The sequence below is a fragment of the Podarcis vaucheri genome (genome assembly GCF_965113315.1).
Source record: "Podarcis vaucheri genome assembly, chromosome: 5".
Classification (NCBI taxonomy): Eukaryota; Metazoa; Chordata; class Lepidosauria; order Squamata; family Lacertidae; genus Podarcis; species Podarcis vaucheri.
Genome location: NC_138763.1, coordinates 56,037,319 through 56,109,407, shown reverse-complemented (window position 1 = coordinate 56,109,407; position 72,089 = coordinate 56,037,319). Strand labels below are relative to the sequence as shown.

Genomic DNA, 72,089 nt, shown 5'->3' with positions numbered 1-72,089 from the left:
TTGATGGCAATGGATGAAAACCACCCTAGAAAAATATAAACACTGCTGTACACACTACAGTTAGTTAACTGGCTGACAAGCTAGGCTGTAATTCAATTTCTAATTTTCTCAATGTGTGCAGCTCAGTTTGTGGTACTCCCCAGAAAAAAATAAACCCAGCCACCAGTAAAAGAAAACCCAATTGCCTTTCACAATTAGTTTTCAATCATTTACTTGGTCCTCCATATAGCAACCAGTTTTCCCTTGACTGTCCAACAAGGAGGAAAATCTAAATGTCCAGAACAAGACCAGAGTGGATTTTTGAGAAAACAAATTCCACACTAGTTTTAAACTTCTTAGTGATGGTGTAAGCTATTTTGTTTGTTTTACATATTTTGTTTTCCCCTTGTTCACTGTATCCTTAGCATCCTTCTCCTGTATAAAAAAGCCAGTTATTTAATTCTTAAGGTTCATAGTAAATTTTCTGTTCTGACTTTCACATAGTCCATTGTGTAAGTTAACACACTCTCTGCATGGAGGAGTTAGGGTGAAAATCACTGCCTTTCCATTCCCCTGGCCTGGCTCTCACATCCTCTCCACCAGTCAGGGAGAGAGGGGGATTGGCTGACACTGTGCATTCCCATCCCACCCCAAAATGTGCCCCACTTAGAAATGTGGCTGCTCCACCTAGCAATGAAGGCTGGTTACAAATCAATAGCAAACGATTAATAGAATATAGAATGATATTGTCTTAACTGGACTTACTGGGAATTTATTTTTTCATCATCATCATCATCATCATCATCATCATCATCATCATCATTTAACCTTGCACAGTATCTTGTGAACATATATTGAAAGTGGGTTTATAAATACTGTTAATATTTTTTTTTTCATATACCAGATATTTCCCTCAATATGAATAGATTTTGGCAAATTATCCATATCCATGGAAAAGATCCCAGTTTGCACCAATGAGCTTTTCCAGCAATCAGATGGTGGCAACTCCTTGCATTTTGTTTGCAGTCAACTATTCTCTCAGGCATCATGGTATTGTTTTGTTAATGAACCACTTTTTCTAGGATGATGGAGAAGTTAATAAAATGGAGGGGAGAGAAAGAAGAACGCATCCCTTTCTATCCAACTAATAGAACTGATTATGCCATCACTTCAAAATACAAAGAAGCCTTAACATCTGGTCTGGTGCACCTCATCATAAACACACCTGAATGAAAAGCGCTTCTTGTTCTGTGGAGAACAGCCGGCTGAACGATGGACAGAGATAGACCCTCCCAGTTCCCCTATGCAAAAGCTCCGTCCCTGCATTTCGATAGCTAAATTAGAGGTAACATGAGAGGGAAATATGCAGGCAGCCTCAGGGCACATCATATATTCCTTTATTCTGGAGCTTTTCCATAATTAAAAATGAAACCTAATTGCTCTGACTATTCATTCCTTTTCTAGAATGTCACAAAATTAGTTTCTGCTCAGTGATGAAAAGTGTAAAAGATTTTAAAGCAAGATGTACAACATGGTAACTTTTAAAAATGAGAAAATTAGAAAGCTATGCATTTCAGCTACGCTGGGATCATAGATGTAGTCTGCCTTTGTGGATTTTTAAAAATTATTTGTAACAAATAAGGAGTTGCAGGACCCTAATTTGATTATTCTCCTAAATCGTTGTTGGTGTAAATGAGTTCTGACAGTTCATCAATGCTGCCCTCTGTAGTCATACAAGGAGAAAAACAGTCTCCCTAGAGAGGCGTGCTGAGGAGATATTCAGATGGAAGTAAAAAGCAAAGTAACAACATCGGTGGAAACACTTTTATATTGTAAGCTTCTCTTTTGGTGAGTTTGTGCTCCCCCACCCCCTTTATTATCTTGTAAACTAATTTCTTTAAACACAGTATTTCCAAATAGTAAAAATATCTTTTAATTATTGGTTTTAGTGGTAGGTGGGCAGCTTTGCTGATGAGGAATGTTCTTTGGCGGTGTGGGGGGGGATAGAGAACAGAGAAGCATTTTCCAAACAAGTGGAGACAAAACAAATTACGATCGTAGGTCAAGGGCCTGGCCCTCAGTAGTCAAATAAAATCAAAAAATCAAAAAAATCGATTGCCCTAATTGAAAGCACACCCAATCCTCCACCACTCTGAAATTATTTCATCTGATAAGGTAGCATCCATTAAGGAGTGAGTCTTTAAAACTAATGACATCAAAACCAGGCAAAAGAAATTGCAGGAAATAGAAGAGGTCGCCAGATGTTCCTAAACAGCTTCCTTTTGACGTGCTGTAGTGCATAACTCCAGATACTGTATCCAAGTGTGCGGGGGGAGGACTTGGAGCTCTGAATTTCTTTACCTAGAATGAATAACCCTGGAAATCCTTAAAACTAAAAATCACTCCCCCTCCCCCCCGGCATATTTTCTTTACTAGATTTAAAAGTACTTGTTCCACCCTACTTTTTGGTCAAGTATGTTCCCAAAGCAGATAACGTTTTGTGTGTGTGTGTGTGTGTGTGTGTGTGTGTGTGTGTGAGAGAGAGAGAGAGAGAGAGAGGAGAGTTAAAACTACCAAACAAAATTGCCAATAGTTCAATAGGGTTTCTCTGACTGGAGTTGCTTTAAAATTGGTATTGACGATGGAGGTTTAGAAAGCCCTAGGAACTCTCCATATAATCCTCTCCATTGCATGTGTGGAACTCCTTTAGGGCAGCATGTGTTGTAACCCCATGTGTTGTGCCTTGTAAAAGCAACTGTTTATCAACCTACTCATCTTTATTGAGTGCTGACCTGACCTGAGAGCAGAATCTATCAAGGGATGGAAGGAAGTCTGAGTATGTACTCCAGCCCTAGAACTCACAGACAGAGTAAATATCATAACGACTCTACAAAAACTGTCCATAATAAAACCATCAGCCCATACACCTCTAAGGTCAGGGGAACAGCTTCCTGTTCGTTTGAGCCTCCCCCACCTTGGGAGACAGCTTAGCAATGAGTGGTCGATACAAGTAACTCCATGATAGGGAGATCAATCAACCTCCCTAATAATAACCTATAGTCTTAAGGGACACAGAGCCGCTCCTCAACCACTGGAGGCAAGAACTCCAAAGGCAATGGAGAATGGGTTACAAGTCATAATTGTTTGTAGGCCAGTGAGGAAAACAAGACTGCACAAGTGCTACTAATTATATTTATAGCTAGAAGCAGCACCCTCTTAAGTACAAACAAAAAGGCCACAATGCAATTGTCAATGGGGCGGGGGGGGCGAGTTGGGAGGGAGGAAAACCTTTGAACATGCTGGGGATGTTAAAGAGAAGATGCCTCACATGTGCAATTACTCGACATCTCTTTACAACTGTGAACACATGTTCCCATGTGGAGAAAATTATAGCTGTGAATACTACCAGGTAGGCACGCTGTCCCTGCCCTCGCTCTCTTTCTCCTCTCTCTGCATTCTCCCTTCTGGTTCACAAAGCTAGGAAACAGGGGAGGTTCTGTATCAGCTGCCTCAAAAGGTTCAAGGGACAAATCATTTAAAGTCAAGCGGCCAGGCCGTCAGAGTGGAGACAAAGGAGATGGGGGGGGGGAAGGTGCTATTTTTATCTCAACCTGTTCCCCCTCTCAGACTGCTCTTCCCACCTAAATAGCACACATGTATAATATAAATTGACAGGTTCCTGGCGTCTTTGTCAGAAAACGGCAGCAGGTTCATAAGCTTTTCTGAGTTGCACAGGGGATCAGATAGAAATAAACAGAATTATTTACTAACAGATAAGTCAGGGACCCTGCATAAATGTGATATTTGCAACGTAATCCTATCCATGTGGATACAGGAACAGATTTCTGACAGAAAGGACTCACACCCTCCAACATTTTGCCGATGAAAATAGGGACGTCCCATTCCATAATGATATTTTTTTTCTATTTATACCCCACACATCTTACTGGGTTGCCCCAGCCACTCACAGCAGCTTCCAACAGAAAGAAAGACATGATAAAACATTAAGCATTCAAAAAAGCTTCCTTATACAGGATCGCCTTCAGACAGCTTGGGGGGGGGGGTTGGATAACTCCATGCCCTCCAACATTTCTCCAATGAAAACAGGGGCATCCTAAGGAAAAGTGGGACATTCCAGAATCAAATCAGAAACCGGGATGGTTTCTCTAAATCAGGAACATCCCTGGAAAATAAAGACACTTTGGAGGGTCTGAATGACTCTGGAGATTTGCAAACGGAGGGCTGAAAACAAATTAAGGAGGAAGTCCATACAATTATCCAGAGCATGGGCTGTTAGGGGAGGGGTAGCTTCTGGGGGGGGGGCGACACATGCTCCTTCTGGGGGTCTGTCCATCTTTGGTCTCTACCCTGCACTCAGCTCTCACATGTGCCTCCTAGAAGCTGTCAGCATGTGTCAGTGGCCACACCTCAGAAAACAGCTTCGATTGGCCCACAAAACCAAGTGATGGGAGCCAAGAAAAGAGTAAATCCAGAGTGAAGTCCTCCCCCCCCCCGTGCCAGTCTTGCCACACAAGACACATTTAGCTGAACCTGTGTTGCTGCACTTTGTAAATAGTAATGTTATTTTATTGTGCATCTGCTCTCACCCATTTTACTGTTTTGTTGTTTATTGATTGGTTGATTACACTGTTCTATTGCATTTCATATTGTATGCTGTTTCAGGATTATTTTATAAGAAAAAATGGGTAAGAAATTTTATAAAAATAACAAATAAAATGATTTTAAGGAAATTGGGAATCCTAGGCCAAAGAAGACAAGGAAAAAGATGCGGAACTGAAGGAATGTTACTAGAGTATGCCTAATCAAAGAATCTTGTATCTTTCCTGTATTTTCACTTAGTAGTCATTTTGGTTTAATTTTTAACTTATTGTTGCTAACACTTTGCAAAGGTAAAGAAAGGGGCCATAAATGTTTTAAATAAATCATAAACAAAGAGATGCAGCTCCGATACAAGTTTATTCTTGCAATGGGTTTGTTATAAAACTTCTCACTTTCTGAGAGGTACAGTTTTATTTGTTTTGAGCAAAACTTTCTGTACTGTTTCAAAGATGAAGGGAGAGAAGGTGGAAGAAGGGGCAGGGGAAAAAAGGGGGGGATATGTAAATTAATAAGAATGAGCAATTATCCACCTAAGATACCTCTTCACCCTCTACTGTTAAATATTTTACTCTGCAGTATTGCTGGCTGTCAACAGCTTGGCAGGTACTTCCATATTTAGAGATGCTCGGATATTGCTTGAACTTTTCACCACGTTTCAGTTGTATAAATATTCCACCAAATTCATTATTGTGTACATTTCAGCTGGATCAGCTAACACATACAAAGTGACACGCATAGAAGCATTTTTAAAGTTTTCATCTTGTGTGCACAGGAAAGAAGAGAGCTGAAACTTCTCCTGAGCTGCAGAGCCAAGTGGTGTGTGCTGTGCTGATAATTTACGGAAAGAGGAAGTGGGAGCAAACTCTCCTTTTTTAAATATGCTGGAGTGTTGTCGAAACTGCCACAACAATACTTTCCATTGCCTTACCTTTAATTGAGGAGTCTGCATTTAGCTTTCATTTTATTTTTTTGCGGTTCACTGCTGTTTCCTAATTTACTGGGTAAAAATAGTTTTCTGCCTCAAATTAGGTATCACCTCCCCGCCTCCAAAAGAGATAGGAACGAAAATCAGAAGTACACTTTCAATTATGTAGAATATTTCAAAGTGCAAAATATTGTAAATTGTGTTCTTTTTCTGTAATGCATTTCTGTAAAATGAGCAGGATAATTCCATTTTACAAATGGTGAATGGAAGCTGGCCCAGTGACATACCCAATCCTAAGTAGTGAATTCAGAGTTGGGCTGTAATTTGACTAAGGACATACCCATGCTGCAGGATTAAACTGGTTTAATAGCCATTCTCTTCCTAGGAAATCCTGGAAACTCATAGTTTTGTAGTAGGTGTATAGTAAAGAAAACTGCATGCAAAATGCATATTTTAGGAGAAACGCACCCCAAAATGCTGCAGAGGTTGTATGAGAACTTTAAGAAAGCTCACTGATGCAGAAATGCGGACAATCAAATTTAAGACTGGGGAAAATGAGTAATAGAGAGAAACCAAAATTAACAGCTTCATCCCTATACATGGATGCAACATTTTTGTATACTCTCATGGGAGCTAGTAGTATTGCTTGTCTCTGCAACAATTTCTTTTTTTAACCAACTGAATTTCAAATATCATCAGTTTTCTTTAGCATACTGTTCTCTACTACACTGACTTGGTGTTAACGCTCATACACTTGCCCACATATGGCTATGTATTCTTACTTATTTATTTTGAGATTAAGAAACAGTCAGATCTGCTTTATGCAAAGAGAATAATTACTGGTAAACATCTGTCTTTCTGCAGAAAATAACCTGGCTTAGCTGAAATATTTCTTTTAATGCATGCACCAGAACAACATTATTATTTTTTTTGCAAAAAGATACATTCAGTTATGATTCGTCATTCTCCTCCATCTTCCTAGCAAATATAAAGTCTGTTTTGTGCTTGTATACACACTTTGTTATCATACTTGCATTGGTAAACAAAGTCGCTTACTGCTAGAAATCCTGTGGTAGGTAGACCACCCATACAAGCACATTTGAGACATGTTTGAAAAGCCCTCTAGTAAAGCCAGGAGTGCAAGAGAACTTCCAGGAAGTTGGCTCCTCATTTAACTGGAAAACACACACACATACACACAAACACACAACGCCAAACACTATTGCTCTTTGTTCAAAGCATGTGTTTCAGATGCATTTTCCTTTATGGATTATCTCAGAATGCAGTGCTAAAGGTTATACTGTACAAGAATAAAGCATTATATTTTGTTCTTTAGGCTTTAAAAAAATATCTAGGAATTTTAAACTGCAGAGTTCTCTAGAGTAGAATTGTCAAAATCCGAGCTTTGGACGCTAAAGTCAATATGCACCATTTTCTGCAAAAAAAAAAAAAAAAAAAAGGACTAAGTGACCATGCTTTCCCCCCAATCCCAAGGATCAAGAAGGGAAATCATTTACTTGTGGTTGACTGAATCAGTAGGAGAAAAGATTCAAACTGAAGTATTATCATCAGCCGTCATCATCATCTGCTGCTACTGCTCAGTAGTCTGAGCATAGGTCACCAGTGTGATCATTGCAGGGGCTTGTAGATAGACACCCCTGAGGTCCAGGCCTCCTCTGTAAATCTTTTGGCCTCAATTGAATTGTTCCACAAGGCTCTTGGTTTCATCTGACCCACAGTGCTTCTGGCCAGATACGTTGCTACAAAGCCAAGCAATGACTACTTCCCTTGTCTTGTTCCGTGTGGGAGATACATGAGGGAAAACCATTCTGAAAACGGTTTTTAAAAATACATTGAATTTTCCATAAGGCTCACCATCGCCATCTAGTGTATATTGCACTTAAAACTTTTTATTTGCAGCTGTATAGCTGAGTCCATGGTAGATGAAAGAGCTTTAGAAGGATACTGTTCAGCCCAACCCTATGCATATTTCAATGGGGTTTGCTCATAGTCAATGAGTTTATACCCAGTTCCATGTGAGAGTATGCACCTTTGAACTCAGTTGGTCTTACTTTCGAGCAGATGTGTATAGAAGCTGCCATGACACCAAAGATTTGATAGCCATTATGAACAGCTACGAGCATTATTGAGCCTTATCCTGCAGAAGTGTGTGCCTCTTTTAAAAGCAAACCTACAGACATATAGCTGCATTTTTAATTCCTAAGGCAAAAACCTTGCTATTCTCTTTGATGCCAGCTTTTGAGTTTCTTAAATTAATTATTGCACATTTGTGGACTTTCAACTTTCTGTTCATACTTGTGGAGGTAGGCAACTTATTTCTGTGCTATTGAATAACTGTTTCACAGTGGTGGAAGGCATTGGCTCCAATACTGGTACAAGCAGATGGGAAACCTGATAACTGAAAGAAAATAAAGTACCACTATATGGATTTGTAACTGATTCATTCCTATAACTGTTGATTCAGTCTTCTAATTTTGGGGGTGAAAAAATAAAACTGAATGAGACTTCAAGAGTCTATGGCAACGGGAAACTCCAAGGTACCTGGACAACCATAGCTTTGAATAAATGGTCCAGAGGTTGCAAATGGTAGAAAATAGGGGTGCGCACTGCCCCAAAGGTTTGCTCCCTATCTGTATCTGTGCTTTAAAAGAACAAAATGAAACAAAAACAAAACCCAACCAGCACTGTGAGCCAATCTCATATAACAGAAGATTTAAAAGAATATGACTGGTTGTTAGTTATTATCTGGGCAGGATTCAAGGTTTTTATAGAGGCATACAAAGCTCTAAACTGCCAGTGGTCCAAATATTTAAAATAATGCCTCCTTCCATATCAGCCTACCCATGCATTAATACCAGCAGTGTCCTGCAACTGAGTGGAGCCTTCTCTGTGGTGGCCCCACACCTCGTAGGGAATGCTTTCCGCAAATGCAATGGTATAATTTGTTTTCTTTGTTCATCCACTGAACAAGTAGTAGATGGTTTTGAATGCAGTAAATGATAAGCCAGTGCTATTGATGTTGCAGTGTTATGCCATAGTAAGTGTGTGTTGGGTAGGGAAACAGAAAGAGCAGGGAAGACTCTCTGTAACTTTGAATAACAAGGTGTTTTCTGGGAGAGGGAGAATATAAGAAATTGATTGAAGAAAGTAAGCGACATTATTTTCTAGGGTCTGGTTTCAGCATGTAAAGAACATCACATAAACCCAAAATGGTAAGAGGTTTAATTCCCCCTTCCAAACATTCCTTCTGTCTTGAGATCTCCAACAGAAAGGCATGTCAAAGTTTCATAATGTTAAATCTGGCATAAGGTTCAAACCTCAGAAAAATCAGAAACTTGTTGCAGTTTTCTCAATTATTATTAATTCCTTCTTTGAAGTTCAACATATTTTCACCATATGACAAGCATTTCATTTCCCCTGAATTCTTTTCTAAAGGAGACATAGGCTTTTTAAATTCTTATTTCCAAGAAGTATTCCAAACTTGCATTAAAACTGTACTCAAGGCTCTCTAAAGTATAAAATAATCTTATTAATATAATAATCAGTTAAATTATCAGTAATAGCAAAGTGCATGCTGTGGTGGGGTACATTTTGTGAGTTTAAACCTCGCTGAAATGTGGTGTGTGTGTGGAATTCTCTCCCCCAGGGACACTCGCCTGGTGCCTTCATCACATACCTCTTTAGCCACCAAGCAAAAACATTTCTCTTCACCCAGGCCTTTGGCTGATTAAAGAACTATACAGATATGATGAATTAGTGGTAAAAACAACTAAACAACAAGAAGTGTGCATTAGATTTTTGAGGGGATATTTTCTGTGGGTGCCATAGGAGGTACCTGCAGTTGCCATAATGGCAACCTTTGTCCTAAGGCATGGTTGGAAGTCACACCTCCATAGTATTGTTAATTATTTTGCTGGTCTGTGTACACTACAGTGGTACCTCAGGTTAAGGACTTAATTCGTTCCAGAGGTCCATTCTTAACCTGAAACTGTCCTTAACCTGAAACACCACTTTAGCTAATGGGGCCTCCTGCTGCCGCTGCGCCGCCGGAGCCTGATTTCTGTTCTCATCCTGAAGCAAAGTTCTTAACCTGAAGCACTATTTCTGGGTTAGCGGAGTCTGTAACCTGTATGTAACTCGAGGTACCACTGTACTTTGGTTTTTTAAAAAAAAAAAAATTAAGCAGTTTGATTCAGTGGAGGGAAATTCTGACAAGCTCTGTAGCTCATTGGTGGAGCATCTGCTTCGTGTGTGGAAGGTGCCAAATTCAACCCCTGGGATCTCCAGGTAGGGCTGGGAGAGACTCCTTCCCGAAACCCTGGACAGCTGCTGCCAATCAGTGTAGACAATGCTGAGCTAGATGGACCAATGCTCTGACTCCTTATAAGGCAGCCTCCCTCTCCTAGGTTTTTCTCTTCAGCTCTGGAGAGAAAGATCCAATGCTTCTTTTGGTTTGGGGAACATCCTTTTCAGGGACAATCTTGGGGTTGCCAGGATAAATGGATACATTAAATACTTCATTGCTGTTATGGGGATTTAATGTAAAATATTTATTTTGTAGCCCAAACTCTGAATGAATGGAGTAAAAGAGTTGGACTTTTGTGAGGAAAAGGCACAGCCGTTGTTCACAGAATGGCAAAAAGTAATTAAAATAGGGTACACAATGTTCAGCTCTTTAGCCTGTTCGGTTTTTTTTTAGCATACTCACTGAACTGATCTTGTCTGAGGGAATATAAAAAGAAAGGAAATAATGTAATTTAATGACACAGGAAAGGTCCTGCGCTATTGCTTATCTCTATGTTCAACTGACATTCCCTTAAAAAGAGATTATGCCAATACAAGAAGTACATTCTGCAAACTTGCTATTAAACAAAATATTTTCACCCTCTAGCCCAATGGCTAATTCCCAAACTGTAACCTAATAAGTACTTTATCTCAAGAAGAGGTTCAAATTACCTAGAAAGGAACCTTTTCCACACTGACAAGATAAACGATGCCTCCTGGATATATTTTTAAAATACCACATCTGGCAACATGGTGTTATTTATTTATTTTCTAAATTAGATGTTCTGAATTCCCCAAAGGCTATTTGCATAGGTGCAGTTATTTTGATTTAAGTAGATTACTATGGTAACCCCGTGCTTGTGTAATTGAAAAACGTTGTTATGTTTTTCTTTGCAGAAAACATTCACAATCCTAAATAACAGGTTCCATGAAATGCTTAATCCAGTGCTCAAATTAAGATTTTAAAAAAATCTGATGCAATGTGGGCTCTCTCTGCAGAAAGATTAAGGGTCTTTATAATTCATCTGGTGAATGCAATTTGATGACCTAGGTCTAGTTAACCGAGGTCATACTCCACACAGTGCATCCGCTGCTAGGACTCCTCAGCTTGTGAGGAGCTGTCAAGTTGTGGAAACAACTGAAACCTCTTCACTCCAACAGGATGCCAGCCCCCTGCAGAACAACCAGTACTTGCAATGACGCTACTTTACCAGAAGCATCACTCAAATGGTTCAGATGAATGGGGACTTACACATCTCCACCTTGTCTTTGCTTTGAAATCCATACAGGCTTCATCTTGATCCCATTTATGCTCAATGCATATATGACACCTTCAGTGCCGGATTTATGTATAAGCTAAACAAACTATAGCTTAGGGCCACAATAAATAAAAATAAAAAATTAGGGATGGGCTCATTTCTATACATAGGGTGCCTACATTCTGCATGTGCAAATGGTTTTAGATACATATTTGGTCCATAAATTACCGTATAGCATATATTCAGCACAAAAAACAGTGACAATTTGTTGTTGACAAAGCACAGCTGGACATATAAAGGGCCCCATTACCTTCAGCAGCTTAGGGCCTCATCAAACCTAAATCCAGCCCTGAACACATCGGCGCAATGTCACAATGAGGTATGGTATCTGCTAATACTAACAATACAGAGATCTACCACATTTTCACCCACTTCTAGTCCAATCTGCATGTGTGCTTGTGTGCATTGGAAACCTATTGGGGAGGGGCAGAGATGTGAACTGAAACGTCAGCAAACTGTGCATGCACCAATTCCTGAATTACTTTTAGGGAGCAAAATGTGGAGCAGAGCAAACCCGTAGAACAATAGTGGGATGGAAGAGAAGAAGACATCCACTCATTCCTTGAATGAAATGATGAGTTGCTCTGTGGTCTCTGCTACTGTTATCTGTTAATGGGCCACAGAACAGACCATATTCTCAGGATGTTCTTGCAATGTTGTATTTTATACCTGCTTGTTGCCATCAGTTTGTCTCTTGACAAACAAATGGAGTGCACCTCCGAGGGTGAAGTCAAACGCTGTGTTAGCAGCACTGAGGTGACCTTCGGAGGGTGAAAGCCTGAGTAAGGTGTACGGAGGTCCTGGGCTGCCTAGACGACAAGATCCCCCACCCCACCCTGCTTTCAGGATCAGAGCTTTCCTTCTCCTAGATGGGCTACTTTCCCAGGTTGACGAGCCCAACCTGTCCTTCTCTTCCCTCTAAAGCACATGCAGAAACTGCCTTCTTGATCATTGGACCCACTATATTCACCTCATTCGCTCATTTATTGAATATAAATTTATTTATTTAAAATAAAATAATAAAATAAAATAAATCTGCCAGAACTTGTCTTCACATGCAGGGGAAGTCCCTAATTCACTGAGGGTTTGAGAGCTGCTTCTTGTCTACAGGATGTTTTTATTCTTTGCATCACTGGAATTTTTTTTTATTTTATTGTTTAGATATGCTTTAATTAGTGATCTGATAAATGAGTTCTCCGTGGGAGTGAGAGGCTGAGGAAGTTAGTCCCATCTAAGACCTCTCTTTCTAAATTCAAAGCTCAATTATTACCCCTTGCATTTCAACTCTTAAAACAACAGCACCCCAACAGCTAAAATAATTGCCAGCGTGATTCACATGCTACTTTCCTACTCTGGAAAAGTCTTTGTTCATTATCCCTTCCACCTGCTGCAGTGGTCTCCTTTTACCTTCTTGAAGTGGGGGCCAGCAAAGATGCAGGTAGTAAAATATCTGCTATCTCCCCCTGAAGCACTTCTCAGTATTTCCATAAATTGCATATTCCTTGGCACAGCCACAAAAATGTGAGAATATTCTGATAGAGCTGTAATTGACACTACATCCGTTCCTTGGAAGAAAGATTTAATATAAAGATTAGGGAAATGAACAACAGTCTTTTCTTCAGCTTCATTTTTCATGGGCTAATACAAAAAAACAAACAAAAACCTCCTACAACTAAATCCTAATGGGACCATTCTATTTCAAAAATTACATTAATGCAATACTGGTAGGTTACTTTCCCATCTGTTTGATATATAAATTTACATTTTTTTAAAAAAAGGTGAAACAATATAATTCAGTGTCTATTCCTTAATGATGCTATTTTATATCTTAAGATTTTAAGCCAATTTTTCTTTCTTTAGCATTAATTGTCTGTATAAAAAAATAAATCAGATGTATAAAAAGCAGGCCAGCTCCTTCAACTTCCACAATGATAAATGATCAACCTGTAGAATATTGTTTGGATTCTTCTTGGATCCTTAATATTATTGAGTTCAAATAACAATCTCTGAGGTAATCATTGTTTTGAAGAAGTTGGTTTAGGGTCCTGTAGTCAGAGAAATGAGGGAGGAAGGGGATGCCTTACAAGGTTGCTATGTCAGTTCCAAAATGTGTCCCCAAGTAGCTTGCCAATAATATGTTATAAATTTATATCCTTTTCTCTCCTATTTAAAGATTGAGTAGTGACAGATGTCATTGCTTATACCAGAGTAATATCAACAGTATGTAGTTGCAAACCTATATATTTTGAGCAGCTAATTGGCAGCAGAATCCTACGACTTGAAACATGAGATAATGAAGAATCACCAACGAACACTAGTCTAGCATCGATGTCCACACATAATCCAGGTGCAAAAGGAGCCAATGGATGCATGGGGGTGGCTGAATAACAGGTATCATTCTACATAATGCACATACAAAATGCAACTGGCCAGTCACAAGGATACCACAGTGCCCTCCAGACCAGGTTTGGGTGTGTTTTTAAAAAAACATTTCTCCCCCTCCCCCTCCATTGTTTTATGGACAATTTATGAAAATAACATACATCATGGAGGTACCCCAAGATATGAATCCTGAGAAATAAGTGAAAAAAGGATTGTTGATTTTATAGTATTGGGGAGAAGACAAGGGCATCCATTTCCCTCCCTGTGGTTTTCTGGAAAACAATTTCACAAACTGAGGGGCCTTAGTTGTTTCAGGGTTTAAAGGCTAATATGAGCACCTTGAACTGGGCCCAGAAACAAACTGGGAACCAGTGCAGCAGCTGCTGCTGCTGCTGCTGCTGCTGCTGCTGTTTTTTAAGAGGTTATGTGAGCAAAAAGAAACCCCAGCCGGTAATCTGGTGTAGTTTGGACCAACTGAAGTTTCTGAGTCAAGTTCAAGGCAGTCACACATAGAGCACATTGCAACAATCCAATTTGGAAGTTGCCAAGTCATCTCTGTCCAACATGGGCCATAACTGGCAAACCAGCTGAAGTTGAAAAAAGCAATTCTAGCTACTGAGGCCACCAGTGACAGTGCTGACTCCAGGAGCACCCAAAACTGTAGACTTGCTCCTTTTAAGGGGGGGCCATCCTGTCCAGAGCAGGTCATCTCCCCACCTCATGGATACATGACTTTTCAGAATTTACCATCAATTTTATTGGCCCTCATCCAAGTCATCACCGCCTCTATGAATTTGCTTAAAAACCAATATATTAGTGAAAATAACATACAAAATGCATAATATTATGGGAGTGTGCTTGCAAAATGCGCTCATTACTCAAAATTGGCTTGAAAATGTTTTTATCAGGAGAAATCCACACTAAAATGCTGCAGAATATTCATAGGGATTTGGAAACATAATTACAAAAATTCAGGATTTGAAAAATGGAGAGAACCAAAACTGAAAAGATTCTCCCTTTTCTCCCTTCTACTGGCTCCCTTCTACTTATCAGCCCAGTTCCACATGTGGGGTTTGCAAATGTCTCACAGTCTTTAGTCATATCAGTAGCTGCTCTCATGGGATAATTGATCAAGAAAAGAAACATGTAGAAGTAGAGCTGGAGAATAAATTTGTTTGGTTCACATTTTAATGTGAACCAACCTAATTCACATTTTATGAACCAATGTGCGAACCAAAACACAAACGCCATTCAAAATTCATTCTTATCCATCCTGCTTAGAAGCAAAAGTTATTTACATTGACCTGTCCAATTGCAAAAGGCAAGCAACATTAACATCTCCACTTTGAAGTCTTCTCCCACCCCACCCCCTTCCCTGGTGTTACCGTTCAAAAGCAGCAAGTTTGCTTTTCCAAGGCTGACCTGCTTCGCTGGAGTTCTCTTCTTGATTTAGAATCAAGACTTCAGGGAGGCCTACTTCAGAATTCCATTAAGCTCTAGTAATATTAACAGTTCTTTGGTTTAGTAAAGTGAAAAGCCTGTGGTGGTTTTGTTTTCTCCCCTGAGACTATTGCACATGGTTTCTTTGGTTTAATTTTAGGTAGGCTAAATGCTTTTGAGTGTACAAAAGGGCCACTTGCTGAAGTGTTAAGGGAATTTATATTAATCTAACCTCGTCATGTCCCAGAGTTTCTCTGTGGCTATTTAATAAATCTACATATTATTCACTGGAAGTTGCATTTAGTATGTGAAGAAAAATCATTCGTATTTGAAAGCACACACTATTCAATAAACCATGCTGATCTAAAATGAGATTTCTGATTACTTGGTATATGTCTGGGGAAAACACACACACAAAATTTGGTGTATCTTGTGAAATAGTTAAGGGGAGGAGTTTTCTCTATTTTTACCTTTATATAAAGCCAGAGGATCTGAAAGGAAGAACAACAGCCAAACTGGAGATTAGTATTTCTGTCTACTGGGGCTTATATGTGCTTATTTGTAAAGATAGGGCAAAGTATCAGCTTCCTTCCTACCTCAGGGTTTATCCAGATGTCACAAGATGCAGGAGCCATCTCTCTTACTGTGTAAAAAACTAATAACTGGGAACAGAGTGTGTGTCACATGGCTAAGAAAATCCAACATGGTCACATTTTACTTCAAAAAGGGAAACTGCCCTGAAATGAGTAAAAAGGAAGTTGAAAGGCAAATTTGAGAGGGTCAAATCACTCCAAAATGCTGGGGGTTGGACAACTGACTGAGCAGGCTCACAGGTCACCTGGTTACACTTTACCTCAATATGGTGAGATGTACTAAATTTCTATTTAAATTATAGTAATTCTTTCATATTTTGTAATAAAAAATGATGCAAATCTGCATCTTCTTTTGTACTCTTCTTTGGTGAAGCATTTCCTCTTTTTGACGATTTCATAAGTAGCCTAGTTTCTCCATTTTCTCCTCAGATCATTGCTATTATGGAGAGGATAACTGTATAAGCATCCCATCACATACTGAGAAAATCTAGATGTTACTAGGAAGTGAATAAATGAGGCACATGGTGATGGTGGGTCCACATGTATTGCCCAGGATTAGTGTTTTTTCCCAGGCATGACCCGCTGCAGCTGCTAAAACTTATTGAATTCTTTCTTTTGATATTATAATGCATGTGGTCCCCACAGATATGCACAAGGTGGGTTGCTAAGTATGTCCAGGCACACTCTGAAGTTTCAGAGAGAGAGAGAGAGAGAGAGAGAGAGAGAGATGCAGGCAGAAGAAAAAGGCTGAAATGGATCTGCCTCTGGAAGTGGCTGTGGGGTGAATGGGCTCTATTCTGGCCTTTTTCTTCTGCCTTCATCTGTCTCTATCTCAAGGCCCTGTCCCTGGTCCAAGCTCCACCGGCCACCTTTGGTGGAGAAAGATCTGCAGGGTTGAGGGGCTGCTTTTGTGGCAAGAGCAAACAAAACATCCTGCCCTCGGCCCTCCAGATCTGGTCAGCACAGGTCTTATTTTCTGCAGGGAAAAGCTGATTTAGCTTCTTGACCACTCCTATAGTAGTTGTTTTGTTACCTTCTTGCCTCCTTGTCTCTTCGTTGTCTTTATTTGTTTGTCTTGTCATTCTCTTTCCCTTCTTCCTTTGTTGAATTAAAACAAAATTCATGGGTATGCAGCCTAATGAAATGTGCTACACACGTCTATGGTGCCCCCTCCCATTGTAGAAGAATATGAACATCCTGTCTAGGAAGCCTTGCCTGGTAGATACTCAAAGCCTTCCCTAATCCTTTGTGGAGCCTGTTATACCACTGGCTGGAAATTTCTAGGAAAGAGTGGCGGATTTCCCTAAGCTTATGAGCACCCTAATAACACAGATCCTGTCCTGGCCCAGAGTAGGGATGACCTAAAGACAATATATGAGTTTGCTTCAAAACCATCTATTTTCTCTTAACTACAGCACGGACACAGGTGAAACGTGATGGCTTTTTAATGTGTCGCAGAGATGTTTGCCTTTTTAAAAAACCAAAGGCAAAGCAAATTGTTCCAGTGTAAAATATTTGCATTGACCTCTGTAAATATTGCCTCTTCGGATTCTGTCTGTACATACCAACCCTCAGCCCTGAGATTAGATGTACTAATTCCGCAGACCGCCAGACAGAAATGCAAAGGTTTAGGAAATTTGAGGATAGATCCTGGAAGCCAGAAAGCTTTTCCTTCTCAGAAGTGATCTCCTTTGGCAACTGCCGCTCTCCCACAAACTTTGCTTGGTCTCTCTGAAGGCAGCTATAATAACAAGGGCAGCAAAAGGAGCAGGAAAATTGAAAGGGGGGTGGCTAAGTATGTTTTTAGTTTTCCGCACAAATTCCCCCCTTTGCTTTCTGTAGCCTCCCAAGTCATGAATCTGCTATTTCTGCTACCAGAAGTGTTTTCCAAGAGGCTTTAGTGTGCTTTCAAAAAAATGCTCATGAGTCTTTACAGCCCCACATGGGGCCACAGAACATGTTGCAAAAAACATGCAAGTGGTGTCTATACATTGTCAGATATGGTTATCACATATTAGTCTATCGCATGGTGCGTTCATGAAATGGGAAGCTGTAGCAGATGGAGGCTTTGAAATCTATTTGCATGTATTTATTTTTACCGGGCTCTTCAGCCAAACAGGCTCCTAAAGCAGCTTGCGAAATGTCAGTAACTAACAAGTCCCAGACCTGAAACTTACAATCTAACAGACGCTACGCAAAGGAAAAATGGAAGACAGGATAGATTGTATTTAGGCATCATTATGTCATGATGGATACGTAGGGTTGGATTCAACTAACTGGCAAACTTGAGTCTATTAACTGCAATGGGTCTACTCCGAGTTAATTGAATACAACCTGTAATGTGCATTTATTCTCTAATAGGAAGTGCTGCCTAGGTCTGGAATTCTTTCGTGTCTGAAGCTGCCTTAGCAGTTTCACAAAAGTGTAGCAGAAAGAAACTGGGACATTATCAGAAACTGTGGAATTGAAATATTCTTTAACAGGCCATGTTATAAATGGATGGTTGTGCCTGGATCAGCACACAGACTCACTAATGCTCCTTATGCAGCTGTGTTGGTTTGTTTCATACCTCAGCATAGTTCCCCTCAGGGAAGAAATGCCTTTAGTGATAAATGCAGATTAAAAAAGTATTCCTTTTATAGCAACAGATTTCCGCAAGTGTTTTAAAGCTGAAGAGGGAAGGAGAAGAGAGAGTAATCAAGTGACCAAGGCTACATTGCAATCCTATACACCCACTTACCTGGGAGTAGGCTCCACTGAACTCTGTGAAACCTCATCATATAGAACTGTGCTGTAAGTGCATCTACTCAAAAAACATTGACTGATAACGAACTGGGAACCTGATAATTTCTTGGTTTTAAAAATCGCACTAGCCAGCAGCAGGATGGGAGGGAGAGAAAGGATTTCGGATATATGAGGCATTGTTCTCTGCAACATCTTGCTTTTTAGTGCTAATCAGCCCACTTGTCACTTTGCCACTTATAGTTTCATTGGCACCAACGCTTAATTTCTGGGAAAAGACTCATGTGGTTCAAGTCTGTCTAGAAGTCTCATCCAACTTTCCCAACTCTGATGTATAAAGTCTCTCTAAAGATACACAGTGATGAGGGGAAATGGACTCTGCACTTGCTCAGGAGCATTTGGCCTCAGACTGTATGTATCCTCATACAACAACAACAACATTATTATCTGGCAACACCATCCTTACTTCATGTCTTTTAGGGATGAGTGCTGGCATTGCAAACAGATGTCCTGGAACAGTTAGAGCCCTTACTATAATGTCACTAATGCTGGGGAAATAGCACAACGACAAAAAATAGAATTGTGTGTGTACAGACAAGCAACATGGGAAGCAGTTCTGCTTTGCCCACAGGAATCACAGAATTGTAGAGTTGGAAGGGGCCATGAGGGTCATTTAGTCCCACCTCCTGCAATGTAGGGATCTTTTACCCAAACGTAAGGCTCAAACACATGACACACAAGGCTACCTAAAATTTCAGTATTTTTGACTATTTCCAGTGCATGGAGTCTCAGCCTCTGCCCAAAAAACAATTTACACTTTTGAAAATCTGTTTAAAGATGCATTTCAGCACAGCACCATATTAGCCAAACATCTGTCTCCCATTCATGAGCTGGCCGCAACGTCACTGAAAAGCGGGTCCTAAATGCTACACTGCCCCATTCAGTTCCTGTAGTGAAATGCTTGGAAACTGCTGAACAGTAACGGCATCCTTAAGTGGTAGAGAGGGGGAAAATATCTTACAAAACATAAAGAAATTTGATATTGGCAAGCAGGCTGTTATGTATTATTAAGAGGTACATCGGACTGCCTTTTTCTTTTTTTCCTGAATGTGGGAATGTCCGTAATGATCTTCTACATTAAAGGCTATGTTTTTGAAGCCTCTCTCTCTCACTCCTCTAAATTTTTTGGGTTGGAATCCCCCAAAGGCTGCTCTACATGAGAGAGAAAGCATAAGGAGGTTTCACATTTTCTCCCCCTTCCAGAGCTCATGCTGAGGATGTCCAGATGCCCTCTTAAACCTCTTCCCAAAGACCAGAGCGGTGTCCTAACTTGTCCTCTACAAATCCCCTTTTCTGAATGTTGTGTGCCGTGTCAGTGATGAAGATTTTTGTGTGAATCTTTTTTAAAAAATTGTTTTACTCTGCTCTATCAAGCTGATGTGGACATGGCAAGGTGGCTCACGTGGTTAATGGTGGCAGAACAGCTGCTGTCCACACCGTAGGGGTTGTGGGTGCTGGTTGGAGGAGGATTATGGGTGTGGTGACCCTTTGAATACTTCCATTCATATAGTTCTATGTTCCTATGATTCCAGGTTGAACAGATGATATGGTCAGAAGGAGCAGGTGCCTCCAGGCACACAGAAAAAACTGCAAAGGAGTCACGAAACAGTGTATCATCTGCAGCTTTAGCCAACTTTTCCTTTCTCTGCCACACACTGCACAGCAGCAACAATTTCCTTTGATGGGTTTTCTTCACAAAAATCCAGACCGCCATGTTAAGAAAGGCAGCAGCAGTCAGTAAAAGTACAACTAATCCAGGCCTCCTCTCTTGTCACAGGAAACGTGAAAGCATTTTCTAGGTTCCACGATAAACACATGCACTCTAATGAATCACCCCAGGAGGTGGTTTGCGCACACAAATGCAAACCAAATCCTACCATGTATGGGTGTTCCATTTTAATTTAATACACCTATGTAAATGGACAATTCAGTGTAGATTGGGGTAAAATGCTGTCATTTCCCCAATCCATTTCAACAGGAGTAGAAGCGGCTTAGTCATGCTGGCCACATGATCCAGAAAAACTGTCTGTGGACAAATGACGGCTCCCTCGGCCGGTAAAGTGAGATGAGCGCCGCAACCCCAGAGTCGTCTGTGACTGGACTTAACTGTCAGGGGGGCCCTTTACCTTTACCTTTTATACATCCCTTTATGCACTCAGTCACCCTCTTCACTGAAGTTAGTGGGGAAACAAAACATAAAAGAATTGTGTGTCTGCCTCACAGTGCATAATAGGACTTTGGATGAGGGCAGATGGCATTTAATTGAAACACTGTGGTACAGGATTATTTTGATAGGTTTACTTGGTTAAAAAAACTTCTCCACATTAAAAAGACTTCCCGCATCTGCCACCCTCAGATAAATTTCCCTATTAACCACAATAATAATAACATTGTGTTATTTATTAAATCAAAGCTCCCCCCAGTTTTCTTGCTTTGACACAAATGTGCTGAGTGATTCCCGCTTATGTGTGCATTTGAATTGTGGCAGCCAGTGTTGCATCATAGTCTAGCAGAAAGCTTTTAACTTTGTTTGAAATGCTGGTGCCTCTGCAAGCAAGACTATAAACTAGTTGGTTCTTGTCCTGAATCAGGAGATTTATGACATTGAGGGGTGATGTCATGTTTACCAAAAGGGCTAGCTTCACAAAGACTCTTTCAGTCAGTCCTATTCAGGCAGAAAAGAGATTTGACCCCGCCTAGGATCCGTAGAAGTCTTACAAAACACCCCACAAACAAGTAGTTTTGATGTTCAAAATAGGTCTGCATTCCTTCTTACATTTCATCAGATGCCCATAAATGATCCCAGAGGCCAAGTAAGAAACTGCAATGATTACTAAACCAAGCAGTGTGTAAGACGCAGCAGCTTATACAGACATGCAGAATTATGAGAGAGCTCAACAACAGTTTTGATACTAGTCAAATTTCTCAGGGGGCTTTGCCTAGCCATGGCTGTGACGATGGGCAAGAGAGGGTGAGAGCGAGCTTTTATCCCAGTTCCACTTTTTTTTTTTTTTTTGGCTGGAATTGCTCCTCTTTCCAAAGAATACAAATTACACAATCTTTGTTTTCTGACAGGCACTGCATTTGTGGAAACTTCATCACCATGTTTTTAAGAGGGTTGCAGCAGAACATCTTCCCGTGCTGGTTGCACATCACAGGCTTAAAACGCAAATCCCCTTTTAACCTGCCTTTTGCCAAAAGGGCACATCACTTTGCTTCTTTCCATGATCATTTCCCCTCGCTTCCAAAGCTATGTTGTGTGTTAGCCATCCTTTCTACTACTGAGTCCTCTTTCTTCAGGGAGAGAAAGCGCTGAGGGGATCAAAAGAGATTGTTTTTGTCTGTGCATCTGTTTAAAACACCAGACAACAGGCTGTGAAGAAGGCTGACAATAAGCAAAAAATGTATATATGTTAAACATAAGATAAGGCAAAGTAGGAACACTGGTTCCTCTTTCCAGGTCTTAGATGTTGCTGCTGTTGCTACTGCAGCTGATGTCACTGCTACAATGGCTGCTCTTTAAATGTGCAATAGTGACCACATAGAGAATACCTGGCAGACAGGCAGAATTAGATCTTTTGCTTCCAATGGGTGTGGTGTAGTTAAATGGGCTCTTTATTCGGGGAGTGGCTGAACGAATTGGGGGACAGTGACGAAAAATACCTACTCCCCACACCCTAAGTGTTCTATCCTTCTTCTAGGAACTACTTTCATTGACTTCTTGGTTAATGGTCCAAGGAGTGAAAAAGCATGTCAGGTGGAAAATGATGCAAAGGAATAGAAGAGACACACTAAAAGTGGCACGTTACAGATTTTTGTCCAGCAATTTCACTTTTTCTTGCTTCCTAGCCCATTCTTCACACATTATCCATATAATCAGATCTCGAAAACACAGGGCGCTTCTTAATTTTTTTCCTCTGAGCTTTCTACTACAGACTGGAAACACTGATACCTATCTTTTCCAATTACAGTATCATTAATCACCACATATTTTCATTTTCCTACATGTGGGCTCGGAAATACAACCCACATGTAAGTGCCGTCGTGTACATTCCAGATCAATTCGGCTCACGTGACTTCTAGGTCGGGGCCACTGAACCATGTTGCACAAAACAAGCAGGAGAATGAAATCATCGAAAGGTAAACAATGAATTAAGCAAACACAGATACACAGTTGCCAGCTGTGTTATGAAGCAGATAAACATGACCTTCAGAGGAGAACTACCTAAGGTAGCCCAGTTGAACAACCTATTTGGAATGGGAACAAATATCCAAAACAAACCTTCTTGAATCTAGTGTCTTTGCGCAGTTTGCAGGCCCTTCCACAACCACAACTACAACTACAACCAGTAGGATAACCTTTCCCAAACTTGAGTCCCCAGATATCTTTGAACTACAATTCCCATCATTTCTGGCAATTATTTATTTGTTAAATTGCTATACCACAACCATCCAAGAATCACAGGGCATTTTACAACACAGAAACCCAAAATTACACAATATGGTAACAAAGAATAACAATAGTCCCCCTCCCCATTTAAAAGGCCATATTGCCCTAATCCCCTGGCCTACCTGGCAGCAAGTCAGTATGCCAAGTCCCCAGTCTAGGGTCCATCCAAGTGTCCTAAGTCCAAAGCGAAGTACAGTCCCTCAGATCCTGGAGGATCATGGGCAGCTGAGCAGACCCAGCACCTCAGCTCTGCTTCCCTAGCCTACTTTGCCTGCTGATTGCAGCAGTTGGTCTTGATGAGGCATGTGACCCTCACCTGTTCCAAGCCCACTCCAGCTAAGGAATCACACATCTCACAGAGCTAGCGAGCCCCACCTGGCCAGCTAGGGAGATGAACTATGGGCCTTTGCCTGCCTCAGCTTGGGAGAAGAGAAATGTTTTTGTCTGGTGCCTAAATATAGGTGACAAAGGTGCCAGGCAATCCCCCTAGAGAGAGCATTCCACAAATAAGGAGCCATTGCAGAAAAGGCCCGTACTTGTGTTGCCACCCTCAATACATTTCGTGGAGGAGGCACACAAAGGAGGACCTCAGATGATGATTGCAGGGTCTAGGTCAGTTTATATGGAGAGAGGCGGTCCTTGAGGTATCATGGTCCTGAACTGTTTGTGCTATTAGCTATTGTGGCTGGGGGTTGATGGGAATTGTAGTCCAGCAATATTTCTCATTTAAAATATATCCTGGAACTTGCCTTCCGTTCTGGAGTCAGTGCCTTCCTGTCTGAGGGTAATGACAGACAATGCTAAAGCAAGGATCATCATCATCATCATCATCTTTTTTCCTCTCTCTTTTTTTTACAAAATGTAGCTTACAACAAAAAAGACAAATACAAATGAATCACACACACATGACAACCAGCATTAAACTAAGAGTATAATCTAAAATTCAGCACAGTGACATCTGGGCACAAGGTAAGTTGATTGACATGTTACAGAGGGTAAGGAGGCCCTGCAGGTTGCTGCCAATAGCATCAACACCACTTTTTGGCAAAACCTAGTTCTAAACAGTGTGACTTTCATGATGAGAAACTTTATCAAATATGGTAAAAGGTGTGTTAAAAGGTGCAGCTCTTGACGCACCACACAACTGAACAGAAGCAAAAAAGGAGAAGTTTAATGACATAGGGATTAATTTTTAAAGAAAGAAGGAAAGCCTAGGCTCTCTTAATCTGAATTCTATACTGCACAAGCAGGCATTTTTGCACACAGATACGATAACATAGGCTTGTAGATGCCCTGACCGCATGAATGTTTATATCTGTTACCAGAGCCATTGTTCTGGCTAACTCCTGGCAGACTCTAATGGGCCTGATGGGAGTTGTTGTCCCAAACATATGCAGTGGGGGGGGGGGGCTTATTGCTTACCTCTACTTTAATACATGATATAGAAGGAAGCTCTACAGTGGTACCTCGGGTTAAGTACTTAATTCATTCCGGAGGTCCGTTCTTAACCTGAAACTCTTCTTAACCTGAAGCACCACTTTAGCTAATGGGGCCTCCTGCTGCTGCCATGCCGCCGGAGCCTGATTTCTGTTCTCATCCCAAAGCAAAGTTCTTAACCTGAAGCACTATTTCTGGGTTAGCGGAGTGTGTAACTTGAAGCGTATGTAACCTGAAGCATATGTAAACCAAGGTACCACTGTATTTGGACACTAGTAGTGGGTCACTCCTTCAGGGTGCGATGAGGGTGAGGACACTCCCCATGGGTGCCTGGTTGAGGATAGACTTGCTCCTAGGTGAGAGGCTGGAGCATCTGTAGGGTGGCGAGTTGGAGATGTGATTTAACCCAGCTCCCTAGTGAGAAATATAATGCTGGGGAGCCACATCTGTATTAAAAGTAGGAATACAGTTCACAAAAGTATACCCAGTGGGACTGGTGGGTTTTGGGTTATTTGCTCTTTTATAGTATAGTCTTCTGTTTCTTCCTTTTTTTTTTTGCATTAATATTCTGTTCACTATTGGGGGGGGGCTTTGCCCTCCCCATGGTATATAAATAAACGAGAACAGAACTAGCAGCTTATTGAAAGAATACTTTCTACTCTCTACCATTACCTTTCCATCTGTCTGGGAAAGAATGACTCTGATACAGTACATGCTTTTCAAGGTTACAGTCAGTGTTCATTATTTACGGGTGTTGCGAACAGATAAATCAGTGGTCAAGCGGTCCAGAGTGATTCATAGAAACCTCTGGGGTTAGATGCCAGGAACCTCCTGGCACCCATTCTATTGGGGCTGACTACATAGCTTTGTAATTATAGGGAAGGAGTTGATATTTCAAAATGTCTACGTTTACTCTCTGGGGAATGTAGCCGTGAATATTATGTCCATTAAGTTATGCAGCAGTCACTGATCTGTCACGTTGGTTGTGGTTTCTTTTTAACATGAGCTTAGTATTCTGGGCCCATTCTCAGAACCATTTCTGAACATGCTATTTGAAAAACTATGTATGCTAACTCTTGTCAAGCACCATGGCATGTTGCTTGTAATAACCATTGCCCCAACCAGAATCTGGCATTAGTAGGCTTTGGAAAACATTATTTTGCATGCAGTTTCCAATATGCAGCGCTTTTTTTGTTAAAGAAAAGAGGTGCCATTACCTGAAACTTACTTTGCACACCTGAAGCCTGAAGAAAGCAGGATTGATGATGGGCAGGGAGTTCAATCCTGCTCACTATCTCCCCCCCCATCCCATGGGTCAACTTTGGCAGGTGGGTGGGACCCTGCCCTCACCTGTGAATCATGTTCTGTAGCATCATTATGATGCATTATTGAATTTATTATTCAGTAGGAGGTAAGTGATATATTATTAGGTGGCAACTGGCATTGTGCTTTTGCCTCCCAGAGCGATAATCTGTAATGCTTGTGTTTCAAAGCTGCATAATACAACTCAGTGTCAGAGACTGAATCAGTACAGAGTAAGGCCCTACCTGGGTGGAAGATGGGCAGGGAGAAGCGATGTCGCTGTTTGTCACTGCATAGTTGTAGATGGCGGTCAGCAAACGAGCCGGTTCTAAATCATGCTTAATGCTACCAGAGATATTTTTGTAGCCTGGACATTTTGTTGACTGGGGATTAGCTGTGTCGTCTATGTGGTTGGTGGGAATGCTTGAGAGTGCAGTTTGTATAGGGAAGAGTGCTAAGGATGTATTTGGGAAAGGTTATAGCGGGAGCAGAGAAGTGTGGGCGCAGCTTCTATTTCAGTTATTTTGCTTAGCTGCTAATGATACTGTATATGTGCCATTTTACTATATGTTTGTGCTATTTCATGTTTATCTGTCATTTTTTAAATATTTAAAAGGATATTTTGTTGTCCTGTTCATCATGCTGCTTAACCTTCAATTGCAGTATCTGATGCTTTGCAATGTTCTACTGTATGTTTTAAAATAAGTTATAAATATAAGTGGCATATAAATGATGTAATTATACAATTAATCCTCACTATTACTAGTGCAACACACTGACTGGTCCAAATGCACGCTGGTTTTCAAATATGTTATTACACTTCTCCATTTGATAATATCAGTGTGGTGCTTCCTTTAAGGGAGACATGAGGTGCAAAGTTGTTCTGTTTATTGCTCCAAGAAGCCGTTTCAGTGATTACTTTCATCTGACCCTTATCAGCGTCAAACCAGAAAGTTTACTTAAACTTAGTTAAACTTACAAACATGCGCCCCCACAGCCATGGACATGCTGATACACAGGCAGACAAATAAACATTTCTAAACATTCCTGGGTGGTGGGCGAAAGCTTTTTCTGAGAAACAGATCTTCAGACAGTGAGAACCCATCACACACACAGGAAGTAGAGAGTCAATCTAAACATTGCAGTTTCCATAAGAACCAGAAAACCATCAACTGTCGTCAGAAAGAGGGCAATGTGCAGTTTAAGATGTCAATAGAGTAAACCTAGCTGTTTGTCTGCTGGCTGAACCTCATCTTTGCCCACAGCTCCAGCTTACTGACATTTGAATTGTTATTGGAATGGGATGGACGTCCTCCTGAGAGTCGCTGCATTTCTGGGAATTCTCTCAACAGTATTACTGGTGGTGAAGTGGCATGTCCCAACAATTGCATGTTGGCTTTCCAAAGAACTTATTGCTCCAACTTCCTGAGTTCTTGAGATAGCAGGTGTCTAAAAGCTCATTTCCATGCAAATAGTTTGTGCTGGCGTTGCCAAATGTTATTGGGTTGTTGCTGTTTTTAAGCTCTAATTGAAATTTTTGAATGCTTTTGGCCAATATGTGTTTATGATGACAATGTTGCATGGCACTTTACTATGTGAAAAAAGTCAAAAGGGGCTTAAAATCTATAATATGTCATGCGGAAAATGGGGCGGGCGGGCTAAATAGACAAGGAGTATGCATTTGTTTCAGTTAAATGATGTACGTAGCTTTGTTATAGCATTATGTATGGACTGATATGATGTGCCAAAGTCTTCATGGCTTTGCAGAGGAATATGAAGAGATGGCATCACACGGATCTTGTGCATCGGATAAGAAGTAGGCAGCAAGGGGGGAAAGCTGGCATTGTTTACGGTGGAAATGCAACCTTTTTGGACCAGAGGGCACATTTGAAATCTGAGAGTGTGTTGTGGGTGCCAGTTATCAACCAACAGATAGCGGGGAAACCCATGGGAGGTGGAACTCATTTAGCATCCTCCCATCTAAAAGTGGCTTTGCAGGTGAAGGCTGTTGAGAGGTGGTGAATAGGCTTGAATACCAAAACTCTGGAGATGCAACTTAGTGTCTTCCATAGACAAAAACCAAGTGTCTTTCATAGACTGTTGAATGTATTTGCTTTAATGCAAGCAGATGCTTCTATTTGAAAGGGAGGTCAGTCTCTTGATTTAAAGGTCCACTAATCAAGCTGAGGTGAAAGGCCTTCCCACCCACCACCTACTTTGGTCTTTGAAGCATTCTTTGCACACCATCACTGGGAACATTAGGAAGGCCTTTGGTACACGATGGCATTTCTCTATGTGCCAGAGGTTCTGGTAGATCAAAGGACACATCGCTTCAAATAGTTTGTGGCTTATCAAATGCTTATCCTAGAACTACTGACCTCTCAATCATTTATTAACAAACCTCCATCCAACAACCTTTTGCCTCATGTTGTCTGGGGGGAAACCGTTTACATGGTTCGAACAGTTTATACAAAAAAGGACCCAGATTCTGACCTTCCTGGGTTCACCCAGTTTCCTTGTATTAAAGAAGATTAATTAAAGAAACAAGCACAGTTTGCCTAAAATGTGTTTAAGATAGGAAAGCCCCAATTAGTATAATGACATAGAGCAAAAGTAATGATGCGGTTACCGGTTATGCATTCCTGGCGTGCTGTGAAGAAAACTGTCTCAGAAATCAAACTTAAGTGAAATATCTGACAGGAAGAGAGAAATTCTAGTAGTTATGCTACCAGGGCCCATTCATATGTCCCCCTTATCAACCCCTAGCATGCAGTAACTTCTGAGTGTGCTACCACTGGCCATGGTACTTTCTTTGTTTTCAATTGAAGAGAGAGAACTCAGCTTGTGAAAAAGACCAAGGGGGAATCTAGACACACTTTAAAGAAAATGTTGTAAAAATGCTTTTTAATTTTTTAAAGAAAAATATAGTGAATTTGCCATAGCTCACCATCGCCATCTAGTGTCACATTTGTATAATGCACTTTACAACACACTTAAAATGTTTTATTTGCAGCTGTATAGCTGAGTCCCAAGTTTTTAAAAGTAACTACTTTAGTGTGCTACTTCATAGCTAGTAGCTGAACTGTACAGTTAAATGGCTGCATATGTCTTTTTTGTAAACCTTTTGGGTTTGTTTGTTTTTTGCAATCAAGCCGTGTATAAATATTGTGAGATTAAACAAATAAACGAATTATGCGCAAGTCTTCTCCATATGCTTAGGTCTTCTGAAGAGGCGTACTAGCTTTTTGGAACTGTATGCAGGGAGCAGGGACTTATTGGTGGTGGTGCTGTCATTATGCACTTTGCTTTCCAGGGCCGGAATCGGTTTATTAGAGGACCACTTGGCTTGTTCTCTTTGGCCTTCAGACTTTTGCATTTAGAAAGGCCTCTGGGTATAACGGGCTGAGACGGCTGGTTGATTGTAATGCTGCCATTCTGACAGCTGTGATTTCAGGGTGTTTGTTCTATTGCTTTGTATTGGTTCTTGTGCCTTTAAGTGGATTTTAACTGGTTTTGCAGTACATAATTTTTCTCCTGGTCAAAAGTTGAGAAATAAATTGGAAATAAAAATATATTAGATTAAATTTAAAGGGTTCATCTCATTGATGGTGGTTAAATGTGTATTAAATTAAGCTGTTGCTATAGGCCTGTATATTTTCAATGCAAAGCACTTAATTAGAAATAGGCATGGATGGGCATTGGTCTAATCACATAACTAATGACCAGGGCCGCTCAGAATCTCCAGTCTTTGCTCACGTGGTAGAGTATGTTTTGGACTGGAGCCATCATTTCCATCTCTGGCTTAACTGGATAATTTATATCTCCATATGCAGCAGGCTGCAAAGACAGACATATCATGTTCTATAGTGGCATTCACATTATCGCTTTTAGTGGACTGTCAGTTGTCATTGCCATTAGAAACCCTAATTTTTCATGGCCATATAATTTGATGTTTTGAATTACACGGGGCTTAGGCTCTTTATTTCCCCAAAGCATGACAGTTCCTGAATTAAGCTACCTCATATTAGGAGGACTTTTTAAAAAAGAAACAAGCCGTGAAATAGGAGGCTTGTTTTTAAAAGATTATTTTAAATAATCTATGGGTTTTCCCCCCTTTCTTTTTTACTTGCAGAGTAGCATAAGGAAGCTGAGCAGGGCAAAATGAAGGCAGGGTTCATGCTTGCTAGTAGAGGTTTAAGGGGTTCAAACTATCCTAAACATCTTTGCAGAAGCTTAAGAAAAGCTTGGCCTTTCACTCAATATGAAAAAACCCCAAAGTGCTGCACCAAGAAGCACAAAACAATCCTTCTGCAGTGCCACAAATCCAACTTAATGATGTAACGTTGGAAAGTGTTGGTCAGTTTTCCTACCTGGACTGTTATCTTTCCACAAGGCCAAACATTGATGCTGAAATCCAGCATCGCCTGAGCTCTGCAGCTTTCTTCTGATTGAATTACAGAGTGTTTGAGGACCAGGACATTCTTAGGGAAACCAAAATGCTTGTTTACAAAGCTATTGCACTATAAACTTTGCTGTATGCTTGTGAAATGTGGATCACTTATAAACGCCATATCCAACTCCTTGAAAGTCTCTGAAAAGTTTTACATATCACTTGGAAAGACAGGGAAACTAATGTCAGTGTACTGGAAGAAGCAAAGAAAACCAGTATCAAAGTAATGATTCTTCAAGATCAACTTTGTTGGACTGGTGATGTTGTTCGGATGCCTGATTATCGTCCTCCAAAGCAACTACTCTATTTCCAACTTAAGAATGGAAAGTGAAATGCCAGTGGACAGCAAAATAGGTTTAAAGACACTCTCAAAGTAAATCTTAAAAAATGCAATATAAGCATGGAAAATTGGGAAATGCTGGCCTGCGAGCATGCCAGTTGGATAAAAGCCTCTACCAAAGGCATCATGGACTTTGAAGAAGCATGAAAGGGAGAAATGTGCTAAGAGAAAAGCACGTTTGGCAACTCTCACCCAGAAACCTATGTCCCCACTGTGGAAGGATGTGTGGATCCAGAACTGGCCTCCACAGTCACTCACAGACACACTGTTAAGACCATATTCATGAAAGACAATCTTACTCAGCAGAAGTGATTGCCAAAGAAGATGAAGACTGGGGTGGGGATTTTGGGGGGCCCAAGGACTGCACTGACCATTGGCCCATACTCCAGAAACCATATGTCTGCAGTGAGAGTGGCTAACCCATAGTTTTACACATACAACACACATACAAAGACACACAGCTCTCTCTGTTTATCAAATGATCAATCTGATAACCAGGAAGGGAATGGTGTGCCTTCCCACTATCGTCTGGGCTGCCAGGAGAGGTTTAAACATTCCTATACAAATTTAATTAATTAATTATCCCTGCCCACCTCAGCAGTGCCTATTTAAACCCCATGCCCCTTTGCCATTGCTGTCAAAAACATCAGTGGGATCTTGCAGGAAGAAGAAGAAAAATCTGGGATTTGCAGGTAAGTAATCCACCTTTGGATCGAACCATGAGTTGTATCCAAGGCTTTTCCATTTATGTCAACCATTTACGTTCATGTTTCGCTAACCGCTCCTATCCACTGTGGCCCCTTGCAACATCTCCCCCCCCCAAAGCTGCTGCTGAGAGTTGGGGGACCCTCTGTACAGGAAATGATGCAGAGGACTCCAATATCTAGGATCTCGAGTAGGGGGTCAGAGAAAACTGGGTGTGAGAGCAAAGCTGACATTAAATACAATCCTCTGTTGCTTTAGCATCTCTGGGGTTGGATATAGGCATCAGTCCCACCAATGGCAGAAAAGGGGAGAGGTCTTCTGCTGATTCTCCCCACCCCAACTGCCAGCAGGATCACTCCACTGGGGTTTGTGGCTAGAGAAAGCCTTTCCGTCAATGGAAGGTGAAGTCCTTTGTGTTTTTAGACGTTGTTTTTAAATTATTTTAGAGTCACCACAACAAGCATTCCAGTACTCAAAGCCTGAGTCCCCCGGCAAGTTCTCATTATGTAAACCCTATGAAATGAATAGGAATGGCACAAGGGTAAAGTAGCAGGTCTTAGCAAGACCCCATTTACTAGAACTCCCTAGTTTCTGCTCTTGGTGTTTAACAACAAGAAGCATCTCCCAAAGTTAATTAGCTAACCGCCATCTGTTGGCAGAAGAATAGCCAAACTTTCAAAGCTCAGCCTTTTCTTCAGGCACATGACACCTTCTCTCTGGGAAAAAACGCAACACCTCAGATTTAATGACCTAAACATACAGAACGGGTAGATTAATTAACAGTGCAAACACTTCACTCATCTTTCAGGTAGATGACATTGTAATGATGTGCAAAAGACTTGTTAAGGTATTATCAAGACTGCAATATTTTCATTGCTTAATGAACCTGGTTACCTATACAGATTCAGGTTTGCATGAATTTAATTAACCACATGCTATCATTTCCGCCTGAAAAAAAGCAGTGGTGTGAAGTTTACAAGATTACATTCACTCAATATTGCAGATAAAGATGGTGAATGATATATAAAAAACTTCTGGGACAGGAACCAGTCTTCTTATAGTGTACAAAGCGCCATGCACATTGAAGGCTTTTTATAAGCAAAAAAGAACAATCAAGTGGTGTATGATCCATTCCTGGGCCCTGGTACCAGAACAAAGAAACAATCAAGTTGTATATAAATTTAAACAAACAAACAAACAAACAAACAAACAAACAAACAAAAAAACAAGGGTTCCCAGATGGACCACCATCCAAACAGTGGCCAGATACAAATCTGCTTAGCTTCAACAAAGTGACTACATCATATGCCTTTAAACCACACTGACATTTTTGTTGACTTTGTTGAAATCTCCAGCAATTGGTAAATTTGAAAATTAAAGACAGAGGCCAGCAGACCTTTCAAAACTATGATTATTATGATGATGATTATTAGATTAAATTAAACTTGTTAGCCGCTTTCCACTCAAAGGTGCTTTGTGAGCTGTTGTGCAAACTGAAATGCTATTGACGGTCTACTACATGCTATCAAATTGCAAAGGCCATAGGCATTTTCACCTGCTTGCCTAGCCAAACGCAAAGGTCCTAGCATTCAGGCAGGGGGGATTCTGGAGAAAGTATATTTATGAAGTGTGTTATGCCAAAAGGATCTCTCTCTCTTTAGTGTATGCCAGGGGTAGGCAACCTAAGCCCTGGGGGCCGGATGTGGCCCAATCATCTTCTCAATCCAGCCCGCAGACAGTCCGGGAATCAGTGTGTTTTTACATGAGTAGAATGTGTGCTTTTATTTAAAATGCATCTCTGGGTCATTTATGGGGCATAGGAATCTGTTCAATTTTTTCCCCAAAATATAGTCTGGCCCACCACATGGTCTGAGGGACGGTGGACCGGCCCATGGCTGAAAAGGGTTGCTCACCCCTGGTGTATGCTGACCATGATCTAGAGCCATGTGCGCACAGTGGCTCCCTGTTTTCTAAGAAGAGAAACAGTGGGGAATAAAATTACACTGTGCTCATTTTGAGATGATAGTAGGAAGCAAGGCAGCATGGGCCTTTTGGCCAGTGACTAGGCTATGACTATAACTAAGCTGCAGGACAGTGAACATTTACCTGGGAGTAAGCCCCATTAACGAATGTGGGGCTTACTTCTGAGTAACCATGCATGGGACTGCATTGCAAGTATAAACAGCCCAGCATGTTTCGATGGGGTTATTTAACTACTTATTAACTAAGATGTATTCCCTGTTGCTCATATTTATTAAGCGCTGCATGACAGATGACATCATCCTCCCTTAGAAACCTGTAATTTAGAAAACACAAAACATAACTGCAAGGGAAGAAAAAGAGAACATGGTTGGGGGTAGAAATTGTAGCAAAAGAAAAAAGACTTCAAGGACAGCCAAAGAATACAATACCATGGTGAACTGTTTGTATTTCATTGACTTTTACACCTGGGACATTGTCTTTGCAGAGTCTCAAAGAACTTTGACACTGTTTGTTTTTATTCAATTTTTTTTTTGGGGGGGGGGGAATTGTACACTGCTCAAGAAATTGCCATGTAGTTTTCAAGCAAAGCCTTTTCATCCAATGATTTGACTAATCTACTTTTAATGCTTCCCAAATTGGTGGTCATCAAACAAATAAAAGGTTGCGCCAACAGCTTCCATTATGTACAAAAGGAAGCAATCCTTTGCTCAGATCCGCCAGGGTTGGAGACTTACACTGACATACTAGCCCAGCTGAGGTGAGAACTAACCATTTGAACCAGGGATCCAGTGGGGAACCAGGGATCCAGTAGGTCTCCAGTTCAGATGGTTAGTTCTCTGCTTCAGCTGGGCTAGTATGTCAGGGTAGGCCCCCAACCCCAGCCCAGCCAGAGATCTTCTACCACAAGTCCGCCATCTTGGCTCAGCTGGGTTTCAGCTGGCTGAGCTGAGACTGGCGGATCGTAAGCCATTGTAAGCCCTGAGAAAAGGATGGGGACGGGATGCTAGATTCAATGGTCATTTGGTCACATCCAGCACGGCTCTCCTTACATTGTTGTTATGAGAAAGTCCAATTGAACAAACCAAAGTTTACTTCTGAGTGGGCATGTATAGAATTGCACTGCAAATGATATACTGCATTCTTTACCATCCAATATGGAAAGCTGTGGCTTTGCACAGGAATGCTAAGAACAAAAAACATGCCAAAGCTCCCGAGGCACATATGGCAAATATGTTGTTCGCGTTCATCTGCACTCAGCTCACCTTTAATCTCTGACAACTGCCTGCAGTCAGAGTGACCTTAAAGCATAGTATTCTGAAAGGTGCCTGTTTGCCTGCCTATAAACAACACCTGGAGAGCAGAGAATCCCAGCAGCTGCCTCTGCCTCTTTATAGCTTTATTATCTTTTATAATACTGAAAACATTACTGCTGAGGCCAATCTGCAATCTCTGGTGGGTTTTGCAGATGGCTAGCAGTTGCATGTGCAACTTTTACAACTGTCATCAGAGCACAAAGAACAAATACAATCATAGGCACTTGCTGTTCTTATGTAACTGTTTTGGTTCAGGAATTGTTTCCGGGTTACCATTTCAGTATCAGCTGGGGCAAGGGATGACCTATATTTGCAATACGCTCGAGAATTGCTCTCTGCAGAAACCCTATCAAGTTTTGCTTTATTGTGAACTCTGTCTTGGTGGTTAAATGAAGGATAACCTCTGTAATCCTCAGTAACTGGTATTCAGAGCATACCTGTACTGGGCTATTATAGCCATCATGGCTAGTAGCCACTGACAAGAGTTACTCTCCATTAATTTGTCCAACCATGTTTGTGCCCTTTGCTATATCCTGTGGTAGCAATTCCATACAGGGCCGTCTTTTCAATTTGGCTGAGTGGCGTCATGCGCCACGGCGCCCGCCCAGCAGGGACGCCCAGCAGCGGGTCCGCCACCCTCCGCTGACTCTGGAGTCTTCGGAGAAGGAGGCGCCATGCTGAAAGCCCCACAGAGCAGTGTCTGGCACTGGCCGTAGGCAGGGAGAGGATGGGAAGGAGGCAGGGAAGTGGAGGAGGGAGGCAAGGAGAGAAGCAAAAGCTCCCTCAACTCAGGACCCAAACCCTGGAACCTACAGTGTTAAAAAAAGTGATCCCCTGTGTGCTCCTGATTTTGCTCCCCCCCCCCCGTTGCTTTGTCCCATTTGTCCCATTTCCGCTGCAGGGGCCGCTGTGAAAGCCTCTGTTCCCTGCGTCTGCGGCTGAGTGTAGTGGATTTCAGATTTTAATTATTTTAAAATATGTTTGCACGTTGTTTTAAGGTCTCCCTTATTAAAGCAAAGGATTGAGGTGTTAGGAGAACCTTAGAATGTGAGGGGGAAAGATACCATACAATGTACCGTATCAAACTATTTAACATGAATAACGCAGGTATTCTGAATTTAAACAGCAATCAACATTGTTAAAAACAAGGTGTTACATAATAAGATAATAGTGTAAGTGTGGTGTCAGCTCCCTACAACTCCCTACAGCTCAACAACTCTGGGGAACCTTTCCTTAAAAAGGTCAACAACTTTGAGGTTCCCCCCCCTTAACAAAGGTCGACAACTCTGGGAAATGGGTGGGGGCGCCAGAGGGATCTTTGCAGCACGGCGCCGGATATGCTTAAGATGGCCCTGATTCCATAGTTTAACTTCTTTGAAGAAGTACTCCATTCACTGATTGGAAATGAAGCAGTGTGACTGCCCTAAAATCTTTGCAGGTCTATATGGGATTGCATCTGAGCACTCCATATCATCATGAGCACAAATAATCATGAATGTGCAATGAAAAGGATGTCTGAGTGGCCCTAGAAGCAAACAAGCCAGACTGCCCAGGCAACCCTTCAAACAGATAGGTAAAAAGAGGACACATGGCTACCCTGAGATTAATCCCCACTGAGACTGCAATGGGTTGGAAGAGGAGAGGAAGAACAACCTTCATGTGGAAAACTAGCACATCAGAGAAGATATCAGGCTGACAAATATAATGTGTACACTAAATAAGATGCTATATATTGGAGGATGGGGACAAATAGAGCAAATTTATGGACATGGGGGAGGGGGGAACAAAGAGAAAACTGATTTCGTGTTTTTGCATTTTAAAGATGTAAATGTTTAAACTGTGCTTTAATACCACTGTTGCCTCCTAAGGAAAGTAAGGTGCATTTGTAACTGCCCTCAGTTGTCCTGCATTCTCAGAGTGCCGCAGCCAGATGATGGCTCTGGGGACTAACTGGAATAGCATCACTTCCACTGTTGACAATGCACTAAGTCATTTTAATGGGTAAAATAGGTCTTTCTCCCATGCTGAGGTCTCACTCTCTTCACCTTAGCCTCTGACTGGCACCTGACTTCATCAATTGGCCATTTTTCTTTGCAAACCACGCATGGAATGCTTACTCTGACTGCAGCATAAAACTTCCCAGAACAAAGTGACCAACAGTGTCAGCACGTTTTTTAATGAGCAAAGCCCCAGAGTCCCTTCTCTGAATAGTTTATGAGCAAGTCAGAGTTTCTAATAAATGATTATCCTTTAAAATACAAAAAGCCGCCCTGTGGTGTAGAAGTCAGGTTACATAGAACTACAAACACCTCAAAAATGGAAAATGTTTATTGCTCCAGAATGTGTACCAGTGCAAGTCTGTCCACAAAACATCTCCAATTACTCATTTGCCTCAGTACTCTCTCTCTCTCTCTCTCTCTCTCTCTCTCTCTCTCTACACACACACACACAGTGGTACCTTGGGTTACGAACTTAATTTGTTCCGTAGGTCCGTTCTTAACCAGAAACCGTTATTAACCTGAGGTACGCTTTCGCTAATGGGGCTTCCCGCCGCCACCACCGCGCAATTTCCGTTCTCATCCTGGGGCAAAGTTCACAATCCAAGGTAACTATTTCCGGGTTAGCGGAGTTTGTAACCCGAAGCGTTTGTAACCCGAGGTACCACTGTGTGTGTGTGTGTGTGTGTGTAATATCTCAGCATATTTCAAGAATATCAACCTATCAGGAGGGGGAATCAAAATGACAGCCACAAAAATCCACACAACCACAACTAGCTTTGCCACACTTTTTGAGAATCAGAGTCGTGCCATCAGCAAGATGCGGAGTCAGCCCCAATCAGCTGATTGGTGCTGATGACACTCTTTTAAAGGGGCTCAGTGTGTGCCATTAGCTGACCAGCACTGAAAACAAGTCCTTTGGGAGTTGTCACTTGATGTCATAATGGCATTAGGCGATCAACGGGTAGGCAGCTCCACCCACCCATCAAAGTTGCCCCATGGAGGGGTAAGGATATGGCATGTTGGCTGCATCCAGTTCCCTGCTCCTGAGGTAGAATGTAGTCATCATGGCTGGTGGTCATTGATAGCCATATCCTCCATAAATATCCTTTTAAATACCCTCCTTTATCTAACCCTCTTAAAAACTATAAGAATTTAAGTCTATATCCATTTTAAAAGTGAAACAAAAGATGTATTTGTTTTACTTCTTGAAAGAAAAATCAAGCATCTACTCAAGACTGCAAAGGGGGATCTGCAATCTCAAACTCAAGTAGTTTTCAGGTGCCCATGTCTGGGTACATAGTAGGTAATGATAGCCCCCACTGTTCTGCTGGCATACGTCTCCATCTGTTGCTTATTGTATCATTAATTTGAGCAGAAGCGGTTCTCTTCCCTTTTGTGTTTCTTTTTCTTTTGAGGATTCTCCCCCTTTCCTGAATAAATTTTCAATAAAAATCAATTAAAACTTTACCAAAACCCCAAAAAGCAAATATTGCACTTATAATACATTAATGCGTATTCATTCCCCCCAGTATTTACATAATGCCATTGCAGCAGAATTTGCTTCTCCTTATCACAGAATCGAGTGTTTTTGGCACGGACATCCAGCTCTGCCTATAGCTGTCTATCAAGATTTAATTTCCAGCAACTAATACTAATTTGGAGCACAATGAATGTGCCTATAGGTGCAAAGATGGGATATAAATAGACTTATAATAATAAAAAAGCCTAATTAGCTTCTCAAAACAAAAACCAACTATATCCTACACAGCTGAAAGTGGTGCTTTCATAATTTGGAATTTTGCTTCAACCTGATTCCTGTAGGAACCTGCCTGAACATAAAAATGGATCCCTTTTAATAACTACTTTGTCTAGGTTTCCTGTCTCCTCTGTCATGAAATGACTAATTGCTAATTTCCAAACCTTTGAATGATTCCCAGTGCATCCCACTCACTAACTATGAGGCTGGTACACTACACATACACACTATGGGCTTCCAACAAACTCTTTACTCACTGTAAAAGACACCTGTGTTAGTTGTGGTTTCTCGTAATCCTGCAGTTTCTTCTTTACATGTCATAGAACATTTCTTCTGTACAGTGGGACCCTTGTCAAAAAAGTTTTTTTTTAATCTCAAAGTATCTTCTACTTCTTTATTGTCTACACCTGTACAGTTTGGAGCCCTCAGGAAAGAAATATGGAACCAGTGTAGTGCAGTGGTTAGAGTGTTGTACTAGACCTGGTTTCAGGGTTCAATTCTCCCCTCAGCCAAGAGCCAGTGCTATCATTAGGCCAACTAGGCAGCCGCCTAGGATGCAGGCCTTAGAGGCATCTAAGTTGCCTTTAATGATTAGCCTTGGAATACATGAGGTAATAATAAAGTGCCTCATAGGATGCATAATGCCTTTACAACACCACATTCAAGGCACCAAAATAGGTCTTTTGGTGGGTGGGTGTTTTTTTAAAAAATTAAAACACTTAAAAATATAAGTGTCCTAATCTTCTAAGCAAATAAAATAATATCAGCTGGCATGCTTATGTCTGGTAATCAACCATGGGGATTTAACCTGATATTTGCTCAAGAGGCAGTACAGATGTGGCATGGCTGTCTATAAAAAAAACAGCAGTGCAAATCTATAATATTTGTATAGACATTTGAGCCTTAAACTAAATTATCAGAGTGAATCATGCTAATGGCACATTAAGACAAATAGATAAGTAACAGGGCACAGAATGTTCCTTTAACTGTTTTGTTGTTGGTGTTTCAAGTGGCACCAAGTCAGGATTAATGAAAAGAAAGTTTAACCTTGTACTGCGCCAAAGGCAAAATGCTGAGGGGTGAAATTGTTCTCCTGTAGGAACTTGTGAGGATGTGGCGGGGGTGGGGGGGGAGAGAGAATTTCTTAATTTAATATGCAGAGTTTGCAGATGCTCCTGGCTATGCTGGAGAGCGTCAGTCAACCTTCCAAGACAGCTTGCTGTAAATTGTATAAATACCTCAGAACAAGAGGAAAGGTGTCTCCAGTCAGGCAGCGCCGGATGTGTTTATGAAACCCTGATTTCAAGAGACACATGTTTATTTGACCTGTTCAGCAAAATGGAAGAGGCATTGCTGGGACAAAAAGGAGGGAAGTTTCCATTACTATGATTGCTGAAATGTAGTGCAGTTTAGAGAACACATGTGCTTAACAGTGGGGCCTTCACAAATCTGTATAAAAACTGGATGGAGAAAAAAGGAGGCAAGGGAACTAGGAATGGATGAGCAGGACACCAGGATAAACTCTTAGCATATGTACATGACTGTGGTACTCTGAAATGGGAAGGGGAAAGATCTCCAGATGTTGTTCAACTCCCACCAGCCCCAGTTGTTGGCATCCATCTGTCTCAAGAGGCAATGGAGTGCTTCTCGTCCTGTTTGTGGCCTTCCCGGCCACATCACCATAGATTTGTAAAAGAACAAAAGCTAATGGTCCAATCTGTATTCCTGAGGCAAATCGATCTACGTACCAGCTCTCCTGAGTGAGATGCAACCCAGAACCTAGAGCACTGCATGAGGGGTCACAGATACACTGTTGGGACTGGATACAAGGAGATCTAGAGTAAGGAGTTTGGCCTCAGCTAATGACAAGTGAAGTGAGTCCAGCAACCAACCATAGCCAAGAACCAGGAAAATACACTGGTTCAAAGGTTTGGGGATGTTGTGTCAGGCTCTGCCTTTGTTGTGTGATGTGCTTGCTGGAGGAAGGTATATAAATATAATTTTCATCTAAAAGGCCATGTAGATTTTCCATACGGGTCAGAGCTGATACAGCAGCAAGAGTATGGCTTACCTAATCCAATATAAAGCACAGTAAGCTACAGCCTATAAGTATCATGTTCATAATGTTAATAAGTTCACATGTCTCTCACCCCATAACATCCAGCAATAGCATATTTCAAGCAGACAATGGATAATGGAGATTTCCCTTTGAAAGGACTATCTAGCAGATGGATCCAACGGAAATAAGCCAGCTATGAAATCTTTGGCAAATTCCTCCGGACCACCATTTTCGTTTTCTAAAAATCTGAAACAGCTGGCAGTGGCAGCAGATAATATGCATTTGACATTTCATTAAAACTAAATTGGCAATTACAATAAGATAGTGCAGAAACTTGTTTTTCCCCCTCCTCCATGTGATATTTGAGCACTTCAAGTCCTCTGTGTTCCTTCAGTGGTTCTGAGAAACGATCGAGTTAAAGACTGTCTCGAAAAGAAGAGTTGACTTTGCATGAGCAAAGCAAATATCCGAAACCCGAAAGGTTAATATGTTCTTTTTGCGTGCAATGAATATTTATTCATTATCTCCAGAAGGTGTTTATATTCTGTGGGACTTGGTAAGGTGCCTTTATTTGCCATATGTCTCTTAAATGGAATGCTTAACCTGTATGATATTTAACACATTTGTTGAATGAAGGAAAATACACAGCGAGTTGTGTTTTTGAACAAACAACGTTGCAGTTTTAAATATTTTTTTTTTATGTATAGCACAGCAGCTGGAAAATAGCAGCTGTGAGTTAGGGCATATCAACAGCCACTGCTTGCTAACACTGTATGCCCTTTTGAGGGGCTCAGTCTCTAACCCTGTCAGAATGATCTATTGGGCTCGTCTAATAGACTGGCCATTTTTCCAGGGGGAGGAGACTTCAGAGACATAAACCACATTATAATTAAAGAATAGTGACATCTAATAATGAATTAATAAACCAACCAGTTTAATAACCTCAAGAGGAAGGAAGGAACTTGAACTAAATAGGAACCATTCATGAGGAATAAATACTTTTACCGGATATATTTTACTAAAAAAAACAGGAGTGTGTGCTTGAGGGAATATTTTAAAGTACATGATGTAAAACTATATTTAATAAAGTTCAGCCTAATCTTACCCAACAAAAAACAAAATCTGAGGTTGATTTCTTCCCACTGCTGGCGTGCATCCTTCAGTATGTGCCAGATTTCTAAAATTGCAAGGTATCTCAGGGAGGTGTCTTCCTATCCTTGTTTAATTTGCATGCTGCCTTTCCATAGTTTAAAACCATGCTCAAGGGAGCTTACAACATGAAAAGACTACATAATTACAAACATAACAAAAGCAGTAATAAACATAAAACACATCAAAAAGTACACAACCATAATTGAACAGTTTCCACACAAGTCATTATAAGATCTAGAAATAAAGATACAAATAAATGACATCAACAACGCCCCCCCAACCTCCTTAAAAACACCCCAGCCCAAGTATCTGTTCAGCAGCGTCAGCTTTTGTAGTTGGAGTCAGTCACGGCCCTGCCCTCTCAGGCCAGGTGGGAAAAGGCTTCCAAGGCAGGGAGCAGGTCTTCCAGAACTCACAGCCAATCTAGTTTTCTAGGGCAAGAGAAGGGGTACCAGGTTTGGTGAGTGAGACGAAGTGCACTATCCACCCAGGAGCAAGAGTTGGCCTTGGCATTATAAGTAGCTAAAGAACTAGGAGCAGGGAATGCTAGTGTGGCACTCTAGGCCTCTCTACCAGACCCTTGAGATTCTGACCAGGCCATGGCCCTCACTGGCCTTGTTACACACGCTCCTAGATTACCTTTGTGCAGAAAACTCAGACCTTTATGTGACTGCAATGAAGCCCACTGTAAAAGGACAAGGCTCACATCCATTACTGCCCCCATGTTGCTCTGTGCTCCGACCTCACATACTACTGGCAAGCTAACCATGGAAGAAGGAGGAGGAGGAGGAGGAGGAGTTTGGATTTGATATCCCACTTCATCACTACCCAAAGGAGTCTCAAAGCGGCTAACATTCTCCTTTCCCTTCCTCCCCCACAACAAACACTCTGTGAGGTGAGTGGGGCTGAGAGACTTCAGAGAAGTGTCACTGGCCCAAGGCCACCCAGCAGCTGCATGTGGAGGAGCGGAGACGCGAACTCGGTTCACCAGATTACGAGTCTACCACTCTTAACCACTACACCACACTGGCTCTCACTGGCTCAGTGGAAGATTGTCTATGAGGAAATACAGACTTTGGTTGCATAAATGCATCCCAGTGCTCAGGTATTCCATTTGTCCACCTTTAGCAAAAGGGATTTTAAAAAGAAAATATATATGTGTTTACAGTGTTTTTTTCTGGGGGGTACGCAGGGGTACACATACCCCTAAACATTTTGTGAATCTAAGTTTGGCCTCATTGAGGGGCAGTATTTCAATATGAGTAGGAAAATAGTACCCCTAAACATTTTTTTTAGAAAAAAAGCACTATGTATATATCATAACACCGAACTGAACTACAGGCAGTAATATATGTTGAGAGTTTCATGACTACAGGAAGATTAAAGAAGCCAGCACAAATAGACTAGGTTTTCTTTTTTAATAACTACTCCAGACAGAAGCGCTGTCTTGCCAGCCCCAGCCCAGGAAGAAAACAAACTGCTCGGTCAGCAGTGTGGTACAGCAACAACAACAACAACAAAAACCAGTGCCATTTTCGGATGTATCAACAGCAGCATCATTTCCTGGCCTTGGGAAATTATATTATTTGCTCTGTCCATCCATCAGGAAAGGACTTTGTCAAGCTGGAAAATTTCAGGGGAGAAAATAAAACGGTTTTCATAGGCCAGAAGACAAATCCCATGAGAACAGGTTGAAGGAACGGATTACACTAAGTGTAAAGAAGATTAATTGGGAGTATATGTTGACAGTTTAAAATATATAAAGTACAGTTACTCCTTTCCAAGAAGTTCCTCCTTAACTACTGTTTTGGTTCGGCTTGCACAACATTTTGTTTTTGGGAAAAAAATTATAGGAGAAAAAACAATTGGATATACATTTGAAAAACTTAACACGGATTCTTTCCTCTCAGTCACTTGCTACCACTTGGACTAGTTTTAAGACTGCAAGCTAAGCTTTCAGAATGTGAAGATTTGGAGTCTTCAAATATTAATCTGTTATAGCCCCAATGGCAAGGATTACTTCAGTATAAATTATAGGGTTACCACCTACCCATAAGCTGAAGTAAGTTGAAGCTGCGGTTGTTCATTAACCCAAACTACATAGCTGAAAAAATGAACAGCTTTGCCCCAAACCTGCTGCTCCAGACTAGAAGCTCTTGATTGTTTGAGAAAGAAGAATAAAATGACCATGTTCCTTGTTTTAAACCAAAGAAATTCCATGCAGTCTTTACAAACAAGTTTACAAGAGTTACTGCAGAGAGTCAGATTCCCAGCATAGCCCACAGACTCCAAAAATGTTGTTTCCTCAAGTTGAATTAATCACTGGAAGAAATCCATCAAAACTGGAACAAGATGCACAGCTACGTCATTCTTCTGAGATTTTGTGCGTGCGATTAACCTGCCTCACCCACCGTACTAGTTTATTATATTTTCTCTTCAGGAAAAGTCAATATGAATCTGCAAGTCTATAATTCTTCGTACATATGAAATCCTGGTGGCTCTGGATATGAGTAATGGGATACAGCAGCGTTCGCCTCTTGAGTCAGTGCCTCAAATGTAGTCTACATTGGTTATGCATGAAAATCATTATTTTTTAAAATGCCCATTCTGAAGTAGTGTGGAGGCCTCTGTTCCACTGCTAGCGTGGGGTGTGTGGAAACCTGTGTCTAACTGGCATTGATAGATTTTCCAGAGATCAGAAGGCATTGGGGAAATAAAATTTTCTCTCCCCCCCCCCAAGAGGGCCAAGGGGTCTTGGAATGGCATATGAGGAGAAACCTCTTACTTCCTACTGACTATTCCTCAGTAACAAATCTTAATCCCTAGGACTAGGTTATCGTGATACATTTCCAAAAGTAATGTGTTTGGTTCAGAACTTAAGCCCTCACATTTCTGGACTCTCTCCTAGAGAAAAAAAAGAAAGAAAAGAAACATATTAAAGGCAGCTATGGGCCATTTAGTTCTTCCAAATAACAACCGCTGCTTTATTGGCAAGATTATAAAGCTACGGTGGGCTTCGGATCTCACAAAATTGAACTGTCAGCATCCGTTCAGTGTAAAGTCCACTCTGGCTAGAGCCGCTCTGCACTGACAAACCTTTGATTCTAAGCTCTTGGGGCAACGAGCTGTTATTTCTGCTCAGGCTGTGTGTATTCACTGTGCTGCATAAATATAATAACTTTAAAATAACAACTGATCTTTCCCAGGCATTCCTGCAACAATCTCAGCTCAGCACCCAGCACTAATTGCTATGCTTTTTGCTGTGTATTATACTTGTGTTTACTTAATAGGGTTTGTATTTAGGATGTGTTTCACACGCTGCAGTTAAGCGTGCATTCCATGCACTGTGTGTCCTATTTTTTAAAAAAGCACTGTACATATCTCAACCTTGCTTCAGACCCATCATCTCCCCTTCCCCAATGTTTTAAAGGGCTTTTTTCCACTTAGCTGTGATTCCTACATAGCAGGGGGGTAGAGTAGATGACTCTTGGGGTCCCTTCCAGCCCTACAATTCTATGATTCTACAAACTAGTTTCCATGTGAAAAAAGAGAAGTTAAAACTGATTAAACTCATATTTAAGCCCACCTGTGTACAGATGAAGGCAGATGCGAATACAGTAGCACCTCTCTTTTTTTACAGGGGTGGTTCCCCATGACAGTGATGTATCAGTGGGTTTGTACAGCAGCAGAACATCCCGTTTTCTTCTAGAGTTGGTCAGTCACCTTCATCTTAAGAGAGCCAGTATGGCATAGCGATCAGATTGTCAGACTAGGAACTGGAGGACTAAGGTTCAAATACCCACTTGGCCACGAAGCTCACTGGGCGGCCAGTCAGTGCTCTGAGCCCAACCTGCCTCACAGGGCTGTTGTGGGGAGAGGGAGAACTCTGTACATCACTCTGGGCTCCTTGGTCTATCAAGGCAATTAATTAACATTTCCTTCTGCTTTACCAGTGTGGAAATGGCAGTCCTTCAGGTTAGCAATAGGTTATGGTGTTTCATGGAAGTATAGTGGTACCTCGGGTTACAGACGCTTCAGGTTACAGATGCTTCAGGTTGCAGACTCCGCTAACCTAGAAATAGTACCTCAGGTTAAGAACTTTGCTTCAGGATGAGAACAGAAATTGCATGGTGGCAGTGGGAGGCCCTATTAACTAAATTGGTACCTCGGGTTAAAAACAATAATAAAGAGAAGAGAGAGGGTTTGAACATGTACAGAGTGCCTGTATACACTCCAAGTGGGAGCAAATAATAATAATAATAATTTATTATTTGTACCCCGCCCATCTGGCTGGGTTTCCCCAGCCACTCTGGGCGGCTTCCACAGAAACCAAAAAACACTAAAATATCATACATTAAAAGCTTCCCTGAATGTCAGGTAGTTGTCCATCACCTTGACATCCAATGGGAGGGCATTCCACAGGGCGGGCACCACCACCGAAAAGGCCCTCTGCCTGGTTCCCTGTAGCTTCGCTTCTCGTAATGAGGGAACCGCCAGAAGGCCCTCGGCACTGGACCTCAGTGTCCGGGCAGAACGATGGGGGTGGAGACGCTCCTTCAGGTATACTGGGCCGAAGCCGTTTAGGGCTTTAAAGGTCAACACCAGCACTTTGAATTGTGCTCGGAAACATACTGGGAGCCAATGTAGGTCTTTCAAGACCGGTGTTATGTGGTCTCGGCGGCCGCCCCCAGTCACCAGTCTAGCTGCCGCATTCTGGATTAGCTGTAGTTTCCGAGTCACCTTCAAAGGTAGCCCCACGTAGAGCGCATTGCAGTAGTCCAAGCGGGAGATAACTAGAGCATGCACCACTCTGGCCAGACAGTCCGCGGGCAGGTAGGGTCTCAGCCTGCGTACCAGGTGGAGTTGGTAGACAGCTGCCCTGGATACAGAATTGACCTGCGCCTCCATGGACAGCTGTGAGTCCAAAATGACTCCCAGGCTACGCACCTGGTCCTTCAGGGGCACCGTTACCCTATTCAGGACCAGGGAGTCCTCCACACCAGCCCGCCCCCTGTCCCCCCAAAACAGTACTTCTGTCTTGTCAGGATTCAACCTCAATCCATTAGCCGCCATCCATCCTCCAACCGCCTCCAGGCACTCACACAGGACCTTCACCGCATTCACTGGTTCTGATTTGAAAGAAAGGTAGAGCTGGGTATCATCTGCATATTGATGGACACCCAGTCCAAACCCCCTGATGATCTCTCCCAGCGGCTTCATATAGATGTTAAAAAGCATGGGGGAGAGGACGGAACCCTGAGGCACCCCACAAGTGAGGGCCCAAGGGTCTGAACACTCATCCCCCACCACCACTTTCTGAACACGGCCCAGAAGGAAGGAGCGAAACCACTGTATAACAGTGCCCCCAGCTCCCAACCCCTCTGGACGGTCCAGAAGGATGTTATGGTCGATTGTATCAAAGGCCGCTGAGAGATCCAGCAGAACTAGGAAACAACTCTCACCTTTGTCCCTAGCTCGCCGGACATCATCAACCAGTGCGACCAAGGCAGTTTCAGTCCCATGATGAGGCCTGAACCCTGATTGGAAGGGATCCAAATGGTCCGCATCCTCCAGGCGTGCCTGGAGTTGTTCAGCAACCACACGCTCAATCACCTTGCCCAAGAATGGAAGATTTGAGACTGGGCGATAGTTGGCCATACTGGCCGGGTCTAAAGATGGTTTTTTAACAAGCGGTTTAATGACCGCCTCTTTCAGCGGATCTGGGAATGTTCCCTCACAGAGGGAAGCATTCACCACCCCGCAGAGCCCATCGCCCAGCCCTTCCCGGCTTGCTTTTATTAGCCAGGATGGGCAAGGATCAAGGAGACAGGTGGTTGGTTTCACGCGTCCAAGCAGCCTGTCCACATCCTCGGGGGTAACGGATTGAAATTGATTCCATGCAACTTGACCAGACAGGGCTCTAGCACTCTCCCGCCCCAGCCCTGCTCCCACGGTGGTGTCTAGCTCCTTCCGAATATGAGTGATTTTATCTGCAAAAAACTTTGCAAAATCGTTGCAGGAGATCTTGGGGTCTTTACAAGGCCCCGGTGGTAAAGGTGGTTCCGTTAAATTGCGGACCACCTGAAAGAGTCTCCTGCTACTATTTTCTGCAGATGCAATAGAGGCAGTGAAGAAAGTCTTCTTCGCCGTTGCTATCGCCACTTGGTAGGCTCGACGTTGAGCTCTAACCTGTGTCCGGTCAGATTCGGAGTGAGTTTTCTGCCACCGACGCTCTAGCCGTCTCAGCGATTGTTTCATCGCCCTCAGCTCCGAAGAAAACCACGGGGCTGTCCGGGCTCCATGCAATCGGAGAGGGCGCTTCGGAGCCAGACAGTCGATAGCCCTGGTTAACTCCGCATTCCAGCGGGCCACCAGGGAATCAGCTGAAAGGCCATCAACATGGGATAAAGCATCCCCTACCACTCTCTGGAAACCATTTGGATCCATTAAGTGGCGGGGGCGGACCATCCGAATTGGTCCCACCTCCCTGCAGAGGGGAAGGGTCGCGGAGAAGTCCAGTTGCAAAGGGCTTCACAGAAGGAAGAGAAGACTTCAAAGCAGGTTTGGATTCTGCTGTGTCTCATGAGATGTTCAGCTCTGGTGGCATGGAATGGGGAGTGGTCTGGTGTTGATATGAATTCAAAAGAGTGCATGGGGGGAGCAGTTTTGCTGTAACTTAAATCCACAGAGAGGGCTGTCCAAGTTTAGTGAGTGATGGTTCCGTGGAAAGAAATGGCTTGTTAGAAAGAATTAATTGGTATGTGTTAACAATTGGCATAGCAGGGAGGGGATGTTAATCGCCAGCCAATACTCATCCGTTTACTTTGGCACCGGGAGCATGTCGCATTTTGCTTCTGCCATTTCTGGAAACAATAACTCCGGGCTCTGTTGCCAAACAGATGAACAAGGCAGAGATTTAAGGTATTACGTTTCGCCACTGTGTGTAGCTGTGTATTAGGTTTTTAGGCATGAGACACCAAAGATAACACGAGACGGTAAGCGCAGCACAAGGCAAACCTCCAGTTGCTTCCGTACCGTCGACTTTAATCCTGTTAGCATATTGTGACATAAACGTTTGCAAGACCCAGCCTGACACCTGGCAACGGGATGCTTTAATTGCTATTCAACTCGATGCTTCCACTGGGATAGCTGTGGTTACTCAGAGCAAACTCACTTCGTAAATCTGATGACTGAATAATAAAGAGAACGTATTCCTCTTCAGCCATAAATTGCAGTCGTTAGGTGGTGAATATATCTGCATTATTTTTAACATTCTCCCACATAAGAGAAGAAGTCTAGTGTCATTACAAGGGGATGAGAGGATTTCCACTGTTCCTTTCTTTTATCATTTCTCTAGTTTGTTCTACCCTGCTTTCCATGCCTCCTGAATTCCTATGTAAATCAGGAGAATTTCTGAAAGAATTCCAGAACTCGAGCATGTGCTGTTTCAACAAGCAGCAGGTGGTCTCCTAACACACATATTAGAAGGGGTGACTCATTACAATGTTTAAAAAATTACTTCCTTTCCCATAAGATTTAAGGAGACTCTTTGCTATGCTCCATGTATAGGAGCCTTAAAGGAAGGTAAAGGTAAAGGACCCCTGACAGTTAAGTCGAGTCACAGACGACTCTGGGGTTGTGGCACTCATCTCGCTTTACAGGCCGAGGGAGCAGACATTTGTCTGCAGACAGCTTTCCGGGTCATGTGGCCAGCATGACTAAGCAGCTTCTGCTGCAATGGAACACCGAAACCAGAGCAGTGCACAGAAACACCATTTACCTTCCCACCGGAGTGGTACCTATTTATCTACTAGCACTTTTTGGTGTGCTTTCGAACTGCTAGGTTGGGAAGAGATGGGACTGAGCAACGGGAGCTCACCCCATCACAGGGATTCAAACCACTGACCTTCTGATCGGCAGTCCCAAGATGCTCAGTGGTTTAGACCACAGCACTACCCACATCCTAATAGGAGCCTTATGTATGCACAAAAGACATGGTCTCTTTTGGTGATGGCACCCTAATCAAGGAATGCCCTCCCTCCCCCCTCCCCCCCAAAAAAGCAATATTTGGGGCAGGCACTATTTTTTCAGCACCCAGTCAAAACCTGGGTGCTTTAGATTATAATCTATAACACCCAGAAGAGTACAACCAGGTGTTTTAGGTTATAATAATTATTTTATTATTTATACCCTGCCCATCTGGCTGGCTTGCCCCAGATTGTAGTATTTTCAACTGGTTGAGGGGTTTTGTTCCTCTTCGTTTTATTGCATTGTTGTTTTGTATTTAGAATGCGTTTGTAATTTTGAACTCATTCATATTCAGCCCTGAGATCTATTTGTAAAGGTTGGTTTATACAGTTAAATAAATAGGGTTCATTTAAAAATATCAAGAGAATAAAGATGTCTTAACCTGGTGCTTAAAACAACAATGCAGGCATCAGATGAATTTCCCTGGGGAGGCAATTCTCTAAATATTGAAAAAGCTCATTTGATGTCTTCCTGTGCATTGGCAAGGTACTGCACAAAATGAATCCTGTTGTGAGTGAAGATTTGATCCCATTTATTGCTTTTCTTCTGTGTGCCTGCCAATGCACACATGCTCATTGATAGCATAGACATATAGAGTTTTCCCAGAATGCACATAGAACTTCACATGCTTCATATAAATAATTTGTAGAAGCAGTTGCTGAGAGATAAAGAATTGGTAATAGCTTCTGCTCATCTAAATCTGATGAACCTCAGTAGTCTAGCACTGTAGCGTAGAAACTAGAATTACTGTTGCCATTATTAGTTTATACAATGCTTTGGCAGCCTAGTCCCTAGCAGGCTTCCTTAACTCCATGTTGCTGTGCAGCCTGGATGTACAGTGGGCTTGCTTGCATGTTAGTTAGCTTTTCCCTTCCCAGTAATGCATCCACTGCTGAAATCATGGCCAACATTCACCCCTTCTCGTCTCATTAGAAACTATCATGTGCTAGCTTAGAGTGAAACACCTATTTGGTAATGTTAAGCATAATGTTCTTCAGTCCAGAAAAGAGTGGCTATGCCAGCAGTAAGCATCTTTGTTTTGGCCTTTGCCAAACCCAAGCTTACTCCAGAACCTGCAATTTACAGGAAAAGTCCCACTAAGGACTCTTTATATCATAAAAGGCATGATAGTGGTCCAAAACTCTACACTTCACATTGGTATTTATTCCAATCATGGCTTTCATGTGTTGTAGCTGTTCTGCTTTTATAAGGATTAATTAACTAGTCTGGTATTTTTATAAGGGGCTGATATCACACTGTGTTTGGTAAAGGGAAGCTTCAGTGTCTTCAAACTATGGAAGTACTATGGGATCCTAAACCATTGTTGCGAAGCAGCTTGCTCCAACTTCTTTGGGATTTTTCCACGTGAGCCTGAACGTTAAGACGCCCAAGGAGAACTGGCTGTTCCTTCTCCTTTTTATTTCCCCCCCTGGAACTGTGGTTTCGACATTTTCTACAATAGCCATTCAGTGTTTACTGCTGTTCCACTGGCCATGGCTGGAGGAGTTATGAGACAGGGTGATGTCATCAAGTAAAATGTGGCAAAGAAGGAGGCCAAAATATCGCCTAATCAACATGTATTGTTGTAATGTTTAACTGGTCTGAACAGCTCCTACCTTATGCCAGTGTTTCACACCCACTTTCCTTTACAAGGAGCCTGTGAAAAGTGATGTGAAGGGAAGAGAAAGATTATGAGAGGCCCTTAGGTGCAACAGGGGTTTTTTTGGAGTTAAGAGGAAAAGCCTCCACCAGAAATGGTACAAATTAAGAAAACTTTCTTTTTGTGGCAACTTGTGGGAGGCTTGTCTTATTAATTAGCTCTGATCAATGGAGAGTTAACCTAAACAGTCTTAAGACAGATGTAGGAGAAGAGCATAGAGGTCCAAGCATAATGTCTCAATGCATATTGAGATTTAATGGTAAGAAACATAAATTGCCCAGAATGAAGAGTGCAGAGACAAATGCTTCCATAAAGGTTGCATTTAAATATAACTTGAGGATCTGTGTCAATATCACAACTACCAAGTGTGTGCAGGTATAACCTATGCACACAGTGAGAAAATGTGTCCTGTCCGCTGCCAAGGGCCAAACAACCTCAGGTGTGTATTTTGTGGTTTGAAAATAAAATCATACAAATGCCCCTTTTTTGAAGGTGAAATATGCATGTCTGGACCCTAATGAGTGTTTCCATTTCCAGATGCATGATGTGGCCAACATTGCCCTCTGCAAGACTTGTGAGGACACTATCATGTTGCAAAACACACATCAGCCACAGTCCTTTACCCGGAATTACTCGTTGAATTCAATAGCACTTATGTCTCAGTAGACACACAAAGGATTTGCACTGACTGCCATATATGAACTCGGAGACATATGGAATTGTAGTAATTTGAGAACTCTGCTGGGTTAAACCAGAGGTTTATCTAATCCAGCATTCTGTTCTCACAGTGGCACTCTGGCTCCCCATGGGAAGCCTACAGGTAGGACATGAGTTCAAAACAACCTCCTGTTTGTGAACCCCAGCAACTAGTATTCCAAGTCATACCACCTCTGAGAGCCAGTGTGGTGTAGTGGTTTGAATACTGGACTAGGACCTGGGAGACCAGAGTTCAAATCCCACTAAACTCGCTGGGTGACTTGAGCCAGACATAGTCTCTCACTGCGCAGCTAAAAGTCTTTGCAATAGAAGATCCGTTTAGTTGGGTACCAACCCATCACTACAATTTACGCTAGCGAATTCCATAGTTTAGCTATGTGTGTAGAAGTACTTCCTTTTGTATTGCCTAGCTTTATTGGATGACCTCAGATTCCAGTATTATGAGCTAGGGCTCTTCAGAGCTATTTTAAATTTTCCTTCATGGAACTCACATTGATGTAGGAAATGGCATGAAAGCTGTGTGTGGATTGCCATGTTCCTTCATGAAATTCATTGTATGTACCCAAGGTATGTACACCATTGCATGTACACTGTCAAACAACCTCTCCCACTCAACTTATACAATCAAAATGGCACACGTTAAATTTTCAAACCATTTTTGACCACTATACTTCCAAAGTAAATTTTCGAAGATTCAGGATTCCGAAACCTCCTGAGTCATCCAGTTTTCTACTTCAGAAGGAATGCCTTTCTACATCTGCTCTAACAACATGGCTCCCCAATTTGAGCTGCTTCCAGTTTTGTTGAATTTCTCTCCCCTGTCTCGCTTAGTGATCCCAGTTTTTCTGCATCTGACTCCCCTTTATGCCATAACAGTACACCAGGTACTTTCTTTCATAATGAGTTAAAATAACCATTACCTCTGGTCAGGTTGATACAAGCATAAAGACTATGTCTATGGCATAGTCATTTACACTACCCCAATTACTGGTGCTTATGTGAGTCAACAATATGCATTTATAGAGTGCTAACATGTTGGTTAGATTTGATTGTGCAAGAGTGTTTTGTTCTCCACTAGCATGCATTTTGGTTTTTGAAAAACAAATGAGAACATAGACATGATATACTAAAACTACGGTATAAAACTCTTTTTCTAAAAGACAGATGAGAAATAATGGTTGTTTGTTATAACTTATGCAGTGCTTGAGAAGTATTGCTGTATTGGCGTAGATTAGCCAGAAATGTTCTCATTTTTATGCATAGCTCAATCATACAAGCTTTGGATTTTAAAGAACCACAGTTTTGTGAGCTCATGCAGTTTGGGAGATCTGTCTGAACCAAGTGCATTTTGATTTCCTCCACGTTCCTGTGGCTGCTTTTATACCAATCCACCTGGTCTAGTGCTAGAAACAAGAGTTTGAATTATTTACCTATTTCTCAACTGCCTAACCATACTGATGTTAAGTATGCTTCAAATTATAGTTATAGAGGCAGGTGCATTGCCAGCAATTGAACAGTGAGGCTTCTCTTCAATGGAGCAGACTGTAAAGAAGAGAGGTAAGAAATATCAATTTTATTCTGTTCTGCTTTAAGAGAAATGCATTGCCTTTGAGAAGTCAATCCTGTAGCATTTGGCATTGCCTGCTATACCACCTGCCTTTCTGTTTGTTTCTCTCTCTCTCTCTCTCTCTCTCTCTCACTCACTCACTCTCTCTGTGTGTAACCAGAACATTAAACAAGAACCAGCTTGCTTGACCTAATTAGGCTTATAAAATGGAAGGACGCCATTCTGCATCTCATTATAGCCTTCATAGTACAGAAGATAAAAGACAGATGAAGGAAACTTTCTTAAACCAATTGTTTATGTTCTCAGAAAATGTAGATAACTTCTATCTGGAGGGATTTCAAGGCCTCAGGAAGCTATGAAAATGCAATTGTTTTCAACATAAGCAACTTACATCTTTGCGGGCCCATGCTCAGCAGGCCGGGGGCCACTGGGGGCAGGGTGTAGAAGCAGCAAAATAGCTTGGAATCAAAATGGCCACAGCTTTATTGATTACAGATATAATCAATCTGTAATCAATTTGGCATAGGTATTGGGTATGTATCCTGAATGAGCCAACCTGGTTGCTGGCTGATAACTCCTTTAGGGTTGATCCTAGGTTAAGGATCACCCCGAGATGCAAATCAAATAGGGCGATCCCTCCAGGTTACCATTTTGAGATGTTCTCCGGCCCGTTAGACCCAGTCTTACCAAATGCATCAATTCCATTTTGGAGACTTGGCTAGGTAATCTGGAATGCCAATTCTGTGAGGGCATTCAGGTAATATTTTCAGAAGCATCCCTGGGGACATAACATCCTAGCTCACAGGACTGAATATCAAAGTTCCACTATGAGGGCACATTCATAATGGTTCTAAGCCACAGTAATAGACTGGGCCTTTTCATACAATGAAAGAGAGATTATCCAATAAGAACACAGGAAGCTTCTTTACACTGAGCCAGAGCACTAGTCCTTCCAGCTCAATATTATTTACACTGATTGCAAGTGGCTCTCCAGGGTTTCAGATAGGAGACATTTGCATCCAACATGCAAAGTACAGTGGTGCCCCGCAAGACGAAATTAATTCGTTCCGCAATTTTTGTCGTCTAGCGAATTTTTCGTCTTGCGAAGCACGAAATCCCATAGGAATGCATTGAAAATCAATTAATGCGTTCCTATGGTCAAAAAAAGTCCAAACAAAGCCAAATTTGGTACAACAACAGTTTATTAACTGCTCTTTAAAGTCACACATACTGTAAAGAGCAGTTCAAAAATTTAAGGGAAAATAAATTAACTTTATAAACAAAACATGTCTTTGTTTTTAGTCAAAGAAAAAAAGTCGCGAGACGTTTTCGTCTTGTGAAGCAAGCCCATAGGGGAAATTCGTCTTGCGAGGCAAATCACGAACGGAAAAAACTTTCGTCTAGCAAGTTTTTTGTATTGCAAGGCATTCGTCTTGCGGGGCACTACTGTATATGCTCTACCACTGAGCTACAGACCTCCCTGTGTTTTTGCACAGCAGAACAACATCCAGCCAGAAAGCAGCAATACCAGTAATAACAGTGACAACCATTTCTCATCTGTAGTTCCTTTTACGAAACAATATTCAGGATCACTGAAGAATCATTTGTTTGTTTCATTCCTTATAATCTCAAAATTGTGAGCGAGTTTATTTTAATATATTTTAAACAATTATATAAAAGGCATTCAGACCCATCTTGGCTGCAATTAGAAATGCAAACAGAAACCAGAAAATCTTCATTAGGAAATCATGGGATGTTGGCAAAATCTTATGCCTTTTAAGGCATAAAGAAAAATTGCATGCAGTATTTAACAATAAAAAGCAATGCATATGTTATACCCACACACAATATTATAATGTTTGCTGCAACAGTATCATCATCATCATCATCTGTGATCTGTGCTGTATTATACCACTTTGAATTATAGAACTGATCTTAACAGGTTGGAAAGCTTTATATAGTATGGTGTAATTGATTTCGGATACTTAAATGAATTTTCAATCCACATGGTATCCTAACTATATAGATGCCCTAATATTTCTTTGATAAATGCATTCACCACTACCTGAGAAACTAGTGAACTATGAATAAATGTCACAGTTTCCAGAGCTTCCCCTCGCCCCTTTTTTTAATTGGACCACATATTGGAGGTCAACACATTTCACATAATTAGCTCTCAAATAAATGATTTGGAGGTTTTCCTCTGAAGAAATATGCCGTATGTCCTCCTTAATTTAGCTTTTGACAGGCAGGTGAAGAAACAGTGTTTTGTGCATAATTTCAGGGGTACAGGACCACACTCCTTACATTTCCATCCATAAACATCTTACCTCATTTCTGGTGTGTGATGACACAAGTCTATACCAAATGTTATGCGGTGCTGTGTGGCTACCCATTCAGGCAAATGAAAGGTGCCCTTCATAACCAAAAGCTCTGGACTTTATAGTGGTCCATTCGCTCACCTTTTAAGAGATTTCAGAGAGAACACTCAAGTCATTGTTCAGATGTATTTGCAGAAGGAGAAGGAAAAAAAGAGACCAGGTTAAAGTTGGATTGGTTTCCCCCCTAAAGTTTGAAGGACTGCTGCAGATTTGCAAGACAGCTTAACGGTGGCAATTAAACACTTTCTGGGGGCACCAGTTTTTCCATGTGGGTGTGTGGTCAGCGCCCACCACCTTCGTTTGCATGCCAAAAATGGGTCAAAGAAGTTTGCAAGGTAATGCAATTAATTTATTTATGTCCCATTTTCATGTCCAGCCATATGGCAAAATTACCCCTCAGAGTGACTTACCATATACAGCATATAGCAAGTTGCTCTGAGGGATCATTTAGGTTCATATATATGAACCATATATATAATCATTGCTTTAAAAAAGAACTATAGGAAAATCAGAATAAAACATAAACTAGTGAAGTTTGTGGTCAGAAGAGAAAAGAATATGAATTTCTAATGGATATACCGACTCATTATACCACTGACTGACTTTTTTGTATGATATTTTGCCTAATAAAAGCACTTTTGCAAGCAATGTTCCTGAACGGAATGCATTTTTATACTTTATTTTCAGGCACATACACATTTTTGCATTCTTTGGTGGGAGAACAGTATTGCAAAATTCAGAGAAGTACAGATTTCAGGGGAGAAGTATGTTTCAGCTTGTGTATTGCTTCAGAACATGTGGATCTGGTAGGTTTGGATTAAAATACAAGCCAAACCAATTTCTCATCCATTCCTGGTAGCAGGCACTTATTAATAAGAATAACTTTAAAATATAGGGTAAATGGAAACTCCGTGAGACAGTGCGTTGTGATTTGCACTCATGGCCTTGTGGTGTTGTTGTTACTGAAACAATAATCAATAATTGGTTAAATCAGTTGTTGCTTTAAGATCACAACAAAAGACTTTTTATGAAGGCAGATAATAACTTCAGCATACATTAGTTCTATTTGTTCTTGTTGCTGGACTAGTCATTCAGAACTTGGTTTGCTGGGGGATGACAAGTCTTACACAAAAGTTCTTTTCAGTCAGTGCAATGAAAATAGACTAAAGCTGTCCACAAAAGGCATGCTGATTGACACAGCAATGAAGGCCTACTGTAAGGAACAAGCCTTGAAAGATGCAGCTTCAGATTCTACAAATGGCCACCCAACTCCAGCTACACCTTGAAGACACACACATTGTTTATTTTTGTCTGGGATTTGCACTATGATTGATGCATGCTCAGAACAGAAGGTCTGTATTATTGACTGAGCAAAGAAAACAGTGCAAGGCATTAAGAACATCTGAAGCTGAAAGCAAGGATTAGTTAGCTAACTAAGAAGGAAGGCCTATCTTCTGAATACATTTTCAGACCAGGCTCGAAAAAAAATCAGGCGTCCTATGGATGGCCCAAACCTGAGACCTCAGTCAAATGATCGCATTTGTTTTTCCAGCTTGGGTATGGGCAATCCTCGAATCCTTTGTATCGTTTTCGTGTGTGACAGCACACAATGTATGATATTATTTATATGGAGGGGTACTTCCTAATCCACCTCTCATCATTCTCATCAGCTTTGGGGTTGGAGAGGGAAGCATCCCTTGTGATTCCAGACACTGGACAGCAGTGGAGGCCTGCAGCTAACAGCTCCCTCGACACACCTCCAGGTGCCCAGATGGAAAAAAAAGCATGTATCAGTTACTATTCCAATCAGTTGATTAAAGCCAGGGTGAGTTCACCCTCAGGGGAAACTGGGATATATACTCCCTTTTGTCTGAACTTCTTATGATACCTGCCCAGATTGATTTTACCAATCCTGTTTGTTGCAGTTCCTTGAGTTTGGTAATTTAATAAAGCTCTGGCTTTTCATGTCTTCCTTCCTGGGTGTGGGGCAATCTGATACTCCCTGCTCTAAACAATAGAGCTGTTTAGAATGCTGAAACGTACAACAAGAAGGGTGGGGAAAGGGTGTGACGTACTCTGCAGAGAAACACTTGGGAAAGTGCAGGAAATTTATGAAGAATTAAGAAGGGAAAATGGAATCTGGGAAGCCACTGTAATTAATGCACAGAATAATTTTTGGAATTGACTTGGTAGATGCTGACTTGTCTGAATCAGCCCAACCCTTACTATGAATATTATGCCATACATGATGCATGCATGTTTACAAAAGAATGAGAACTTTTTCAAAGCTATTTACTGAGTTTCTGGAATTGTTGAGCTGTTCAGTGAAAGCACATGCATACACACCAACAATGGCATATGGGACTAGTGTTGACAGCAAATCCCCTTAGCTTTTGCTGATGACCAGTATTTGATATTTACTAATGATACTATGGAATTAGAAAGTGAAAAGGAATAGCCAGAGCAAAATCATGTGGAATTGGACAGGAAATTAGTATCTCAAAAATGAAATGGATGTATAATTAAGAATCCCCAGGATGCTCTGTAAAAAAATCAGTGAAGAAAGGGAAGAATCTGAGGGTTACACATACATTAATCAACAAATGACTAAACCAACATTTTATGATGTGAATGCAGTGTAAGTAGGCCAGCTTCAGCAGGATAAAATTATCATTAGTTGAGGGATTGCTATTAAAGAGTAGACGATGACTCACCACTTATCCAATATGGCTACTGTTATCTACATCAAATAATATGATGGGGAACCTGTAGCCTATTCGATGTTGTTGGAAGCGAGCCTGTGAGCCTGCATGGGATGATATTTGTAGCCCAACAACATCTGAAAGGCCACAGGTTCCCCATCACCGGTGTAAAGTGCTGGCCAACAACATTACGTATGCATAAGCTGATGGACTACATGGAACTGGCGGAAATGACTGGCAGAATCCGAGACCAGGGAGAAGAGTTGGTGGAAGAAGATTGGAAAAAAATTAAAGTATATTTACGAAAACATTGCAAAATTAATGAATGTTAGAAGGATGCTGGAATGAAGTTATATGGTTTTAGCAGAAATGTAATAAAGAATTAAGTAAAAGCTGATTGATAATGGGCCAAAATGAAAAATTTAAGGTTAGACCGTTAAGATAAATTATAGAATAAAAATTGAGAAAGATGGAAAGAATTTGCTGAAACAATTAATTGAACTAGAATACAAAAAAGGGAGGTGTGAGGAGGTCGATGAAACAAGTAAATGAAAGGTAAAGATATGGAATATTAGATGTGTGTTTTAGTGTTTTAGTGTTATTGTTTCTTTTTGCTGTATTGTTGTATTGTTTTTCTATGTTTTTCTTTCTTTGTATTGTAATGTAATGTATGTCTTGTTAATTTTTTTGTTGTTTTTCTCCTTTTTTGTAATTTTTAAACTTCTAATAAATATCATTTAAAAAAAAAACACATTACGTATGCATGCACTTAGCCGCTACACTAATGCAGGTCGAAACTGCTCAGGCCACTGGAAACAGGAATGCTTTTTATATGGGAATGGGGCTAGTCAGAAATTCTTGAGATCCAGACCATAACTCTGAATGAAGATGAAATTCCAATACCCATGATCCAAAGGTCAGGGGCTCCATTAAATGTAATTAGCCCATATTTTAACCAAGGCCAATCTCCAGATATAGATTCAAAACAAAACAAAACACTCTCTCCCTGCATTGTGCTGCTCTACACCTTTTGCCTCAAGGCAACGAGTTATCTAGTCTGACTTTCATAATATTTTGGCATGGTCCTCCCACAAGCTGATTTAGTACTTGGAGACGTTAATAATTAAACTGTTGGTTCTATATTAACTGAGGCCCTTGGCTTGGTCTTTCGGCTTTATTAAATGCCTCCTTCTTTGAACAGCCACATAAAAGTGATATATGGCCTCTCTTTACAAGCCAGCCACCTAGTAGCATTATGCTTTATATTACTTTGGCAACGCAAAACCCTCCCTGGTTAAATATAGAAGCATAACACAGATAAGACTAAGTAAGATGGCTTCTATGAAATCACCCAGCCTGGACTCTGTTAAGATAAGCAGGCTGAGGGAATAAGGGGGAAAGAATGTCGTGCCAAACAGTTCTGTCTTCCCCACCTTACGAAGAACAGAATAGGAAACACGAAAACAAATGGAGCTGAGGCCAAAGATATAAGTGGTCAGGTCTAGTCATGATAACACAACGAGAAGCTGTTGGCATTCGCTGGAGAAGTTTAATGGGGCTGTGAACTGTTACCTTGGCATGGGCTGCACTTTTAAAGACTCTTCTGTCAAGAAATGAAACAATTGTGCTCTCTCTGTCTCTCTCACTTTTATAATGTATCCCTGGAAGATTCTTTTCAAAGAAAACTAGCTGGAAATTTGCATGATGGCTTTGGGAAGCTATCATATATTTCTGGTATATGTGTGTGTTGCATGAAATAAATGTTTAAAGTTAGTTGGAGATTGGGGCGGGAAATAATATCTCAGTGCCATTATTACTATATCTTATGGTGAAATCTTATGGTGAAGAGCAGATAAAAAACGAATATACAGCATATACAGAAACATAATAAAACATCAAACATAAAAAACCCTTCCCTCTACATCTTCATCATCTTGGGGAAACGTATGGGCTTTGTTGCAAACTCATTTTAGTACAGCCATATATCATGGGACTCAGTAAACTAGAGATGTGCCAGTGTTTGTATGAGCAAAGTTAAATAAAAAGCAGCCTTTTAAAACATTTATCAACTGCTTTCAGTTCTTTTTTTCTTTCTTCGTTTTTCAAGTGATTATCAATCGGAAGGATGTCCTATAGATTTCATGGATCCTCTTCCTGCCAATAACATTTTACAGGACATTTTAGCCACCACATCATATTGTTGCTGGCCTGCTTTAATTCAGCAGGATCACAAATTTCCCCATTAAAAAATAATGCTATTTAGCCAATTATGTCAGCATGAATTGTACAGAAAGGACAGAAGATTATGTCTGATTTTCTCTAAGAAGTTTCTTCTATTGGACATTGTAGCCGCCAAGTGAAAAAAGCCAGCTTGAAGACTGAGTGATATGAATTCAGTGTTTAGAAAGAGAGAGAGATCCCCCCCCTTTCCTGTGCCATTTTGACATTACCTAAGATTAAAACATTAAGTACTTTTTTAACTAATATAACTCTGACATGTTGTGAAACAATACTCAAGGTCTGGGGTGATATAAGAACTGTGAGGATCCATATAAAATGAAGGGAATACACCAGCATTTGTGAATTGGGTGAGTGTTTTTACAATTGTGTGATATTTGAGCACAATTTGATAATTCATTGGGCAACAATTTTTTACTTTTTGAATGTTGTCTAGATTTCTACAATTGATTTAGGGTATTTTTGCACTGCTGAATCAGGAAATGGCATCCGTTTCTCTCCATCAGGTCAGGTTTTTGTGCTATGTTGATTTGAAAAAAATCAGATCTTGTGACAAAATTGATTACATTTTTGTGGCATTATCAGGTGATTTTTGTCAACACATATCATTCTAAATACGTTTTTAAGAGAAAAAAATGTTTTTCCAACAGCATATATTGATTACCTGATAGAAACATCGATTACTGTAAACTGAATGGTGGGCATTGATAAAGGTAAGTACACATAAATTGCATGTTGCTTCACCATTTTTCAAACTTCAGGGCTTGAACTTCCATTTCTTGGAACTCCTGGAATGCTCAGCGGCAGGGAGGTCTCTCTTCAGAGTCCAACAGTAGTCAGCCATCATGACTGTGTCCCAGCGACCCTGATACCTGGTCTCCGTCTCTCTCATGTCCTGATGGAATCTCTCCCCCTGCTCGTCACTCACTGAACCCAGGTTCTCAGGAAACCAGTCCATATGTGAAAATAGGTAGTGCATCTTGATGCTCATGTTGCAGCCCAGGTTTCTGAAAGCAGTCAGCATGTTGTTGACAAGTTCTGCGTAGTTTCTGGCCTTATTGTTGCCAAGAAAGTTCTTCACTGCCAGAACAAATGCCTTTCACGCTTCCAGTTCCACTTCATTCATTGAGTTTCTGGATATGGATCTCTGATGAGCTGACGGATCTGAGGACCGTCAAAGATGCCAGCTTTCAACTTCTCCATGGTCAATCCTGGAAAAGCCTGGCACAAGTAAGTGAAGCAGTCACCATCCTTGTCCAGAGCCTTGGTGAACTGCTTGATTAAGCCGAGCTTGATGTGCAGCGGTGGGAAGAGTATTCTGTCTCTGTCCACCAGAGGGTCATTGATGACGTTCCTTTCTTTGCAAGGCACCAATTCCTCCCGCACAGGCCAGTCCTTCTTCGTGTAATGCTGAGCACGGTCCCTACTATCCCACATGCACCAAAAATATGGGTACTTGGTGAAGCCAGACTGTTGTCCCAACAAAAAGTTCACCATCTTCAGATCAACACAAATAAACCACTTATGCTGATCATAACCAATTTTCTCCAGCACATACTTCACTGCTTCATAGTTCTCCTTCAGTGTAGTCGAGTGAGCCAGGGGTATAGAGGCAAACTGGTTGCCGTTGTGTAGCAGAACACATTTCAGTGATCGCTTGCTGCTGTCAATGAATAGTCTCCAATCTTTGGGTTCGTACTGTGGCACTCCAAGCTTGAGCAGAAGCTGCGCAATATCTGCACAGTACACCAAGTCCTTCTCTTCCAAGAAAAAACGGAGGTACTCTTGATGCCTGTTGAGGAAGAAGCTGATGCGAGCACTGTCAGAGAGGAGGTTTTTTTCCTTCAGTCTGGATGCCAACAGTTCCGCAGAGTCCTTTGACAAGCTGAGGTCACGAACTAGATCATTCAACTCCTTTTGGGAAAATGGACGTGGAGTATCATCTTCAAGAACCACTTATTCTTCTTCATGTCCTTCAACACTGGAGGCATCTTCGTCACTAATGTCAGGAAGTTCTCCGAAGATAGGCACTGGAATTTCATCACAGTGAGCTACAGGACGACGTGCTGATTGAAGATCAGGATACTAGAGGCTGCTCCGGTTCTTTCTGTTGATCCCAGTCACATCAACAGCGCAGAAGTAGCAGTCAGTGACGTGGTTTGTCGGCTCCCTCCAAACCATGGGAATTCCAAAGTTCAGACTCCTCTTGCCATTGGTCCACCCACGTAGAGTCTCGGTGCATGCCTTGCACACCATGTGTGGCACCCAAGCTTTATCCTGGTCACCAAGTTTAATACCGAAATAAGCATGGTAAGCAACTTTATGCTTTGCCGCACCAATTTATGGAAGATTTTGAGGTTTTATGACTTCAAACTGATCCCTTTTCGACATAATCACCCAGAACTATCGGACCTGAATACTTCTTGTCATTAAAATAATCATTTCCAATCAAATCATTTCCAATTATTCGACATGGCATTTTACCCCCACCAACTTCTTCTAAAATGCTCCACACAAGCGTACATGTGAACAAAAACGTTAAAAAATGACATGTGGCCATAGCTCAAAAACTTGACCTGATTGAGCAAAACCAATGTGATTTTTGGATTCAGCGCATCAGATTCGTCCTAAATCAACTGAAAAAACGTAGACAGCAAATTTGTTGTTGACCAGTGAATCAGTATGTGGTCTGTGTATAATGCTGCTGTTGAAAAGTTATTGCACAGTTCTTTAAACATCTAACACACATTCTACTAATCCAATCCTCTACTTTGCACCTAGATGCCCACCTACAATTCCATCCCACCTTCAATGGACACATGACACAACCATTTTCCATTTTGTAAGTTTTTGAACTATTTGAAAATGCAGTACCTGCTTTCCTTGTTTGAACTGCATTTCATACAGCCCTACCTGACTTCTAATGCCTTAATAATCTTCACTGTCATCTTTTTTTATTTCTCAACATTACTGCACTCTAAGCAAGTTCTTATCAGTGCTTCATTGAGCCAGAACCATTGCTTCCCAGATTTTGCATACTTTTTTGCGAGGACAACCTAAAGATTGCCTTAATTCCTTTTGTCCTGCATTACCACATCACCAGTTTTCTCTATAACTCCTGAATATTACCGGTGTTCAGTTGTAAGTACTGTTCATTATATTGTCAAAACAGCAACATATCTGAAAAGCTATGAACATTACGTATTGATCAGGGTTCGAGACCAGTTCACCATTTGATCTTCTATGAGGATCTAGAACACATTAGCAGTTCCCAGTTATTCGGTCCCCTGCTGCAGGGAATTTCAGGTATTCTTTTAAATGGAAAATGTGTTTATTTGACTAGAGAAGTTAAGGTTCAACAAATAATAATTACACCTCCTTTTTTTTTACTTACTAAGAAAAAAAGTTCATGCAGCTTTCCCAAAGGTAAAAAAGAGACTATTTCATAGCTAATTAAGAAGCAAACCACACCGTGAGTCTTCTTAGTTTCATAATTATAAATTGTGACCTCCATGATTGCTTCTGTGTTTCTGTATGTATTTGGGGAGGAGTATGGGGGAAAGGAGATCAGAGTTTTATCATAAACGGTTGTAATGGGATTCAAACTGAATGCATTCTTGGGAAAGAAAATCTATTTATAAAATCTATAAACCAGGTCACATTCCTGAAATGGATCTTAATGATTCAAAATAAGTAGTTCACCCTTGGCATATATATATTTTCGCTTCTTTGAAGTGCTTCAACAATTCTTCAAAGTGAAAAATTATTAACTGCAACCCAAAATAAATGTTCATCTGTTAAGATCATCCCTGAATTTGTGATGTATTTGACATAAAATATGTTCATACGAGTCCAATATACACATACAAAAAGCAGCAAGATAATATTAGAAACAACTCACTGTTAGGATAATGATTTACCAAATAGAATCCTTGCTGTCCATCAATATTAAAATAAATAGCTCTGAATTGTTCTTGGCTTTAGAACAATACAGGATCGAATAGTGGCAAACATATTTCTGTCACCACTAGAGACAGGAAATGGAGTGCTTTTAGAAACCTCCAGAAAAGTTTTACAAACAAATTCCGAGCAGGCAACCACCATTGTTCTGAATGAGTAAGGACCAGTCAGCACATGGAATAAATCTTCCATGCATCGATCCCTTTGTAATTAGGTTCCATATGTACAAAAGGATGAAACGCATGCACAGTTCATTTGCCACGATGGGACTACATGCGTGGCACTGATTGAACTGATAGACAGAGTTATCAGGTCTGACAGCACCAACCATCGCTATCAGCATATGTCTGGCAGGTGAGAACTCACAGATTCTCGCCCTCTGCTGTGCTCAAAAGATCTTTGGATCAGAGCCTAGGAATTTAAGAACTCACTGTACAAAGGCAAGGCACACAACATCGTTCAAAGCCTTTAGGAATAAAGCGTGTTCTCCTTCATGGAGAGCATGTGTTGCGGTGGGGGCTGACAGGACACTCCAAAGTTGTGGGGCGGGCTAATTGATCGTTGGCCACTGATGCGATTTGGCTTCCCTTGTCGTTGGGAAGAAGTTAATGTTGCCATTTGTTGATTGACAGCCAGAAATGCTAAAACTCCTTGCACGAGGCTAGGGCTTCCACTTTTCGCCCATGCGTCGGATTGCCCACCCCCCCCCCATATTTAGGGTTGTTCACTTTGACCTTGCTATGCCTGTCATGGGGTCGTCTGCTCTTGGGGCAGGGGCCCGGTAGGAATTTTGTCCATCTGGCTGATTGGCTGGGGCCATTTGGTTTTTGCCTACTGCGTAGCAAATCGTCACAACTTGTAAGGTTGCAGTTAGGCATCGGTTTATGGTTTGGTTGGTTGAGGGGCATGGATTGGCTGTGCCTGCCCCTCTAATGCTGCTGCTGCTGCAAGGGATTCCGTTAAAGGAATACAGGGGCTAACTATTGCTTGTCCACCCTGTCAAGGGGGCTAGGGCCACGCAAGAGCCCCTGGTTGCATTTGAGGAAGGCTGAGGGCAGGTCCCCTGCTCTGTACCCCCAAGTGTATTCCCCTTTTCTGACTTTCGCAGGCGTGCGGAATGTCAGTTTGTCCCCCATGGGGGGGCAGATAGTCGCAACAATGCCTGAGCAACCACTCACATTTTTGTATTTTAATAAATTTGTGGCCAAAATTATGCCAAAAACCTTAAACAAAAATTCCTGTGTGATATGTGAGTTATTGGGGTGACCCTGGGGACCTTGTCACGCAACCAGTCCATTTTGCAATGGCCACTTCAATCAGTCAAAGACCTTAATTTCAGACCACAGTGTAATCAAAGAACTTGTAAGGAACAACAGCCTTCTCCATACAAACTGAACCTAACAAGCTTTATGTTGAAGCTTAAGCTGTAGAATTTTTCTAGAAAGCACATTTCGCTACAGTTTGGGTAAAATGTGAGTTTTGGTTCTGCCTTATAAATAAAAGAGCAGTCTTCCTATGAGGTCAGGAAGTTTGAGCAGTCTCACTATTTCCAAAATGTACCTGCATGTGGTTCATATCAATCTGATTTCAACTTCAAGTACAAGAACTGACCCAAACCTCAATAAAAAAATTCCTTCCTGTAGCACCTTAAAGACCAACTAAGTTAGTTCTTGGTATAAGCTTTCGTGTGCATGCACACTTCTTCAGATACACTGAAACAGAAGTTGCCAGATCCTTCTATATATAGAGAAGGTGGGGAGGGGTATTACTCAGAAGGGTGGTGGGAATCGGAGATTGGCAGATAGCTGAGATGAGCCTGATGAGCCTGTTGACGACTCTTAACGACTGTAGTAGGTCTTACAGGAAAAGGCAAGGGGTGAGAAGGTGAGAAGTGGCTTTTAGTCATATATAATGAGATAAGAATCCAATGTCTCTGTTCAGACCAGGTGTCTCCATTGTTTTAAGTTTGGTAATGAGTTGCAATTCAGCAGCTTCTCTTTCCAGTCTATTTCTGAAATTCCTTTGTAGTAAAACAGCTACTTTGAGATCTTGTATAGAATGTCCTGGGAGATTGAAGTGTTCTCCTACTGGTTTCTCTGTTTTGTGATTCTTGATGTCAGATTTATGTCCGTTTATTCTTTGGCGTAAGGTTTGGCCTGTTTGTCCAATATAGAGAGCTGAAGGACACTGTTGGCATTTGATGGCATACACAATGTTAGACGATGAGCAATTAAATAGTCCCGAGATGGTATGTGTGATGTTGTTGGGGCCAGTAATGGTGTTGTCCGGGTGTATGTGGCAGCAAAGTTGGCATCTGGGTTTATTGCAGGCTCTGGTGCCAGTGTCCGTGTTAAGTCTGGTTGTAGTATTATTGTGGGTTAGGAGTTGTTTAAGATTGGGTGGCTGTCTGTAGGCAATGAAAGGTCTTCCTCCCAGAGCTTGAGAAACTTAAAACAAACTTAAAACAATGGAGACACCTGGTCTGAACAGAGACATTGGATTCTTATCTCATTATATATGACTAAAAGCCACTTCTCACCTTCTCACCCCTTGCCTTTTCCTGTAAGACCTACTACAGTCGTTAAGAGTCGTCAACAGGCTCATCAGGCTCATCTCAGCTATCTGCCAATCTCCGATTCCTACCACCCTTCTGAGTAATACCCCTCCCCACCTTCTCTATATATAGAAGGATCTGGCAACTTCTGTTTCAGTGTATCTGAAGAAGTGTGCATGCACACGAAAGCTTATACCAAGAACTAACTTAGTTGGTCTTTAAGGTGCTACAGGAAGGAATTTTTTTATTTTGACTATGGCAGGCCACCACGGCTACCCATCTGTAACTGACCCAAACCTGTTCAGGTGTAAAGAAATGGAAGAATGCAAAGACCCAACAGAAATTATTGTTTAGGTCCCTCAAAGGAATAAAACCCAAGAAACATGCATGGGACTGAATCACTCATTTGAAAACACCCAAATCTCTTAGACTTTTAGGGAGAAGACTTTGTCATGTGAAATTTGCTTAGACAGGATGTGTATGCTGTGGGATTCAAAGAAGTGATTCTAGGCATGCATTTCTGCAAGCCAGGCAATGCCAGGTACCCTGCGGAAACCTTTGATAATAGCATATTGGAGGAAGGCAATATAGGAAGTTGCATTACAGTGATCTAACCTTGACTTACACTGTTTCTTCCAGCAGGCATTCCTAGAAGCTCCAGTACTCTGGCTGGCTTCCATAGCACTAACAAACTCAGCAGGGTCTTATATTTCCAAATTACAGCAAGCACCGAGGTCAACATCAAGCAAACAAAACTTGATATTTTAAAACTCCTAGAACTGCAGTTCCCACTTAGTTGCTTGCTATTTCATTTATATGTATGATAACAAGTGCGGCCCTTACTGGGATTTGATACTTTTGAACAGACCACCAACCCGTTTGAAGAATCTTGCACTTAGGGAGATAGAAACTTAGGTGAACATCACTTTGAAAAATAATAGATCCAGTTCCCAGGGTACCAGCTTACAAATCGCATTGCAAATGCAATAATATGAAAAGTTCCAACTACACAATGAGCTAGAAAGTTGGCTTTTCTGGGTAGCTCCCCTGTCAGATTCCTGTTCCTACATAAATGTACTTTGGCTTGATAATGGAAACTGTTTTTGCAATATGTGAATGATTTATTTATTTATTTATTTATTTATTAAATGTGATGGCCCGTGTGAGATTAGAGTTGCTTTTCAAATAATTAACCGTCTTGCAGAATGTAACCAACATCTGATTATGTGTTTCTCAGCTACTTATAGCCCAATATGAAGCATACAAGGCTCATCTATTCATTCAGGCATTTGCTGGCTATTAATACCAAGCTTTTGTGGTAACTTGAGATGTATGCTGATGCATTTTACTGTATTCCATTTTAAACTGTAGATTTTACTGATTATTTCAGTAATTTTACGTACATTGTTGTTATATACTGAGTTGAATAGGATCCAAAATGCAGCAGTCTGATTGGTCCTAGAACAATGCAGCAGTATGATTGGTCCGCAGGAGCCACCCTATCCAGCTCCAGGTGGAAGTGAATCCACAACCTGATTGGCCTACAGGATAATCCCGGAATTAGCCAATCACGTGGGGCCCATTGTGTAAATAATGGATATAAAGCAGACATCCTGGGGGAACTTGCATTCCTCCTCACCACTTTGAGCTGAATAAAGAGCATGAAATCCACTCTCGACTCCAAGTATATTTCAATTGTGAATCAACTTGGTACCTTTAATGAATGGCACCAAGCTGTTTCAAATCAATAAATATATGCCATCACCTTCCCCTCTCCTGCTGAACCCAATGCAATACTTTGGGGGAGAACTGTTCTGTTACCAGTGCTTTCAAATTTCAGTGGCACCCTGTGCAATGCCAAAATTCAGTGCCACTGCCACCCCGCTTCTCAGTCAATAGTCTGCAGCAAGTTCACTGCAACTTTCATTCAGCAAAAGGCAAATGATGGTTTGGCTAGAGATTGTGGTAGAAGATAAATGACAAGATAAAAAATTCAGTTTTGATTGTCAGATCCCAGCAGGAAAAATATGTCAAAATGTTCTTCCAAGTACAAGTTTACCTGTGCTCTTTTGGTTTAACTCAAATGCCCACCTGTATCTTCATTCCTACTTCATTGCACCTTCCTTTACATCATTTTGCCATATTAAATCCCTGAGAAGTAACATGGGCCGCTGGAGATTAAAATGGTCCAGTGCTACAGTGTAAGTCTTGCAAAGGATGCTTCTCTTTTCCTCACATTAGCCCAAGCTTCTGAGTGATTTAAACATTTGTTAGAATTTTTTCCTGGAATCCTAAAGTTTAATTTGGAAGACTGTCATGGAGAAAGGATAGCAGTGAGCGCATAACACAAAAATTACAGTAGCTAAGGAGAGAAAGAACGAGGGAGAGGGAGAGGGAGACAGATTTACTAGCGGGCAATGATGGCAAATTCCACGTTTGCATAAAAATAAAAATGCATTTGTTTCACAACTTTTCCACTTGCTTTGGATTCAGATTCTAGATTTCAAGTGCGTAGCATCAGGGCAAAACAAAATGTCTCTTGATGTAATTTGCCAAGTATCAGAAAAGAGGTTCTCCTCTCAAGTGAACCAAACACAATGTCGTAACTTGGATACACATGCTCTAAGTTTGTTTTTATTATGTAAGCAAATTGCATTTGTCTATTATGAAAGTCATTTTCTGCCAGTCATTTCTGTCTTCACTTTTTTGTGCTACTTGTCTTAAAAGAACACAAATCAACAGCAAAGAACACCATAAATCTTGCTTCCCTGGCAGATTTGCACCTACAAAGAAAGGCACAAAATAGAGCAAAGTCGGACATCAGACATCTCCAACCAAGTTACTATGATAGCACTATGAGGAGCAACATGGAGAAGCATTTATCCACGCCTGGATGGTTCTTTTGTTAGCATATATATTTGGTATCAAATGGTGTCTGGTAGCTGTGCAAGCCACAATAATGTTGATTTCTGAGAGTTGTGCCAGTCAGAAGTGTCAGCTGAACTATGTTATAGACATAACAGAAATCAAAATGGGCATCATAAGGAATTAAGCAGCAGTCCGAAAAAGTTGTATCTGTTCATAATAAGCTAGGAGAGTAAAATAGCATGGAAAGAAGAGAACAAGTATCAAATGTGTGGGGTTCAGTATTTGTTTTTGTTATTTTGGTGGTTTCACCCCCTTGAGATTAAAAAGTGTTTGTTGTTTCATTCCCTTAGCAAACACCCCAGGAATGTTGAGTTCTAGTCCATTTCGCTCTATCAGAAACAAAAACCTGCAGCAGACTTTAAACCGACAAAGCTTTTTTTCTAAAGAAATTACAATGAGCTTTGTGGCACTTCAAAGTCAAACAATCCTCATTTTATTTATTTTAAACTTGTGTCCTGTCTTTTGAGAATACTGTACTCAGGGTGGTTTACGCTACATACTAATGGCAAAATGTATGCCAAAAATCACATAGCCATAATAACAATTCAAAATACAACAAATAAATTAATAATAATAATTAATAATAATAATAATAATAATAATAATAATAATAATAATAATGCAATTCAGGGATCTATTTCACATATTGTCATGAACTGGCAGGGCTACAGGGAGGAGGAAGAAGATCCTGGTGAGGGCTGTAGCTGGAACTGGGACACACCAGGGCAAGCTGGGGGTGGAGAAGGAGAGGTTGGTGTAGGAAGTACTCACAGAGTGACGGAAGATGACATGGAGATGAGGATCAGTACACAGAAAGCAGCAGGACCTGCCACCAGAGCCAGAGGGACCCCTGCAGGCTCTGAGGCATTGTGAGCAGCAGTCGGGGTGCTCCAGGAGGCTGAGGCAGGCAAGGCCCCACAGCCCAGTTCCCTAGCTGGCCAGGTGGATCTCACTAGCTCTGGAGTGGGCTTGGAACAGGTGAGGGTCATATGCCTCATCAAGCCCATATGCTGCAATCAGCATGCAAAGTACAAAAGGGCAGCAGAGCTGAGGTGCTGGGTCTACTCAACTGCCCATATTTATGGACCTCAGCTAGGATGCTTCAGGATCTCTGCAGGGCTGTGCTTCAGTTTGGACTTTGGATGAATCCTGGACTGGGGATTTCACATACTAACTTGCCGCTAGGTAGGCCAAGGGGTCGGAACCATAGCTGTCAACTTTTCCCTTTTCTTGTGAGGAATCCTATTTGGAATAAGGGAATTTCCCTTAAAAAAAGTGAAACGTTGACAGCTATGGTCAGGACACATATAGTATCATGCCATAATAACAAAATTATTAGCAAGCCATAAAATGAATCTACCCCTATCAATTACGCATTATTGTGTGCACACAGAACTGGGGTAGGGTGAAAAGAATGTTTGAAGAGCCTTGCTGCTTCATCTAGTTCAGCAACCTGTTCTTAAAGCGGCCAACTAGATGCCTAAGGGAAACCTTTAAGCATCTGATTCTAAATAGTCTGTTTTGAAGTATTACAAGAACCATTTAATTCAAAGATAGAAAAACCTATGTTCCTCCAGATGTTGTTGGACTACAGCTCCCATCATCCCTGCCAACTGGCAATGGCTGATGGAAGTTGGAGTCCAGGAACCTCTGGAGGGTCACAGGTTCCTTATTCCAGACTTGGTTGCTGGAAGTTCTTGCTCTGTTGCATCCACCCTGAGTGGCACCAGGTATCCAGGCTTTCAGACTGGGGATTATCCAATCCCTCCATGGAGATGCCAATAGAGGGCTATAGTTCAGTGGTGCAGCATCAGTTCTGGATACAGAAAGTCCCAGGTAGAGCATTTCCAGGGCTTGGAGAGTCCCTGCCTGAAACCCTGGAGAGCTGCTGCCTGTACGTGATGATGATGGTGATGATGATGATTTATTATTTATACCCTGCCCATCTGGCTGGGTTTCCCCAGCCACTCTAGATGTAGATGGATCAATAGTTTGTCCCTGTATAAGGCAGCTTCCTATGTTCCTATTGTTGAAACTTGAAC

At 41.4% G+C, this 72,089-nt stretch overlaps 1 long non-coding RNA gene across 1 annotated transcript; it reads left to right on the top strand.

Moving 5' to 3' along the window:
- The first annotated feature begins 26,659 nt into the window (after positions 1 to 26,659).
- On the top strand, positions 26,660 to 70,548 carry LOC309532496. The gene is made up of 3 exons (XR_014219883.1): positions 26,660 to 26,945; positions 63,387 to 63,447; positions 69,847 to 70,548. It is a non-coding gene; the product is annotated as an uncharacterized lncRNA (long non-coding RNA).
- Positions 70,549 to 72,089: the final 1,541 nt, after the last annotated feature.